We start from the raw sequence: 72,089 nt of genomic DNA, 5'->3' as shown, positions 1-72,089 counted from the left end.
CTCTGTGGCGTGTAAAATCTAGCTTGTTACCGTGGTCTCAGACTTCTGTTCAAGTGGCCGATTCTGGAAAACTGGTTGCCTTATAAAACAAATTGACACCGGTTCTGTAAAGATACTATATGACGTAGCCTAATTTGGCCGTACAATATAACCGAAACCTTTTTGACGTCCAATTATTGCATTGATAAGTCCAAAAAGCAGGATTACCTAGGAAATTAGTCTGCAGTTATGGAAATGAATCCAAGAATTAATTAAGACAATGCACTTGAATCTTCTGCATTCCTGCTCTGACAAATAGTGCATCACATATATGGACTTTCCATATTAATCTCATGCCTGATTTAAGGAAGTCATACAAGAGTAAAATAATGCAAATGGCACTGATGACATCCTATATGTTGTAAAGGAAATGCCTTCGCCTGCGTTAAATTAAATACGCTTTCTATCGGCAAACTTAATCTCCCCACAATGACATTGGATTTCGAAATAAATTAATATTTTATTGATAACAATGTTTGTTAAACATGCATGAAAGTCTAGTAGGTCACTGATTATATCGTATGTTAAACAAGTGATGGCATTTCTAGCCTAGATGTGTAACATAAACATTTCCATTATACAAAATGCTGGTAAAGTTAAAATTGTAACTTTAGTCATGCTAAATAATGGATAATTGTTTACAATATTATCACTTATAGTAAAAATCTTTCAATTCCAATATTAATCACCCAAGAATTAATAAGAAACTATTATGGAAACGATGAGACTAATGGTGTTAACAAACTTTGTTTAATGAAAAGAATTGGTGAAAAATAAAAAAATAAAACATCATGGAAAGAAGGAGTAAAATCATAGAAATAATTCTCATTCACAAGAGGCTCGGATAACTACTCTAACGCATATCATCATCGCTCTGTTGTACGCGAATGCATAGAAATAGGCAAAGACAAAGCGAATGCACATAACTCTGTTTTACTAAGATGCTGTATTGACAGAGTTTTAACCATCATTTCAGACAAGAGTTTATCTATTTTTTTCGGCACATGGCAATTTAACCACTAGGAGAAAATGATATTACGAAAAAAATATCAATTACCAATGTAAAGAATCCCAGAATAAATAAGAAATAGATAAATAGATAAATAGAAAATATTCATGAAAACGCTGACAAAAATAGTGTTCTCATACTTTGTTTACTGAAAAGAATTGTTAAAAAAAATACAAAAAAATACATCATGATAAAAAGGAGAAAATTCATAGAAATCATTCTCATTTACCAGAAGGTCGGATAATAAATCAAACGCATATCGTCAGCGCTTTGCTGTATGCTTATACATAGAAATGGGCAAAGACAAAGCGAATGCGCTATACTCTGCAAGAAGCTGTGTTGACAGAGTTTTAACCAGCATTTCAGACAAGAGTTAATCTAGTTTGTTTTCGGCACATGCCAATTTAACCACCTGGAGAACAAAATATATATATGAAAAACAGGTCAATTTGTTGTTGTCCTAGAAGATTGAACAATTCAAATACATTTTCAAGGCGATATCCCTATTATTAATTGATAACGATATAATAATGATTGAATGATGTATTCTGGTGGCGGTGTGTGTCTCGTTTAGTGATTGATAACTTTTATCATTGACCTCTAACACGTTCATTGTTATTTGAACTTGTCCCTGTTGTTTACATTTACGTAACTTTAAAAGGTCAACAGGGCGATATTCCGTGGTGTCTAATATAATCGCCGCCACGGTCAAATATTGTAGTAGTCACAAATGTAAGGGTAGGCACACGGCGTATTTTGAATTTGTGATAGGATACCTGAGACTGCCTAAAATAATTTTAAGTGATGACGCACGGTCGCCTAAGAGCGTTCCTGCGACAGCCGTAGGATAGTGACAAATACCAAGGCTGACGCAAGGTAAAGTATACCGGCTTCGCGTATGGTACATACTGTCATGGGGGCCGTACGGATGGTTTAAGGCGAGCGTATGGGAGCCGTGAGTGGGCCATAGCGTTTCCTGCAGGGTGACCACAGACTGCAAGATCGCCGTACAGGCAAAATAGAGCCGCCTTAAAACTGCTTCATGGCGCCCGAGGAATTCCTGAAGCTGTCGCAATTTTAAGGGGGTCCGCTATAATCAATTTTCATTCAAAACAGCCGCACGTCGAACGCACGGCCACCTCACGCATGGTCGCCGTGGAACGACTCTATGGCACTGTATATCATATCAAGTTGAAACGGCGAACCCAAGTTATTAACTTTGCGCTATGATCCTTGGGCGGCACCACCGACCTCAAAAGATAGGGATATGCCCTTGGGTGAGCCTTAGGCCAACGTATACATTCTTCGGCCACAGCAAATATCTCTCGATTCCGGGGGCCTAAGGCCATCGATGCACTATTCTATTGGTATTCAATGTATTTAAAACAGAATTAAAACGACCGTTTGCACAGTTTGATTAATTATTCTGAGTACTGTATTTCTGTAATGCATGTAGCGCGGAAAATGGCATTGCTATGCCATTTTGATGAATTTGGTTCATCATCAGCGCAGGTGAAACAAGCACATTTTGTATATTCTTTCGGAAAACAGCATGTGATTAAAGGAATCTGACACTCTTCATCATTAAATGCTCAAGTTAATTCAAACTTTTACGCCAAAGGCTCGCTTACTTACACTTCTCCCAAACTCATTGGAAACAAAATATGATTTTTATGACAACTCGTATTAGATCCTATACGTATCAAACCGATAACATTACTTGCCATTAAACAACACCAACTAATTTGCTCATTAATACCCACGCAACACAACCCATGTGTATAATAACAATAAGTTCTCATATCATTAAGTATCAAAGTCACCGCATTGAATGGATCATTTAACTATAAGATGCTTAGAGTTAATACAGAGTACATATTTCTTAAAATGTTTGATAGAGCAAACCGACGTCAACTTTAAAACAAATATGACAGATGACAACACATGTTTTAACGTTCAAGGAACAATGAAACCACCCACAAACATATCTCTGACACAGCTGGGTCCATCATGTCTTATGTTTCAATGAACCTAAAATGGGTTTAAAATGACAAATTTGCCTTTTACAGAACAGTAAAAATCAATGTACCAGATTTCACCATTCCATTTCTCGATTTTATTGCACACGCCATGGACATACGCGTGTGCCATTTATCTCCTCACATTGACATAAAATAATACGTCTAAGTAACAATGTCTTTTGTTGACAAATACAAGCTATTAGAGTTTTTGTCGCTTTACTATCAACATACATGGCAGATTTGAAACAATATAGTTAAAGAAGCAAATCCTCGGAGCAATACTAAACATCATTCAATTATTTCCTTTAAAACATGATTTATTTATTTTTATAAAATTGACTAACTTTTAAACCACAATGTTGGTAGTGAATAACAGTCTCGGTTTGACTGAGACTTTTCATTGACACCGATATGTGTTATAACCAATGATCCAGAAAAAGGTAAATAAACCAGTCATAGTTAGATCCAAATAAATTATTTTAGAAGATAACAAACTAAGTGCAATAAATGTATATTACATAATAAAAAGACAAGATAATAAATAACGTAAAAAGATTGTGAATAGGCTTTTACAAAAACCTAACACATAATTTAAATATACCTTCAGGTAAACGTAACGTTCAGCATCGAAACAAGCTCCTTTTATCAGACAACTCCTAACAGTAAGATGTATGAAGTAGATCTACCATGTTATATGCATTATTATTGATTGGCCTTGTTTTTAGATATATCGACTACCTAACTACATGAAATTTTGTATTGACTTTGGTCGTTGATCGTAGAAGAACCATCCAAAATACATAACTTATTATTTGACCAGGGTAATAAATCGTAGCTCGGCCATTCGAAACTCTATTTTGAATTGGTCGATTTTGGTCGTAGATCGTAGATCGACCATCTAATTTAAAACTACACTTTGAATTGGTTCGACCTGGATCGTAGATCGTAGCTCGACCATCTAAAACTCATTAAAAATTGCTTGAGCTGGGATCCGTCAGCTCATCCTTAGATTAGTCTCCATACTTCAGGTATCTGGCATAACAAAATAACACTTCAAAACACAAAACAAAGATAAATCTAGAGAATGTCGATGCTGGTTAAGACGGCGATAAATATGATGATTGTGATTCTACATAGTTTCAGTGTTTTTTTAAAGATAATGCACCAGAAGAAGTTTTTGTTTGGTAAATTATATATTATATAACTATAAAATATTTTACATCTCATCCTGAATTGCAGATTGAGCGCAGAACGGAGATGACTACAAGGGATCAACCGGCCCAGCTCGAGTACTTGTATTATTACAATCATCATATAAAAATCATACCCAGGAGAAATAGGTAAGTCTATGAATTATCAATCCATGTACAATGTGCCTTAAAGCTAAAGCAATGAAGAGTGTTAAGACAATTGGTCAGTTGCATCGTCGGATAAACACGACTGACCCATTTGTTGAATAGAGCCGACGATTGTTCAACTGTTGAGCTGATTATATTATATGCTTCATTTGAAAGTTCTGGTACTAAACACTATCAAATTACTACACTGTACGTCAGGTAACATAAATATATGACAAATTAGTATGCTCTTATCATAAATATACCTCTAGTTATCTTGCCTATGTTGACTTGATTGGTCGAACAGTTATAATGCCTCATTGACAACTCCAACGACGCTTTTGATTATGTTACTGTTACGTTAACCATTTAATGGACATGCTATAGAATATAAACTGATATAACATTTTAAGATTATCCAATTCTCCCATTGAAAATTCAGGCAAACATTCTTGACTGAATAACAGAGTTAGCACCAAATCTTTTTGCCGATATAAGTTCGGTCATGCGTATACTATATGTTCATTGAGTTATCATCATTGTTCAGGTTATGGACATTTAATGCCTTTACGAAATGAAAGGGAATATACTTGTTATTACTTTAAATCATCGAACAATATATTTGATTAAGTTGATTTCATTATAGTCAGTTCAGTATAGTAAAAGTATAAGTGGACATAGGAATACTTAGTATTCTTCAGCAAATGTATTACATATTCTGAAGAGAAATGGTAACGCCCTTGATGTTCGAACCATTGAATTGTAGCAGTCCCGATGTGTTATTTGAAACAAAAACTGTAGCTGTTCTGATGTCTTATTTAAAACATAACATGAAGAAGTGCTGCTGTCTTATTTGAAACATAAGAAGTTGAAGTTAATTGTGTGTTGGTAAAGTTTTCAATGCAAAGAATGCATATATAAACGTAGTTGTTGGACATTATAGAAAGGATAATATTGATATTCAATAAAAAATATTTTTTTCACATCGTAATTTATTAGTTACTGTGCCTTTTTTAAGCTGGTTATTGTTTACACAATAAGACATGCAACCAATTATCATATAAACATTTATTACTTCTTCTGTGTTTGATTCACATAAAGACTGATTTGTACATCCATTTATTGACCTAGCCCTAACCCTTACCCTACAAGACATGCTCAAAACGTGCAATCTATCTTTTCTAACCGAACAAACTGTTTTTATCTGATTATTTTTTTTCGTGTTGACCATCGTGTTAGACACGAAAAAAGAAAATCAATTTAACAGGTGTTACAAAATCATCCGTTCAATTCCTTGCATATAAAAATTCGTTCAAAAATGTAACAAAGGTAATAGAAATATTATGTTACAAATAATAAATTGTGCTCCTAGTTTGTATAAAATAATAATAAAAATGATGTATCGTAAGATTTAAATGTTGTTGTTTTTATCAGAGTCTATAACTCTAACTGAATATAAATCATTGCCTTGCACTGGTAGTTTCAAGTGAATTATTAAGCGGTTAATAAATAAATGTTTATTTATATCATGTATGTTTGTCATATATGTATGTTAAGGTTCACGATGTATCGCCACTTCATTACAAAATGTTTATTTAACTAGAGCATGTATAAAGTCAACGAAAAATAACCTTATTTAACACGACCGACAGCCAATCGCTTTCCTATCCCAAAAACAATTTAACAATCATGACTTAACAGTGATATCCGTCTTTTTATATGATTAAATGCTTAATCGGTCAGGGTGATCACTCATTCATTAATTTCGTGGGATGACTTTGCTCTTTTTGGGTCAGAATATTATTAAAATAGAAACATAAGAAACACTTCAATGGCTGTTAAAACGACTCTCTTTCATTCCGGTTATCGAATGATTCAGACGATGTGGAAATTTGTTTTTGCTGTTCTAGTAGCCACTTTGAGAGTACATAAAAGTGGTAAACAAAAGATCAAAGATTTAAAAGTCCTGGAGATTTGATGTGGTAATATACCATAAGTTATTCAACTATATACAACAACATGTTTTAAAGTAACATTCCCTGCCCTAGCCAGTGTTTTCTGGTCGAAAAAAGTGATACAATAACTATATTGTACTCTTCTTAAAACCCTACTACCTGATAGCAAAAGTTGTTGAAAAATTGTTTTTACCAATAACTTATATAGATTAAAGTAAAACACATACTCTCATTTTGATCTTTTTAATGTAGAACTTCTGCTGAATTGTATTTAAACTTCACATTTAACCATAAGGTCCTAAATAAATGTTGGAAAAGCTGAATCGGACACGATTTGCACTACCACCGATATTCTTTCGATTTTTTCTTCATTGTTTTAAAGAATGTATTATATGTTTTAAAATAATTATATATTCTAAGTTTATTTTATCTATTTCTCCATTTTGCATTAAAATATGATAATTTCTTTGCATCTTTATTACTCAAGAAAAAGGGAAGTTTCTTGTAAAATATTTTCTCTGACGCTATTTTATATAACTTCAGAATGTCGTTACTGAAAGATATAGCATTATATAATCGCTGGACGCGGTGACTGACGAAGCAGTAATTCCTTAATTAACATTTTTAGATTCAAAGTTACTTAAATATTTTTAAAGTAAAAAGAAAGATGAGTTGTAACAATAACAGTTTTACCCAATCGATTTTTTTGTATAAGCGACTAATTGTAAATTCTAATTGTGGAGTATAATGACGTTTTTCAAAAATATCTTGTAAATAAATACTGTATTCAATGTTTTCTGAATGGTCAAGGAAATATCTCATTTTAACCATGACTTTGGGTGTTTCTGTATAAGTTTCTGTTGTTTGATTTATTTCCTCTTTGAATTTGACCTCTTGTTTTCAGCTTTAATTTTATTTCATATATAACATTTTTATTAAGCCGGTGTGAATGCATTTTTTTTACCGTTACTCTCGAGCAAGCTGTGCCAGTTAAATGACACTGTATTATTTTGTAACTGTGGCATGTTGTGGCTTCCATGTTTCGGTAACTGCCATGCTATTCATATTTTGCAACAAAGTCCTGGGTAACTGCATATTATATTATATGCAGGATTTCGATATGATTTTAAAACCTAACGCTTGAAATTGATTTAAACATAAACTTAGACATAAATTTATAAGATAATGTCTTAGTCTAACACAAAATATGTCTATAGGCGTGATACTTTCTGATATTTTTAAATAAAAATTCAGTCATTAGGCTGTTGACTTTCGCAAAAGATGTATCAAAGACCTTCTTTGACATTAAAAGCGAGGGGGAGTCGACGAAGAGTGGACAAGCTTCTCCCAAGCTTATTCATTTACAGATGAAACAAGTATCTGACTGATGTGTGGTTGGACAATTACCAAATCAACAATTACTTTAAGCCTTTTGTTTACCTTAGCCGACTTTCACCGTTTGACCAAAAATCGCAATAGATATCTTTGATGGCTTCTTCGATTGTCTCCTGTGATCAAGAAGATGGAGTTGGCTTGATATCTCTTTTGTCAAGCTTGTTCAACTCATAACAAATCTTATCTTCGTACGTCGTGTTCCATTTCTGAAACCAGTTTGCCAAACTTTTAAAGAATTTGTATAAAATATTTATCAATGAACCAATTGTCAGATTTGATCTTGCATTGAGACTCATTTCTAAGTTAAGAGGCTTCTTTGCTTGACACAGTAATGAAGACATATTATAGTTCTTATGTTTATGGACTATTAACATAACACTCGCTTGATAAAACTGTGATATTTGCATTGAAGCAATATATTGTTGGTAACATGAGACCGATCGTTGCAGACAATAACAGCTTGATTAAATACAAATTGCAATTATTTATTACATTCTACTGAAATATGAAACATTTTTCATCAAAATAAATAGATTTAATACTTAATGAGAAAATAAAATGTCTATTTGCAAGAACAGTATTTAATGTCTTGGTGGCATTTGACGCTTTTAGCCGTGTTGCACCATCAAACGGCATTTGGCATCATATTGTAGTGCCTGCTGTCATATAGCGACGGCGACCGCTCTCTTCTAGAGGCCTGCGCCAGTGGCTGCTGTCAGGTCGCTCGAAGATACTGAATATCACGTCCATTGTGTCCAAAGAACTTACGGCCGTTTTTTTTACGTAGGGTTGTGTCTCAGGCTGCAGCTGTTAGTACAATATGCATAAGCTTGAAACCTGGTTTTATGCCAAGAAAATCGGTCTTTGTCATGGTTAAACATTATTTGTATACACTTGTGTTCAAAAATAGTATTCAAGATCGTTTGCACCTTAAAAAATTAAGCGGAGTGGTTCCGACTAATAAAGCAAAATTGAAGAGAATAAACCAGCACTTTACTTAAAAAATTTGGATAAACATACGCTTTGCAAAAATAGTGTGTGAAAAACACTGTTTTCGTTTTCGAAAAACCAACATTTTATTCCAATTTACTGTTTAATTTTCAACTAGTGCATAGGATTAAAAGGATAAGAGATTATGTTTCAATTAAAGAATCGTTAAGATATTTTCCCTCCCGTAACAGTGTTGGCTTTTAAGCCTCAATGAACTAGAAATTCTTCCTACCTTTCCGACTCCTAATAAATCCATATGCAATTAAGATGGAACTTTCAGAATCGCACGATAACTCATTCTTTAACGCAGAAAATCTTGTTGTGTTATCAGAAGACTTACTTTGCTTTATGATGATATTTTTTAGCTTGATCATTCTTAGAAAGACCAGAACCGGTATAAAATAGTTCAACACTGCCTTTTGAATCATGTCTATATTTCTTAATAAAAGAGTTACGCCTTTAATTATCACTTTGTTAATCTTTTATTAATTTTATTTTTCAGGAGAATCTTAAGATGATTAGATTTAACAGGGGCAATATCTCATCCTCAAAGTGACACTGTTAAATTGTTAATATGATTGTCATGCTGCTGACTTATGTATTACATTTATGTATACTAAGGCAACTTTTCTATACAATAGCTTTACATTTCTTGACAAAATTCAAACAGAAATGAACTGTTTGGAGAAGATAATTAAGTGTGATCGATTGGCGTAGTATGTGCAAACAGCTAGGTTGAAAGATGAGTGTGTTCAAACAACTCTAATAGCAGAATCATGTTTTTCCAATCCTGTAACAATTCAACATAACAGTCACAGTAGCGGCTTTAGGAAATAAAGGTGTTTTGGCAGTGATGGTTTGACTGGCATGCTGACGAGAATGATGTGTATACTTTAAAATGCTAGAACGTTAAAAATTGATATAACGGGCAACTCAAATAATTATTGAGTATTACAAAATAAAGATTGCGCAATCGTTCCGATGTATTTTGTACATGTAGTTTTATATGTTACTTGGCAATCTAAACAAACAATTTCTTACTTGTGTCGCTTATAAATGCGATAAATCTGTCAAATTTCAATACATACAATTGGATGTTATTTCTTTTTATTTATGCTAGAAAGATAAGATTGCCTTTCAGTAATACGCCGGAACTTTCGAACTTCTTTTTTATATTTAAAAATAGCTCTGATGTATCCAATCTTTGTTGTTAGCGGAGGTTGTATGTGACATTATCTCATTCTCCATTTTTGTTTCAATTTAATTGCATAGTGTGTGTTTGTGCAATGACACAGTTATTGTTGGACTCTCAAAAGGCGGTGTAATAATTTTCTTAGGTTTGCTACGCAATAACCTACGCCATTATTGATATAGCTTATTTGGTGCGCGTGCGGTCTGTTTGTGGTGTTTTTTTACGTTTGTGTCTCTCGTCCAATGTCGTTTGGATCCTTACCATATGCCTCTTACCAAGCGTTATAATTGAATTTGTTCCTTGTAATATGCTTGTTTAAGTCTATGTTCTGTTGGTTTTGTGTTCATTTTATAGTGCCTGTTTTAGTATAATGTCTTGCGGCGTTGTGTTTTGCAGAGCGCGCTTGTTTGAGTCTATTTTCTTTTGGCGTTGTGTTCATTGGAGAGTGCTTGTCTTAACATCTTATCTGGTGTCGTTGTGTCCTTGCAGTGTGCCTGTTTAAGCGTGTTGTCTTGTTGCGTTGTATTCTTGCAGTGTGTCAGTTTGAGTGCGTTGTCTTGTTGCGTTGTGTTCTTGCAGTGTGCCAGGTTTAGTGCGTTGTCTTGTTGCATTGTGTCCTTGCAGTGTGCCTGTTTGAGTGCGTTGTCTTGTTGCGTTGTGTCCTTGCAGTGTGCCAGTTTGAGTGCGTTGTCTTGTTTCGTTGTGTCCTTGCAGTGTGCCAGTTTGAGAGCGTTATCTAATTGCGTTTTGTCCTTGCAGTGTGCCAGTTTGAGTGCGTTTTCTTTTTGCGTTGTGGCCTTGCAGTGTGCCAGTTTGAGTATGTGGTCTTGTTGCGTTGTGTCCTTGCAGTGTGGCAGTTTGAGTGTGTTGTCTTGTTGCGTTGTGTTCTTTCGGTGTGTCAGTTTGAGTGTGTTGTCTTGTTGCGTTGTGTTCTTACAGTGTGCCAGTTTGAAAGCGTTGTCTTGTTGCGTTGTGTTCTTTCAGTGTGCCAGTTTGAGTGCGTTGTCTTGTTGCGTTGTGTCCTTGCAGTGTGCCTGTTTGAGTGCGTTGTCTTTGCGCTGTGGCCTTGCAGTGAGCCAGTTTGAGTGTGTTGTCTTGTTGAGTTGTGTTCTTTCAGTGTGCCAGTTTGAGTGCCTTGTCTTGTTGCGTTGTTGTCTTCCAGTGTGCGTGTTTAAGCGTGTTGTCTTGTTGCGTTGTGTCCTTGCAGTGTGCCAGTTTGAGTGCGTTGTCTTTTTGCGTTGTGTCCTTGTAGTGTGCCAGTTTAAGTTCGTTGTCTTGTTGTGTTGTGGCCTTGCAGTGTACCAGTTTGAGTGCGTTGTCTTGTTGCGTTGAGGCCTTGCAGTGTGCCAGTTTGAGTGCGTATTTTTTTGCGTTGTGGCCTTGCAGTGTGCCAGTTTGAGTGCGTTGTCTTGTTGCGTTGTGTCCTTGCAGTGTGCCAGTTTGAGTGCGTTGTCTTGTTGCGTTGTGTCCTTGCAGTGTGCCAGTTTGAGTGCGTTATCTCATTGCGTTGTGTCCTTGCAGTGTGCCAGTTTGAGTGCATTGTCTTGTTGCGTTGTGCCCTTGCAGTGTGCCAGTTTAAGTGTGTTGTCTTGTTGCGTTGTTTTCTTTCAGTGTGTGTCAGTTTAACTGCGTTGTCTTGTTGCGTTGTGTCCTTACAGTGTGCCAGTTTGAGTGCATTGTCTTGTTGCGTTGTGTTCTTGCAGTGTGCTAGTTTGAGTGCGTTGTCTTGTTGCGCTGTGGCCTTGCAGGGTGCCTGTTTGAGTGCGTTGTCTTGTTGCGTTGTGGCTTTACAGTGTGCCTGTTTGAGTGCGTTGTTTTGTTGCGTTGTGGCCTTGCAGTGTGCCAGTTTGAGTGCGTTGTCTTGTTGCGCTGTGGCCTTGCAGTGTGCCTGTTTGAGTGCGTATTTTTTGCGTTGTGGCCTTGCAGTGTGCCAGTTTGAGTGCGTTGTCTTGTTGCATTGTGTCCTTGCAGTGTGCCAGTTTGAGTGCGTTGTCTTGTTGTGTCCTTGCAGTGTGCCAGTTTGAGTGCGTTATCTAATTGCGTTGTGTCCTTGCAGTGTGCCAGTTTGAGTGCGTTGTCTTTTTGCGTTGTGTCCTTGCAGTGTGCCAGTTTAAGTGTGTTGTCTTGTTGCGTTGTGTCCTTGCAGTGTGCCAGTTTAAGTGTGTTGTCTTGTTGCGTTGTGTTCTTCCAGTGTGCGTGTTTAAGCGTGTTGTCTTGTTGCGTTGTGTCCTTGCAGTGTGCCAGTTTAAGTGTGTTGTCTTGTTGCATTGTGTTCTTGCAGTGTGCCAGTTTGAGTGCCTTTTTGTTTCAAGCCTGGGTGTTTTCAATTTAATAATCGCTCATTATATCTCAACTTATTAAACTCATTTTTCGCAGAAAACAATGGTATTTTCAAAATATTGGTTTTATCGCCGCCAACAAAACAATTACTTAAAAACATGTATTTGGCCATAGCTCAAACACTGTGAAGGATATTCCAATGCAAGAAACATAGAAGAAAAACTGTAACTGCTAAAATTTGGTATATGTATACCCATTATTCGGCTGACGTAATTTTATACGTTTATGTCTAATGATACTCCTTAGCTAGTTTATTATCTTAGCTCCTTTTTATAATTCGTCAGAAAGAACATCAGTCTTCAGCATCCTCGGCACTTTATTGCGCGTACCCTTCGCAAAGGCGAAAAGCGTTAATATATGTACCTGGGGTACCGACCACGGGGAAAAATGTCCTTAAACATGTTTATTTGCACCGACCCTATACGGATCTTTGCAGAAGTTAGTTAAGACGAATTCTCTTCTAACTACTGGTGACTTAATATCAACCGAAAGAATAATATTACACAATAAATTATTCCAGCCAAATATAACAAATCTCATTTTAAGATGAGAAAATTCGGTTAGTCGGTGGGAGCACTGCAAATGAAAAGTTACTTTTTATTTATTTTTTACCTCTATCATATATTTCCAACTAGACCTCATGTGCACTTTCACTGCCGTTTGATATATCCCCGGGAACGTAGTAGGCGTTGTACGCAAGCAGGACGGCAGGGACAAGGCTACGGTTATCATAGCAACCAGAGTGATGAACAAGGGAAGCAAGAAAACCTACTTTTCAAGCTTTTGAAAAATCTTAAATGGGTGTTCTGAATAGTTGTTTTTGTAAAGCATGCACATAATCACTTTTATTGAATACAGCTTCAAAGACAATTTAAATAAAGGTTGTTATAAACGCCACTTTTTCTTTTACGAGAAGCTACTCGTACGTTTTAACGTAAAAAAAACCGCTTTGAGCTCGATGATCTCATTAATTTCTCCCTTCTTGCTATCGGCTATGCCATTCTGAACCTGTTTAATATACTCCCTTGATTTCGCTATTGCACAAAAAGAAGCGAACACGTACACATCCGCATACCGGTAGTAGAAAAAGAAAAAAAACAAAATGAAAAAATGGTCAGCTAAGTAAGGCACATCATTATTTGTGCAATTTACGGAAAATGGCAAAAGTTATATACTGGCAATTGAACATTTTACTTTATCGACGGTTATCTCAAAAACATTGAATGAAATTGCTTAATTGTAAACAGTGTTCTTTTTGTATTTTGGTATATGTGCAAGTTGAAAAGAATCATAGATTTAAAAAAGTTTGCATACATCTTACATTAAAAATGAAAGCATACCTGAAGAAATTCGCTCCCTGATAAACCATAGGTCATATGAATAAAATTCAGAAGATATTACTACAATTATGCAGCTTACAATACCGTGAACAGCCTTAACATTAAAAGAGAAAGGCTTTATACACTAAATGAAAAAAGCGATAGAAAACCCGCCATGCAAGAGTGTTGGCTTTTACGATATCCTATCCTTATATAACGGTTTACCAATTCTTATACTAGAGTTTGAAAGTTTACGCACTCAATTGATGATTACATGCCACCTCGAATAACTGTTAAGTCCAGATCACCACGAAGTTTCGCCATAACTAACTACACTGCAGGGGCAGTTTCAAGAAAATTCTTAGTCGATTTGAGCCGTTAATTGAAATTATCTTTATGACATTGTTTTATTATTTTGCTAAAGATTTGAGTGAATTAAACTTTAGGCACTATTTAAAATGATCAATAAGAAGAGGAAATAAAAAAATGGATGTATTGCCATTATGACGTGTATACAGAGTTGTTTAGAAAAATGAAGTTACGTCTAAGATGCTTTATTCAAACGACCGCCTAGTGCCGATAACAAAACGTATGAAACGCAAGACGTGTTTAATATTGGCAACTCAAAATAACTATTATCAATAAGAAGGTATATCATATTCCATTGTGAACATTTACCCGACTTCCGTAGAAATAACAAGTCAATGCTGTTTAAATTTAGATTTAATTTGTCCATAAACATTATTCAACATTTACTTACACGTTGAGATATTGTAGCTCCAAACATTTATAATTGACTTTTGAACGTGAGATCTGATTTCAATACATAATATTTGTACACTTCTCTTGTTCTTTTTTATGTGTTCTTTGTTTAACATTTCTAGACAATCTGCGATCGGCTGTTATTTCATTTCGTTGCTGGGATCGATTTGTTAAATACGAATATATTTGTTTTCCTTTTAAAATGAATTATTCCAATGAATAATATTCAGACAGTTTACGAATGTCTTGGTAGAACAAACACGTACAAGCATTATTGTCAGCAGTATTGTTGATTCGTCCGAAATGTTCATTTTGTTTTTATTTTTTATTAAAGTTTAAGCAATCTAATGAATTGTTACATCAAACTAAACGCACGATTGACGTAATTCCTTCCACTATTTTGGAGTCACGACCGTCTTGCGCTAAGTCCTTGAACTACTGTCGATAACGTTTGTACAAACAGTGAATGAAATCGCTACGGAAAGTTAAATGTTGCCACATCTGAATAGGTATTGATAGTGTTGATGTTAATGTTAGCATTTAGCGTCGTTTTCGACCAGCGTTTCGTAAAAGGTTCTGGAGACTGCCGAAACTGCTATCCATGGACATAAAACGGGGTTTAGAGTTGAGAGAGGCAAACATTCTGTCCATGTTGTCCATTCCCATAAAGCCTGAAAACAGAAATTATATGATGCATTTTCTGGTCTGTTGGAGTATGTGACCACAGTTGATAAAGATCATGTATTCTTGAATAGAGAAACCGAATACGTCGGTGCTAGTGGGCATTGAATGTGTTTATATTACAATTGCCGTCATTCAAATCGACTTAGTTTAAAAACGAAATATTCCAGCTTCTTAAAATCGTTTTCTTTATTCATTGTGCTGTGCTTATTTGAATGCATACACACAAAAAAATGAAATGTCGGAAAAACAGTGTACACACGTCTGCATTTTATCTTGTGTACGTAGCGATTTCAAATTTAAGGCACCGAAACGGCATGAAATAGATTTAGAATCAACGACTACCAACAAATATACAGTCCATATTGGTGCGCCTTACTAGCGCAAAGTTAAAAAAAATAATTGTATATTTACGTTCAAACATGAGCCCATAATCCCCGAAGATAAGATAAAAGCTGTTTGATAAACGACGAAAAACAATGTTATAGCACTTGATAAATATTAACGCATTGTTAATTGCTATCCTGTCTTAAATTATTGACATTATCAGGGAGTGAAGTAGAAGGAACACCTCACTGCTCAAATATGTACTTAATTCTGCTTTTTAGATCATGTAAATGTGTATATTCAAGAAAAAGCGAATTTCTAGCTTAGTTTAAATTAGTTTATGACAAAAAGTATTTTGGCAGAAATGTTGGCAGTTTTTTGCCTGTTCGTGTATGTTTGTTTAAAAAGCAAAATGGCGAAAGATCGAAAAAGCATTATAGTGGTATTTCGACCCGAACTAAACAACAGCCAACACGATATGGCAAAAATACATTGTTTTACTTAAAAAAACAATAATTTTAATTCACTTACTTTTTCTTTTTTGTCGATTGGCGTCCTTCTGGTCAATTGGATGATCTGAATTTTTTTATAAAATTTATCAAAAGAAAAATCTCCATGCTAAAATTCATTCATTTTTTTCTTTTTTTTTGATTATTTTAATAGCAATGATTTTGAATTAACCTTTAATATCAAGATGATTGCTCAACCCTTACATTCATTACGCAACAAAACAATATTAAACTGATTTAGATCTACTTAATTTGTGTTATTCTACCAACAATCTTTTTTCAATCAACTTTTGTATAAATGTGAACCTTTAATGAACGAAATCGTAATTTCGTTACTAAGACAGAATGGGAAATAGCAATGCAAACAGATACTTATCACAATGGATGTTAACTTACAATTATACCAACCTGTTAAATAACCATTCGATTGTAACATGTCACTATCAGAATAATGCCCACTATCAGTCTTTTTATTTATGTCCATTTCAAGTTTAGGCAAGATATATGCATCCCACAAATTACGAAAGATATCATTGTCGAGTTCGTGTAAGTCCTGTGTACTGGCCAATGAGGTCTGTGCTGATGTCACTGCCATCAAAACAACTATGACGAGGCCCGTGCAACAATTCGGCCGTAGGCGGGCGCCGAGTTCCTGACTAAGTCTTGTGAGCATCACTACTGTCTGGTTATCTGCAAGTCCAAATTAACGCGCATATAAAATATGACATTTCTCTGTAAAATCAATTTGTTTATGTTTAAACAATTGACTACTGAGCTTTTTATGTAGTTTTTCATATAAATATTGAATATTACTTTAATAACATTAATCTGTCAATTATATAAGACTTGCTGTCACGTAGTTGATAACTTCTTTATCCTTTTTACAAAGTATGTTGGATATTTGTTTTTGATTTTTCACAAATCCTTTATCGAAAGGTAATACGTAGGCGGAGCTAAACTATCAAGAACTATCGCGCGGATAAATAAAAACGTTATTCGCCGATAAGTACGCAAGGTATTAAACGGATAATGGTATAAAACAGTAAGTTCAACCACTACCCTCATTTAAAAACGTACACCCCCGTGGATTTCAATTACTCGGGTTGTGAGTCCTGGGGACATATTCAATAAACATCTTAGATTGAACTTAAAGATAAAAGTGAAATCTGGCTGTTTTGATTGGTCATATAATATTAATTGGCCAATAAAAACACCTTAATTATGCTCCTTAGATTAAAATCAATCTAAGTTGCATATTGAATACAACCCCAGATAACATTTGTTAATTAAAATAGAAAATAGTATTGTAATAGCGATTTATAATCCATCACGACAAACACAAATAAGCAATTTCGAGAAATTGCATAGTATTATACTGTTATAATTGCATAGTATTATACTGTTATAATTGCACAGTATTATACTGTTATAATTGCATAGTATTATACTGTTATAATTGCACAGTATTATACTTTTATAATTGCACAGTATTATACTGTTATAATTGCATAGTATTATACTGTTATAATTGCATAGTATTATACTGTTATAATTGCATAGTATTATACTGTTATAATTACATAGTATTATACTGTTATAATTGCATAGTATTATACTGTTATAATTGCATAGTATTATACTGTTATAATTGCATGACATAAAACAATTATACAGACAGTAAGTTTTGTGACGTACAACATATATTCTAGTACTATTTCCCAGATTCCACTTTTTAAATAGAAAATATATTTATAGGTTAATAGGTCAATAGTCAGTTTCTAGTTCTTCATCTGCACCGATGAATGATTAAGTCATTGTATGATATGACCTAGTATAAAACATAAATATTATACCGTTATCATAAGTGCATAAGTATTGCAATTTTGGACTCAATTCGTATCGATAAGAAAAAATAACATTGCAAAAGAGATTTACTACACATGTACATTTTCCTCACTGTCAATTTGCATTGTTAAATTCTCTGTTTTATACTAAAAACTTGTTTTGATTACTTCAATATTGAACATTGGCTCATCCGTGTCGAATCTGATCTCGCCTCATCTGCTAAATATAAACAATCTACATAAACACAAAAGTTTTAAATTTTAAAGCTCCATTTTTAATTTGTTATATTCATTGTAAATCGAACCTTCATTTCATTTTTTTTTTATAGATTCATCAAAATGGAAGGACCATATGTATTTAACATTTCAGGATATCTTAGTTAAAACATACGGCAGTAAGTCGTGTGTGTTTTTAAAGAAATCGCAAGGTGTGAAAAGAGTCCTTTCAAACCCGATAGGTTAGATACAACACTACATAAATGTTCCTTATTTCATTAAATGATATTGAATAATAAATGAGATATTCGGTAAAAAACCTGATTTAACAATAACAATTATACAATAATTAGCACAATAAAACAGTACAATCACGATTCCCGCGCCTACTGCCTCCCAACACTTTCAGCGATTTAATTTATTAATGTATTGATCATAACACCAATGTGAAACCATCAAAAGACAATCACATCATGACAGATGCCAACAGAGCAAAATTGTCCATTCTTTCAAAGGCTATTTATAGATAACCAAATCAGCGAATTCGTTGAGGTGTTTTAAATAAAACACGATCATGACAATAGGTAACATGAATACTCCAGATTGCTTCTTATGGTTTCTCTAATAAACAACGTGTCATTTAACTTTTTTCAAGATTGTACTTTGTTTTTAATCGTATAAACATCAAATATGATTGAATTAGATGTTTTTAGCTCGACTATTCGAAGAATAGGTGGGCTATACTACTCGCCCCGGCGTCGGCGTCAGCGTCGGCGTCCGGTTAAAGTTTTAGGGCAAGTTGGGATTTTCACTTTTAAGTCCAATACCCTTCATTCTATTGACTTAATACTTCACACAGTTGTTCAGGGCCATCACATGATGAGGTTAGATAACTCCATATTATTCTTTACACAGATTATGGCCTCTGATTGACTATGGAACTTAGGTTAAAGTTTTAGGGCAGGTTGGGATATTTATTAATAACTTCTATACCCTTTGTTCAAATTATTTAATACTTCACACAGTTGTTTAGGACCATCACACAATAAGGTTACATAACTCCATATTATCCTTAATACAAGTTATGGCCCCTGATAGACTTAGGTTAAAGTTTAAGGGCAAGTTGGGATTTCCACTTATAAGTCCAATACCCTTCATTCAATTGACTTAATACTTCACACAGTTGTTCAGGGCCATCACATGATGAGGTTAAATAACTTCATATTATTCTTTACACATATTATGGCCCCTGATTGACTATGAAACTTATGTTAAAGATTAAGGGCAGGTTAGGTTTTATTAATAACTTCTATACCCTTTGTTCAATTGACTTCATACTTCACACAGTTGTTAAGGACTATCACACAATAAGGTTACATAACTCCATATTATTTTTAATACAAGTTATGGCCCCTGATTGACTTCGGTTAAAGTTTTAGGGCAGGTTAAAGTTTTAGGGCAAGTTGGGATTTTCACTTAAAACTCCAATACCATTCATTCAATTGACTTAATACTTCACACAGTTGTTCAGAGCCATCACATAATGAGGTTAGATAACTTAATATTATCTTTTATACAAATTATGGCCCCTGATTGACTATGAAACTTAGGTTAAAGTTTTAGGGCAGGTCGGGATATTTATTTAATAACTTCTTTACCCTTCATTCAATTGACTTAATACTTCACACAGTTGTTCAGGACCATCACCCAATGAGGTTACATAATTCCATATCCTTAATACAAGTTATGGCCCCTGATTGACTTCGGTTAAAGTTTTAGGGCAGGTTAAAGTTTTAGGGCAAGTTGGGATTTTCACTTAAAACTCCAATACCATTCATTCAATTGACTTAATACTTCACACAGTTGTTCAGAGCCATCAGATAATGAGATTAGATAACTCCATATTATCTTTTATACAAATTATGGCCCCTGATTGACTATGGAACTTAGGTTTTAAGTTTTAGGGCAGGTGGGGATATTAATTTAATAACTTCTTTACCCTTCATTCAATTGACTTAATACTTCACACAGTTGTTCAGGACCATCACCCAATGAGGTTACATAATTCCATATCCTTAATACAAGTTATGGCTCCTGATTGACTTAGGTTAAAGTTTTAGGCAAGTAAAAGTTAAGGGCAAGTTGGGATTTTAATAAAAAAAAACTTCTATACCTTTTATTCAATGCACTTAATAAAATTCAAAATTATTTACGACCATCTTACAACAAGAAACATAACTCAATTTTAACCCTAAATACAAATTATGTCCCTTGAATATTTATTTTTTTTAAATTTCTTTTGACATTCTTTATAATAACCATATTTTTACCAAGGGAAAACTAGGAGGGCTATACTATATGGCCCTTGATTTTTTTTATTTTTTTTTATTTTAATTTCTTTTGAAAGGCATATTTATATATTCTTTACCACATTTTCATAATGGGAAATCAAGTCATTTGAATGACTTGCGTCATTTTTCGGGTGGTGGGAGGGCAGCATCAAAGTCACCTTATGTATTGAATAATTTTAGCTAGGTTTGACATAAGTAGACCAAACGTGGTAATATTACATTGTTATTGTATTCACTTCTAAGTCAAAGTGGCGAAGTCGAGCGCGCTGTCTAACGACAGCTCTTGTTAATTATTAATATTAAGATATATGCCAATTTATAAGAATGGTTATTTCTATGTATAACCTTGGACAGATAAACGCTGACAAAGCATTTTACATATAGTGTTGTTGTGTTCGTGACTGAAAGTCTTTTCAAAATCATTGCAATTTAAACTTATTTGAACTCAGTAAACATTAAAATGTCCTCATTCTTGATGTAGGCTTTAATATCTCGACATGAAGAACCATGAAGTCAGAAATTATTTTGATAAGCATGTTTAAAGCCCTTGTTATCCCGTTTAATTTTCCTTATTCATTAGGGTTTCCGATTACTTAACAATAAGCATTTGTAATATTTGTTTATACCGTGCTTTTCAGTGCTATCTCACGCGGATGATCTAATTCATTTGGCTTGTTAATACTACACCTATTGGAGGGTATTTGGGTAAAAATCGCATCTTCCAGCCATTCCGTTTACCATCGCCGAGATGTCATTTGTGTTAAACTGTATCAATCCTTGTATATAGGATAGCAGTCTAAGTTTACTATTTTAAACCATTAAGAAGGGAATTATCGTGTTTTAACTATATTATAAACTTGGTAATCGAATAAAGTCTTGATGAGAATAATATGGAAGCATAAAGACCTCCAAAGAATAAACAGGACTGTTGAATCTTTGTCAATCGATAATAGCGTTCCCATGCAGTAACGTGACAAAATCTTAATCAACGTAACAATGATGAAAGCCGTTTACTTATGGTTGTGATCGTTTTACGGTACTCATGTAATTATAGCTACTTTGTTTGTGACTGTCCAGACAAAGATGTCATGAGGTGCCTGCAAACCGGTTTAACCCCTATGATTTCCGCCATTGTTAATTTCCGACGAGTGCCGTGGGCGATTACCCTTACATAAATGAATTATTGAGAAGGTAATTTGGTATAAGCTCATTTGCTACATTCCACACGTTTCGTTTGTTTCGTTTATTGGCGAAATATGCTGCAGCCAAGTATATAAAACTGGGTAAGATATCCCCTGCATCTTTTGGCAGGCTTGGACTTAAAAGCAATGTTATTGGGCAACTATAGTTATCGGATAACTATTGATCAATCAATAAATGTTTGGCTTAATTTAAACAAACCAACGAAATACAAGTCTTTTGCAATAGGCTGCTGATGAAAATTAAACAAGGTAACATGAATAGTTAGTAATTCCTGTACATTTTATTTAACGGATTCTCGCTTTCCCTTCATTGTTTCACCAAGTATGCTACCCTAATAACCATGTAGTAATAATCATAAACAAGTGTAGACACATAAGGTTCTATGTATCTTCGACAGTGCTTCACTTAGCATTACAGTCAATAATCAGTTTCAGTGAAGCATAGTTAGATATGTTCATACGAAGGAATGCAATTAAATAACACGCTTATAACGGGTATTGCTTTTGTAATGGAAATGTGAACAATCTTGACAAAATTACCTCATCAGTTTAATCTGTCACGCGAAGAAAATGAATATTTCATAAGCTCAGAGAAACCGAAGTAATGCGTTGAGATTTATATTTTCATCTCTAGCAAAATCAAGAAGTAAAACTATTAGTGAAAATAGCACTAGAAATTAAAAAAAATAGGAAAAAAACAATGGTAAGTATAAAAAGTAAAGCCTAATATTAGAATCAAAATCTAAATATGCTTTAACAATGGCTATGACGTTTGAAAGTGTGGCCGTTTCAATATTCTGTACCTACCTTATTTCATGAATGGCCACAATCCGTAGTTTAGCCACATCGTAGTGGGATGATTTTTTGATTGTAAGTTGAAATGCTTTTCTAGGAGTTTATGCTCGTTTTTTAACATAATATTACACTGTGTGCAATTACAATTGGTTCAAAGGACGGGAAAGAGCTTTTCCTTTTACACACTTTTTCGTAGGGGTTTAGGGGGAAGGTGTTATTTTATCATCGTTAATATACACATTAACATACAAGTACGCTGCAAGCAATGATTTAAACGTGTTAAACTGTCCTTCGACCTTGTTTTTACAGGAAAAAAACTACGTAATACGGCACGTAGTATATTCCTTTTGAAAGTGATGAAACTGTAAATAGATGCTAATATAAACAACATTTGCGATGCATTTTTTTGAGAAAAAAAATCGTATTAGCTAAAAAGGTTTTAATATAATGCGACTTTACAAGTACACATCGAATACACCGATAACCTACATAGGTATATTTTAGCAAACCAATACAATTTTGTCATAAAAAAGAGCCCCAAATGTTAAAACCCTTGGGCATTATGACGGTCGAGGTTCTCTAGTTTTTAAATTTACAACTATTCGAAAATGAATGTAAGAAGCTAAATAAAATACCAAGCTAAATAGGTGATAAAAAAAGCACTCCTGAATTAAAGTCAATTAATATAACATGAAAGTGGACGATACGCGAAACATGCCAATATGACATGTTTACACATATACATGCGTGACTCATAGTACATATAGTTTTCATGAACGAGAATATGAAAATAACACAATTATTGTAACAGTGCATTGTTGAGATTATGCGTTGGGGACTACAGGAAGAGGCCAAGGAGGAGCTAGCAGTCTGACATCCTTCAGTGATTACGTTTAATGACACAATGATCAACAGCCGAATGCAAACGAGATAATGAAAAAGAGACAAATAACTCCCAAAATGAATATAAAGAAGCAATTATAACCAGCTAACCTTTTTAATCAGTGTATGAACATGAAACTTCAGTTTTTATGATTTGTTTTATAAAATACTGTGCAAATGTGGGTTGTGTTGTGGATGGACCGAGGGAGAAAATTGAGAGCCGATTTAACCGCCTCAATTCTCAAGTCACGCAATTTCTTCATTAATGGCATTTAATCGAAAAACAAAGAAAAAAACATTTAATTTCAAATTTGTAACGTTCCTCCCAAATTCGTAAAAGTTCCTAGGCATTTTTACGGTAAATGACCTAGAACAGAAACGCCTCTAAATCAAACGAATAGTATCAATGATACACTTACTGCAATTGAAACTACACTAACACGTTAAGGCCCAATATCTCAAATAATCGTAGGCAAAGGACAGCTGTTGATAAGAACATACATGTAATCAAGGTAATTCCTTTCATACTAAATCTTTCATAGAAATAGTAACTGGCGTAATGACGCAAGGAAATGTTTGTTGGTAAGGACTACTAACAAAGACATTTTTTCACCCCTTTAGTACTAGATCCATCACTACTGCGATAGCCGTGCTTTTAGAGAATTTATATATGGTGAAAATTTAAATGTGCTAGTCCCTTTTTTTAAAACGCCAATGATATGATACCATGAGTTCGTGATTGTTTGTAAATACGATAACTTGCTTACTTAGTTAATTGTTACAGTTGGCAAATGTGATATAATAGTTATCAATGAAACTTAAATATTACACCTGATGAAGTCTCACTGTCTTTGAATATGGATATAATGACCCCGTAGTAGTCTAGCGCTTACGTTACAGCGAACAAACACTATGTAACATTTAGCATACAATTTATAAAAAAAATGAAAACAGGCATTGTATTGATTGGCATTGGATGTAAATAGCTGTGAATTTCATGATGTAAATTGCGTGTTTGTTGTTTCTGTTTTATATATTGGGGTCGATAGGAGTTGTTCCATTCACTGTCCATACGTCCATGTTTGAATTTTGTTTAAAGTAGTGATGTTCCCTAAATGGATTGGTCGTACATCGTTGCAAGTGTATCTTTTCCATACAAGTACGCTGAATGCAAATATCAAAAACTTCGTTGTGGAATATTTCAGTCATGATTTAACATTTCATCCTGCGAAAGTACCAGACGATTTTCACTTGGCATTGCTGCAAGTATCGGCGTTTTAAAAGATGTTTTACTTGAATAAGCTACTTAATAGATAAGCCATTTTAAAGTGACGCTCAAAATCAATAAACACCCTTGTGTAACAAATATAAATTTTGAGTGATAAAGGTTTAAACCTTTAACTACTTACTAAAAAATGCATTTTTGGAAATATTTATCAGTGATAACAACATTTTAAACGTGTATTTAATAGCTGAAAACGAAAAAATATTAAATGGTTGGTGAGTGCTCAAAGATTCAGTGCAATCTACTATCGTCTCATAAGGTAGAACTACCATGTTCTCTGCACCTTTCTATCAAATTAAACTCTGTATCCTTCATAAGAACCATAGTTTTCGACGTGTATTCTTTATATTTGGTATATTAAACCAACTGTATTCATTGAGGTAAAACTTATTTGGGAGTAAGAGCGCATCTTAAAGGAATGAATTGAGTAGCATTTATATTCTTTTTTTTGAATGATAAAGTTTTTTTGGACTGATAAAGAGAATGGTCTTTGGAATAATCACAACAAACTTATTTTTAGTAATTAAAATAAAGATTAAGAAAGATATTTGGCTTAATTGAATGAGCTTCTTAAACTAGTCGCGCTGAGGGCAGTAAACAAAGTATGTAACTAGGCCGTGGTTATTAGTCTCATATTGAATATGTGAACTTGACGAGCAATCGGACAACTTTACGACTTGTGTATCATAGCATTCAAAGCCGTTATATCCATTTAAATACCGGTTACTAGATTGCCTATTGAGTAATAAACTCCGAAAGGAAAGATCAATTAGGAAATCACATTTGATTATTTTTTACAGGGTGACGTTCTATTTGTGGCAGTAATTCTATGAGAGCGGCTAACACTTAACCCGATTGTATTATCAAATTGACGTTTATAAAAAAGATCGGATTTAAACTGACTGCAGTGGAAACATAACATTTGTGATGAATTTTGAAAACACCAAACGTAGTTATGTATGAACTCTAATATGGTTTCATATTGAATCATAGCAGTTTAGCGATAACCAGTCAGTTAGTAGTACATCGGGCTTTATATGGACGTCCGGTTTCAATTTCCACTCTGAGCGTATGTTTAATACTATTTTACGGACTCATGAATACCACGTTTGCAGATATGTAAAAGGTCAGCCGTATATATGTTGCAAAACTAGTAGGACGAATAAATCACCTTATATTTCACCCCACATGCCTCCCTTTTGTAAAAATAAATTGATGGAAAAAATCGCGAATAGCTAATCGGAAGGCTTTGTTGCATTGCAAACGATAAAACTACTTGAGGTACTAATTTTATGAAAACGATTTTTTTAACATTAGAACATTCAATCAATCTGTCACGTTGATACTATGTTTCGCGATGGAAGTTTTTAAAATGTATCAAGTTCAATGCCTTGGTTTGTTGATGTTTGCGCCCCCGCCCCCCCCCCCCCCCCGGTTGTGATTCAACTTGTTAGCATACGTTATAGAACGGAAAAATTAAATGCAAATAGAATATAAAAAGATATGAGTATGAAACTGTACAACAAAAAACAACAACAAAATAACGCACTACCAGAATTGAAATTTTTTTGTCTCCATTTTTTTCAAAGCCGTTATGCAAAACATGCTAGAAATAATATAATAAAGTATTTATTGCAAACAGTTAAGCAGAACAAAACTCACGTGCTTCAAAAATGGATCCTTGATATGTTATAATGGCACTGTCTCCAGTGGAGTGATGCGAACGACAAATGTTTCAAGAGTCAATGTCCAGAGAATGATCCTTGTGTGAACTAACAAGACATGGCGATTCTGTGGTGTATAAAATCGTTTTTGTAACCGTCTTCTCTATCTTCTCTTCAAGTGGTCGATTCTGAGAAGCTGGTAGCCTTATAAAACAAATTGCAGCCGGTTTTGTAAAGATACTATTATGTGACGTAGGCTAATTTGGCCGTACGATATAACCGAAACCTGTTTGTCGTCCATCTAGTGCATTGATTGGTCAAAAATAAGGTTTCACAGGATTACCTTGGAAATTAGTCTGCCAGGGTGGAAATGAATGCAATAATTAATTAAGACAATGCACTTGACGACTGTGCATTACCGCTTTTACAAATATTGCATCACATATATGGATTTTCCATTTCCATCTCATGCATTATCCAAAGAAGTCATACAACAGTAACATAATGAAAGGGAAACTAATGACATCCTATATATTGTATAGGAAAATGTATGCATTTGCCTTAGCTAAATTCACTGCGCTTCCTATGGACAAACTCAAGGGCCTTCCAGAGTGCAAATGTGGAAGGGGAGGGCCAAATATTAAACCGTTTCAAATATTTTATTTAGTTTTGAGGAACAATCATTTAGGGAGTAAAACAAACATCCTTTGTGACATATTTTGGAGTAATGAGTTGACAAAATATTACGAAACAAGATTTTTTTCATTTGTTTGCAGCAAAAAGGATTTCATGTTTTCGGAAAAGTATACCTATTTTTTTGTGTCAAAATGCCCCAGACTACTTAATAAACAATGTCTGGAGAGTTATCGATAATATATTTTCAAATAACAAATATATTAAATACATGATGAAAAAAAAAGAATTTATTTTATTTCCTGGTTATAAAAATACATTTTTTTTCGTAAAGAAGTTGCAATCAACACAAAGCTTGAAGACATTGTTGATTGGGTAATACTGACTATATTGGCACAAAAACATATTCATTTCGTATAAAGACATTTTGGAAAAATGCAAACGCTTTTTAGTTAGAAATCTGATTAAAACTTCCAGACCAAAATTTGCTTAACTCCTAAATACAGCTACACATGTCGCAACGGATAAATGTTATATGCTTGCTAAATATTGAAACTCAAAACTAAAAAAATATTTTTGTTTAAACATGTTATGTTTATTTTGGTCCTTCAAACGAATTTTGCACTGTGGAAGGCCGTTAACTTAATCACATCACTGTGACTTAGGAGTTTGAAATAAAATAGTTATTAATGAACAATGTTTGTTAAACATGTGTCTAGTACATCACTTCAATTGAGAATCATTATACCTTTTAAAAAGTGATTAAACGCAATTGCATTCACACAACCGAGTTTTTTTTAAAATACTGAATACAAAAGCCAAATGAAGAACAGAAACAACATTAAAAATAATTTGAAATGAAATGTTTACACGATATTGGATGTTAATGAGTATACATTTTATTTGATTATTATTTAAAAACTGTACTCTCACAGATTTACCGTTTTGATTTATTTTTTAAGTTTTATTTTGTCTCTTAATGAGCCATTTTTTTCTTCTGAAGAACAGTAATATAAGACTGCCTACGAAAGATCATATCGCAGTTTTTCATATTTACGTTCGAAAATAAATGATTAATGCCGTTACTAACGCATTAAGAAAAATGCATAAAAACATCAATGGCTCGTTTCGAAACAAAAAGTCAAAAAGTTGTTAAAATGTTAAAACTGTGAGAGTGCAGCTTTAAGACTGTATCCTTAATTTCCACTGGAAATCACCCCTAAATAAATAAGAAATATTCATGAAAAACGACGAGACAATGGGTTCCAGACTTTGTTTACTGAAAAGAATAGTCATAAAATCAAAAATACATCATGGTAAGGAAATGAGTAAATTCATAGAAATCATTCCCATTTACCAGAGGATCGGATCAAAAATCTAACGCATATAATCATCGCATACCGAACGAGAATGCATAGAAATAGGCAATAACAAGGCGATTGCACTAACCTCTGCAAGCAGCTGTATTGACAGCGTTTTAACCACCATAAATCATATCAGGAATAAATCTAGTTCATTCCGGCACATAACAATTTTAATACTTGAATAAAAACATCTGACCAACAACTGTTCAATTATTTGTGGCCCTAGACGATTTAACAATTTAAATACATTTCCAGGGAGATAACCCCATTATGAATGTATAAGATATCTAAATGATTATATATTCTAATGACGATGTGTCTCGTTTAAATTAAAAAATAATAATAAAAGGCCGGATGGCTTACGGCGAGCGTACGGGAGCCGTAAGTTTCCAGCTGCGTGGGTCACAGACCGCAAGTCCGTCGAACGGGCAAATTAGAGCCGCTTTATGCTGCCCCAGGTCGCCCGTGGAATTCCTGAGGCCGTCAATTTAAGATTTATTTATTTATTTTTTTTTTTTTTTGGGGGGGGGGGGGGGTCCGCAATAGTCAATTGTTATTTATAGCACCAAAGGCCAGCCACACGGCAAACGCAATGCCACCTTTCGTCCGACGTATGGTCGCCGTGGAACCACTTTACGGCACTGTATGTCATGTCTTATTACAGCAGCGAACCTAGGTTATAACTATGCGCTGTAATCCCACGGCCAGTAGAAGATATGACCTTGTGGTACCCTGAGGTCACCAAAGATAGTTCGAAGCCACCGCACGTATCTCTCGATTTCAGGGTCGTACGGTCGCCGAGGTATTTCTGTAATGCATGTAGCGCGGAAAATGGCATTGATATGCCATTTTGTTGAATATGGTTCATCGTCAGCGCAGGTGAAGCAAGTACGTCTTTTTTGTATATCCAACCGGAAAAAGGCATGTGATTTAAAGAATCTGACACTCTTCATCATAAAATGCAAGTTTTTTTCACATTTTTTACGCCAAAGGCTCGCTTACACTTCTCCTGAACTCATTGGAAACAAAATGTGCTTTATATGCCAACTCGCAATAAATCCTAAATGTATCAAACATATATCTTTACATGCCATCAAACAAGACCAACTAATTTGCTTATTGATACTCGCTTAAGACAACACATGTGTAAAATAACAATACCTTCACGTACCATTACGTATAAATGTCACCGCATTGAATGGATCATTTAACAATAAGATACTTAGAGTAATTACAGAGTGCACGTTTCTTTGGACTGTTTGATAGAGCAAACTGACGTCAACTAAAACAAATCTGACAGTGACAACATACGTTTTAACGTCCAAGGAGCAATGAAATGTGCCCAAACATATCTCTGACACAGCTGGGTCTATCATGACGAACTGCCCTATGTTTCAGTGAACTTAAGATGTTTTTTTAAATGACTAATTTACCTTTTATAAAATAGTAACAACCAATGTACCAGATTTCATTATTCCATTGCTCGTTTTTATTGCACGTGTCATGATATTGACATCATTGACAACTCCAACGAGGTTTTGATTATGTTATTGTTACGTTAACCAGTCAATGGACATGTTCATGAATTTAAACTGATAATTTTAAGATGATCCTTTTTGTCCACTTGAAACTTTAGGCAAACAATCTTGACTAAATAACAGAGTTTGCACACACATGCGTATAATATTTGATATTGAGATATCATCATTGGTGTGGATATTTATTGCCTTTACGAATTGAACGGAAACATACTAGCAATTAGTGTGTATCACCAAATAAGACATTGTTCTGCAGACTACATTATATCAAGAACAATGCAGTAAAAGTAAAAGTAGACGTTCGAGTACTCAATATACTCCAGTTAATGTATTAATCACATATTCTGAAAAGAATTCGTAATGTTGGTCTAAGTGAAGAAGTGGTCAATGGCAATAAAACTGACAATACTGTATCATTACATTTCCAATCATGCGCTAGGACGACCCTGGAATAATAAAGATGTCAACAACTAGCAATATTCTGATGTCTTATTTAAAACATAAATAGTCACAGCTCCGATGTCTTATTTGAAACATAAATAGTAGAAGTTCTAATGTCTTATTTGAAATATTAATAGTGGCATTTCCTATGTCTTATTTGAAACATGAAATGTAGCAGTTCCGATGTCTCATTTTAAGAATGAATAGTGGAGGTATATTTAAACGTAAATGTTGGTACTTCTAGAATGAATGATTTTGATCATTAAATTTTATAAATTATTATTTTCGATCGTAATGTATTGATTTGTGCATTTTTATAAACCGTTTCTCTTTTCCCACAATACGACATGCCATCGTTCATCAAATATATATTCATTACTTCTTATGTTTTAATGCACATTAAGACTAAAGGTAGTTTGTACAATAATTCAATGATCTAGCCATTATCCTAACCCTTATCCTACAAGACAAGCTCCAAAACGTGCATTCTGTTTTACCGAACAATGTATTTTTTTATGCAAACTGTTTTGCTCTGATTATTTTTGTACTTATGTTGACCATCTTGTTAGGCGTAAGCATTCGCGGAAAGCTTTGATTAGCGTTGTCTTGTTTTCCTTTCTCCACTAAACGTGAAAACAAATTAGGCGTGAGTTCCTTTGCTCATATTCACTAACGATGTGCAATTCAAGCCTTTGGAGAACAAAGCTTAACTCCAAATTTTGAAAGAGCTACTAGAAATATCATGTTTGAGATAAGTAATGCACTAGTTACTATCACTCATTTTGCTCCTAGTTTTTATGAAAAAAATATCGAAATGATATATGGTTAGATTTAAAAAAAATTTTTTATCAGACTCTAAAACTCCGACTGATTATGGACCATTGCTTTGTACTGGTAGCTTCAAAATTGTTCATTTGTATCAGACCTGCTTGTATTCTATGTATGTTGATAAGTTCATAATGTATCGCATATAAAACATTTTTTTCCAAAATGTTTATTTGATGAGAGCACGTATGAAATTTACGAAAACTAACACGACCGAGAGCCAACCGCTTCCCCATCCCCAAGCAGTGTAACAATCATGACTAAACAGCGATATCCGTTTTGTTATATGATAAAAAGTTTAATCGGTGATCACTTCATTCAATGAAAATACTATCGTGAGATGACTTTACTCTTTCTGGGTCAGGATATTACGAAAATAGAAACAAAAGAAAAACTTCTATGGCTGTTATAGAAATTCTCAGAGAATTGATATGGTAATATACCATCGGTTTTTAACTATATACAACACCATCTTTTGAAGGCATATTCTGTGCCCTGGCTAGTGATTTTTAGGTCAAATAAAGTGATATAGTGATCTTGTACTCTTCTTAAATCTCTTCTACCTGAAAGCGAACATGGATGAAAAAATGTTTTCACCAATAACGTATACATATAAAAATCTCTTCGTTTTAATCTTTTCAAAGTTGAACTTCTGTTATTATTATATATTGTATTTTTATCTCACATTAAACGAATACGCCATGAATTGTCATTGCACAAGAAGAATCGGATACGATGTGCAATACTACCGATATATCTTTAGTTAGTTTCTTTTTTTGATTGAATGTATTTTATGTTTTTATAATTTATATGTTTTTAGTTTTTATCATCTTTTTCTGTTTTAGTATTAGATTTTGATTGCATCTCCATTTTGCATTAAAATCTGATATTTCGTTTTATATTTTAACTGAAGAGAAAGGGCAGTTTCATGTGTAACACTTTCCCTAACGCTAGATTCAAAAACTCCAAAGTATTTTATCCAGACTGTCGTTACTGAAAGATCAAGCAAAATATAATCGCTGACCGGTGATTGCCGAAGCTGTAATACATGAAGTAACATTTTTAGCGTCTAAGTTACTAAAAAATAGAGGTAAAAGTAAATGATTAAAGTTAGAGGAAATGTAGCAATAACAGTTTTACACCATCGACCAACTTTTTGTATAACTGACAGATTGTAAATTCTAATTTAGGAATATAATGACGTTCTTCAAACACCTTGTTGGTTACGTACTGGGATCTATGTTTAATTATGAATCGTCAAGAATATATTTCATTTTAACCATGATTATTGTGTGTGCTTTTATAAACGTTTCTGTCCTTTGATTGATATTCTTTTTAAATTCGACCTCCTATTTTTAGCCTTGATATTATATCATATTTAACTTATATATAGACGGTGTGAAGTCACTATTTCTAATTTTTACTCTCGAGCAACCTGTGCCGGTTAATGACACTGTATTTTCTTGTAACTGTGACATGTTGTGGCTTCCATGTTTCGTTAACTGCCATTTTATGTTATTAATATGTTGCAAAAAAGTCCTTGGTAACTGCCCTTTGAAACCTGTATATAAACACTTTACGCTTAAGATTAAATCATTTTATAAGATAAAGTCTTAGTCTAACACATGTCTATAAACATGATACTTTCTGATAATCTAATTCAAATACAAATTCAGTCTTGAGGCTGTTGACTTAAGCAATAGATTTGTCAAAGACTTCCATAGACATTAAAAGCGAGGGGGAGTCGACAAAGAGTGGACTAGCTTCGGCCTCGCTAATTCGTTTACAGATGATACATGTATCTGACTTATGTGTGATTTAAGATACAAATATCAACACTTGCTTTAATCCTTTTGTTCACTTTAACCGACCATCACCGTTTGACCAAACTTCGCAATAAAAGTCTTTGAAGGACTTCTTCGATGGTCTTCTGTGTTCAAGGTTATGGAGTTGGCTCGATATCTCTTTTGTCAAGCTTATTCAACTCATAACAAATCATGTTTACATACGTCGTGTTTCATTTTGGAAACCTATTGGCCAAACATATAAATAATTTTTTAAAACATTTATCAAAGAACTCATGGTCAGGATTTATCTTGCATTGAGATTCATTTCTAAGTTAAGAGGCTTCTCTCATTGACATAGTAGTGATGACAAATCAGTCACGATTCATTAACTGTATCGTTTTCCATTTGTTTTAGGTCTTATGTTCATGAGCTATTAATATAACACTCGCTTGATATAATTGTGATGTTTGCATTTCAGCTATATATTGCTGGTAACATGAAACCGATCGTTGTAGACTAACAGAATAACAGCTTGATGAAATACAAATTGCAATTATTTATTACATTCTACTGAAATATGACACATGTTTCATCAAATAAATAGATACAATACCTAATGAGAAAATACAATGTCTATTTGCAAAAGCAGTATTTAATGACTTGGTGTCAGTTGACGCTTTTTAGCCGTGTTGCACAATCAAACGGCATTTTGCATCATATTGAGGTGGCTGCTGTCATCTAGCGACGGCGACCGCTCTCTTCTAACCGACTGCGCCAGTGTTTTTGTGTTTTATGTCTTTGGCGTTTTCCCTGTGCCATCAAACGGGGTTCATCTTTAAAATTTGGCTCAGCTTGTTTCTATAGTTTTTTTTACATAATTGTTATAGTTTGCATATATCTTACATTGAAAATGAAATCATACCTGAACAATTTCGCTCCCCGATGTAAAGACAAATGAAATTCAGAAGAAAGTACTAAAATCATGCATCTTACTATACCGTGAAGAGCCTTAACATTAAAACAGAAAGTCTTTATACAGTATGAAAAGGAAGCGATAGAAAACCCGGCTTTTGGCTTTTACGATATTATATCCTTATATACATTTCTATCGATTCTCATACATGAGTTTGCAAGTTTGCGTAATCAATTGGTGATTACATGCCACATCGAATAACTAACTGTTCAGTCCAGATCACCACGAAGTTTCGTTATAACTTAATACACTGCAGGGGCCGTTTCAAGAAAGATCTTAATCGATCTGAGTCGTTAATTAAAATTATCTTAATGACATTGTATCATTATTTTGCTACAGATTTGAGTGAATTAAACTTTAGCCACTATCGAAGATGATCAATAAGTAGAGGAAATAAAAAATGAATGAATGTATTGCCATTATGACGTAAATTCAGAGTTGAGATAATTGAAGCTACGTCTTAGATGCTTTCTTAAAACGGCCTCATTGTGCCGTTGACAAAACGTATTAAACGCAAGACGTGTTTAATATTGGCAACTCCAATTAACTTTTATTGCTTAGAAGGCGTGTCATATTCCATTGTGAACATTTAACCGACTTCCGTAGAAACAACAAGTCAATTCTGTGTAAATTAAGATTTAATTTGTCCATAAACTTTTGTTTTACAGTTCCTAACACGTTGAGACCAAGGCAATGTAGCTCCAAACATTTGTAATTCACTTTCCAACGTATTATCTGAGTTCATTACATAAATCTGTACACTTCTCTTGTTCTTTTTTTATGTGTTCTTTGTTTATCATTTCAAGTCAATCTTCGGTCGGCTGTTGTTTCATAACATTGCTGGGATTTATTTGTTGAATATATTTATTTTTTCCCTTTAAAATTAAAAATTCCAATAAATCATATTTAGACAGTCTACGAATGTCATGGTAGAACAGACACATGTACAAACATTGTTGTCAGCAATATTGTTGATACGTCCTAAATATTCATTTTTTATTTTATTTTTTTTATCAATTGTTCCTTCAAATTGAGGGCTACGCGCACGTGATTCCTACCCCTATATTTTGAGACACGACCGACTTGCGCTAAGCCCTTGAACTTATGTCGATAACGTCTGGATGAACAGTGAATGAAATTGCAACGGAAAGTTAAATGTTGCCACATCTGAATAGGTATGTTGATGGTGGCATCTAGCGTCGTTTGCGACCGGCCTGTAGAAGATGGTTCTGTAGATTTCCAAAACTGTTATCTATGGACATGAAATAGGCTAAGAGTTGAGAGTGGCAAACATTTTGTCCATGTTGTCCATCCCCATAAAGCCTGTAAACATAAATTAAAAATGTTATGCATTTTCTGGTTTATTGGAGTAACTGGCCATAGTTGATAAATATCATGTCATTCTTGAATAAAAAACACCAAATTCGTCGGTGCTAGTTGGATGTGTTTATATTCAATTGCCGTCAAATAGACCGACTCAGATTTCAAACTTTAAATATATTTTTTGTCCTTAGAAGGAACTGTTTTCAAGACTACATTAAATATATACAGTTTATGCTCAACAAAACACCAACAGCAGTGGAACATCCGTTTGTTGTTGCATGCATTTCAACATAAATAATCTTAGTGTTGTTTATATGCAAATTAGTTTTGAAAATATCTCTCTGGTCATGTCTGAACAGTTTTTTGTCTTACACGAAGAGTTTGCACTTTTCTTATTGAATTTTCCAAAATTATGTTCATGAAATAGTCATCGTCTTAAAATCGTTCCCTTTATTCACTGTGCTGTTCTTATTTGAATATAAAAAACAAATACGTAAAATGCGAGCAAAACATTGTTAAAACGTCAACAGTGTTTTTCTTGTTTTCGTAAAGATTTCAAATGTATGGCACCAAGCAGGCATGAACTAGGTTTAGTATCCACGACTTCCATCAAACAGACAGTCCATATTGCTGCCGCTTACTAGCGCCAAGTTGAAAAAAAAACAACCACAGTTAATATTATATTTACGTTCAAACATAACCCAATTGTACCCATAAGACAACAGTTGCTGATAAACGAAAAACAATGTAATAGTATTGGATATATATTTGTGCATTAATCATTGCCTTCCTATCTTAAATCATTTACAGTATTAAGGAGTGAAATAGGAGGAACACCTCACTGCTCAAATATGTACTTTATTCTGCTTTTGAAAGACTATTCAAAGATCACGTACTTGTTTTTGTTCAACTAATTGTTTTTAAAAAGAATCGGTGAAGTTCTAAAGATTATATTAGTTGATTGTAAACAGTACTTTGAACAAAATGGCGAAAGAACGAAAACGCCATATAGAAGTTTCGACCCGAAATAAACAACAGCTATCTCGTCATGATATAAATTCATTTTTAAGTCTTATTTTCTTAGTAATTCAATACATTTAAGTCACTTGCTTTTTCTTTTTTGTCGATTAGCGTTCCTCTGGTCAATTGGATGATCTGAAAACGATATAAAATTAATCATAAGAAAATCATTCAGAAGCTTTTTATTTTTACCTTTAACCCACACATTTCTTACCAATCAAATAATTATCAACCGAATCACATCTACTTGAATTGTTTAAATTATTTTTTAAATATTTTTTTATTCCACTTTTATTCAAATGTCAACCTTTGATGAACAGTATTTTAATTACTTTACACAGCATTCCGTTCTCATACAACCTTGTCATTAAACGCAAAAATTGGAATTAGCAATGCAAAAAATGCTTAACACAGTGAATTCAAACTTACAAATTATACCAACCTGCTAAATAAACATACGACAGTAACATGTCATTTTCTGACTTTTTGATAAAGTCCATTTCAAGATTAGGCAATATATATTCATCCCACAAATTCCGGCAGAGTTCAAAGTCAAGATTGTTTGATTGTTTTTGAGCCCTGTGTACTGGTCTGTGCTGACGTCACTGTCACCAGAACAACTATGACGAGGCACGAGGTACCATTCGGCCGCTCGCGAGCGCCGGGTCCCTGTCTTAGTTTTGTGAGCATCATCAATGGGTGCTAATCTGCAAGTACAGAATCAGGCGCATAAAAATATGACATTTCTGTGTAAAACCAATTTAATGTTATTTTAATAGTTTGAAATGCCAATTATATAATGGAATGTATTAAAAATTTCAGGATATCTTAGTTAGAACACACGACAGTAAGTTATTGCATGTTTTTTTAAAGAAATTGCAAGCATGAAAAGAGCACTTTCAATCCCGATAAGTGACATACGAAACCACATACATATTCCGAATTTCATTAAATAATATTGAATCGTAAAGGAGAAATTTAGAAAAGAACTTAGTTTAACAATAACAATAATACACTAATTAGCTCAATAAAAAAGTAAAATTACGATTATCGCGCCTTTTACCTCCCAACACTTTCAGCGATTTAATTTTTCATTGCATTGATCATGACACAATGTGATACCATCAAAAGACAATCATATGGCAGATGCCAACAGAGCAAAATTGTCCATTGATTCAAATGCTATTTATAGATAACCAAATCAGCGAAATCATTGAGGTGTTTTATAAAAAACACGATCATAACAATAGGTTACATGAATACACCAAAGTGCTTCTTATTGTTTCTCTGATCACCTACGTGTCTTTTTTCTAGATTGTTCTTTGTTTTTAATCGTGAAAACATCAAATATGATTGAATAAGATATTATCAATTATTTATATTTAGATATATGTCAATTTGTAAAAATGTTTATTTCTATGTATAACCTTGGAAATATAAACGCTGACAAAGCATTTTACATACAGTGCTGTTGTGTTCATGATTGAAAGTCCTTTTCATAATCATTGCCGTTCAACGTTTTTGAACTCAGTTAACATAAAACTGTCATCATTCTTGATGTAGGCTTTAATATCTCGACATGAAGAACTATGAAGTCCGAAATTATTTTGATAAGCATGTTTAAAGCCCTTGTTATTCCGTTTAATTATCCTTATTCATTAGAGTTTCTGATTACTTAACGATAAGCCTTTGTAATATGTTTATGTCGTGCTTTTCAGTGCTATCTCACGCGGATGATCTTATTCATTTGGCTTGTTAATACTACACCTATTGGAGGGTATTTTGGTAAAAATCGCATGTACCAGACATTCCGTTTACTATCGCCGAGATGTCAGTTGTGTTAAACTGAATCAATCCTTGTATATAGGATAGTAGTCTAGTTTTACTATTTTAAACCATTGAGAAGGGAATTATCGTGTTTTAACTATATCATAAACTTGGTTATTGAATAAATTATTGAAGAGAAATAATATGGAAGCATAAAGACATCCAAAGAATAAACAAGACTGTTGAATCTTTGTTTTTCGGTACTCATGTAATTATGGCTTTTTTGTTTGTGACTGTTCAGACAAGGATGACATGAGGTGCCCGCAAACCGGTTTAACCCCAATGGTTCCCCCCATTTTTACTTTCCGATGGGTGCCGTTGGCGATAACTCTTACATAAATGAATTATTGAGAAGGTAATTTGGTATAAGCTCATTTGCTACATTCTACATGTTTGATGTGTTCCGTTTATTAGATTAGCGAAATGTGCTGCAGCCAAGTATATAAAACTGGGTAAGTTATCCCAGGTATCTTTTGGCAGGCTTGCCCTTAAAGCAATTTGATTGGGCAACAGTAGTGATCGGATAACTATTGACCAATCAATAAATGTTTGGCTTAATTTAAACAAACCAACGAACTTGCAATTGGCTGCTGATGAAAATTAAACAAGGTAACATGAATAGTTAGTAATTCCTGTACATTTTATTTAAAGGATTCTCGTTTTCCCTTTAATAGTTTCACCAAGTATGCTACCCTAATAACCAGTATGTAATACTAATCATAAACATGTGTAGACAAATAAGGTTCTATGTATCTTCGACAGTGTTTCACTTAGCATTGCAGTCAATAAAAAGTTTCAGTGAAGCCTAGTCAGTTATTTTCATACAAAGGAATGGAAATAAATAGCATGGTAATACAGGGTATTGCGTTTATAATGGTAATGTCAACGAACATGACGAAATTACCTCATCAGTGCAGCCTATCACGCAACGAAAGTGAAGAATCTTTCTTAAGCTCAGATAAGCCAAATTAATGCGTTGAATTAAGCTTTATATTCACATCCCTAGCAAATCAAGAAATAAAACAATTTGTGAAAATAGCTTTATAAATAGGAAACAGCAAATAGGCTATGGTAAGTAGATAAAAGTTAAGCCTGAGATTTGAAACAATATCTATATATTCTTTAAAAATGGCTATACCCAAACCAAAACCGCAATCTAAATTAAGGTTGTGGCAAGGTCGTGGCAAGATTGCAGTCGCAATCATAATAAGCGTGCGGCAAACTTATTTAAGCATGCAATAAGATTGCGATTGGAACATTCGCAAACTTAAATCTAAGCATGCGCAAGCTTGCGCAACCTTGTTGGTAGATTCTCGCGTCCTTCCTGCAACCTTTCGAAGATTTCGCAAGCTTATAAGGTTGCGCACGGTTGCGATTGGAACGATTACAACCTTAACTACTAGCTTGCGCAAGCAAGCGAGGTTGCGCAAGCTAGCAAGGTTGCGCAAGCTAGCAAGGTTGCGCAAGCCAACAAGGTTGCGCAGTTCGTGCGCTTCCTGCAACCTTATTAAGACTGTGATTTTAAGGTTGCATTGTAGAAGATGGTTACCTAGTTTATGACCCCCCCAAAATGGTGACCTAGTTTTTGATCCCAGATGACTAGTATTTGAAATCAACCAAAAATTGATTTAAGCAATGAATAAATGAAAAATACAACCCAACTGCTATACAAGGTTTTCCGAAAATGTACAAGCAGGTAAATTATAATGTAACAGTTATGTCATCCTGGAGGTTATGGGTTTTAGCTCCACCCGAGTCAGGACCATACCTCCTCACATGACAACATTACTGGTTTTTCCATGAAGCAGACTCGACTGACTTCATAAGATGCAAGTTTTCTTCACAATTGAACTAAAACTAAATATAAACGAGGACAAAGTTTATGCTAACAGTTTTGTATTTTCTGCTATTAGATTAATACACAAAACAAAAGATAACTGACTTAAGTATGGCATATTCTTGCGGAGTATTTGATAGAAAACAATTATGTACATATTTAGTTAGAACATATATTATACAAAGAAAGAATCAGACTTCAACAGGTGTCCACATCTAATTTGTAGTAATTTGAGCTTGTATTAAACAACCTCTGAATAGTTCATTAAAGCTGTAAATGGAAATGTTCACCACTACAATATCTTATCATATGAAAACTTTGAAGACTAAAGAATTTTTCCAATTTAAGTAAAGAAGAGGGAGACTAAAGTTTTTTGCCATCTAACTATCACTACTGGATGCACATGCCATTAAAAGGGTCGTGAAATTGACCTTAATGTTTTCAAACAGTTTTAATTGAATTTTAACAGGTCACTATTAAAATTTAACAGAATTAGAAACCATTAAGATAATTGACTTACAATTGAGAAGGGTTTACACCAATTTTACTAAGCTCAAGTGACCTTCATGTGGGTAGTTTTAACTAATCAACTTTTTATATTGACAAATATGTATTCTGACTAAGTTTCATCGACAATTATATCTACCAATTCTTAAGTAATCCTATGTTTTACTGAGTGATTAGTGATAAAGCGTGTTCACCAGAATGCATGTGAACACACTGAGACAAATTTAAAGACAACATTTCATGTTATAAGCTGCACATGTCGTAGAAAACCATTTTATATCAAAAGGTACATTATAACTTTCTTGTTTAAAATGTCAACCACTATTATGAAATAAATTAGTCAACAAGAAAACTGAAAACACTTTCTTGTAAGCTCCAGTTTTAGGTAACTAATTTCATTTCATCATGAAATGTAGATTACTTTTCTTAATAAAGGAGTAGTCATTTAAAACAAACATATTATTATACATTACAAAATCAGCTATTCTTTTATACAAACATATGTTGTTGGTTACATTTCTAAAAGAACAAATACTCAATTGCATTATTTGATACATAACTGTTGGCGAAGGTCTTCAACTTTTGTGCCTGTGATACGCACAGAACGAGATAAAAGATACTGCTACTGTTTAACCGCAATGAACATTTTTTTCATTTATGTATGTATTAAAGTTACAAATATTGCTCACATTTTACTGCGTTTATGCTGTATGAACGCAGTAGGGTAAGAAAGCAAATGACCCAAGATGCTCTAACATACTTTATGAAATTCGCTCACATGCCCTACTGCGCTCTTTTAGCATAGACGCAAGTAAAACTGTTATCTTAATTAAATCATTATATTTTTCAAACATGTACTTTTAACTAATGTGCATAAAAAACATGGATAAAAAATGAATTAAACACAGTTGATAAAATCAATGTATTTAAGAAACAATAAGTATGCACCTGTACATTAATGGTTCATTAAGGTCATTCTGGAGTTTAAATGCATAGTTATTAATGACTTATTTTTTTGCATTAGCGCGCCAGGCTCACAGTTGTGTATTTACTGATAAAAGTTAGTTATACAGTTGTTATTTTGATTCTAGAACGACAGCGTATTAATTGATTCGCAATTGTCATTTTCCATGTATCGAGCTTCTTTAGTCCAGCAAATGACTTAAATATCCATGTCAGTGACGTCATGCGTGTGTTTGAAAGTTCATGAACATGTTTTATTTCAAAACTAAGTTCATGAATAGTTTGTCATTCGCCACAGGGTGATAATTTCATCATTACTACACATCCATTTATAACAGTTTGAACTTTTTATGAAGCATAAAACAATTAGTAAGAAGCCATTGAATTGCTTATTTCAGTCCTTGACATTTACATCTAGTCTCTGTAGACAGGTCCGTTTAACTTATACACTTGATGACGAAACGCATCTGCGAAAAGATTTTTTGCAGTCATTCTTCTCCAGCTTGTTTTTGTTGAAGTGGTCTTTTCTTAACTGTGGACGCTTTTGTCTGAGACTTTGACATCCATCTTCCAAACTGAAAAATATTTCTTTTTTTATTTGTACTGCCAGCATTTTTAATAACTAACGGCCAGTTGGTTATCAAATCAGTGCGAATGAAGATTTCAATGTCGCAGGTATATAAATAATGATAGCTTATTTTATTCGTTCGAACCATTAAGAGCTCAAATTTATTGAGTCTGATTTTTTTAAAGATTCTCATAAGTGTTTGTCCGTTACAAATAAAATCCACTCCACCATCCAACATATTGTTTTCAAAATCAGAATGAAAATCTTACCATGTGCTTTAAAAAATAGTCTACTCACTGATGGATTTGGCAAATTACGGCTTTGAATGATTTTCTCCTTCACTGGTTGATTCTTTTGAGGACTGATGATTTGTTTGTTAGCTCCTTTAGGTTGGCTAAAATAGACGAAACAACATTTCAGACACTTTACTATAATTTGCTTGCATAGTGGTTATTTAAAAGGTCAAGGGGTCAGCGATGCAAATGTCCATTGAAGGACCAAAATTTAAATTGTTAAAAAAAATCAATTTCTTCTTAGTTTTGAGGTTCAATATTTAACAAGCATGATTCATACCCATTTAGCCATTACAACATGAGAAGCTGTAATTAGGAGTTGAGCATATTTTACGATGTAAGATTTTATCAGATTTCAAATCAATATGCTATACTGTCTTATAAAAAGAGTATAATTGTGACTGAGTCAAATCATTGAAACTGTCCAATCAACAATGTCCTGGGGCTTTGTTTTGATTGCAGATATATTTAAAAAGATATTAACATAATAAATAACCTGGAAATGATTTCTCATCCACTACTTTTCATTATTTTCCTGAAGAACTATTTTTTTTGACAAGATGTAATAAAGAACTCACAATATTGTTGAATAGGTAGTCTGGAGCCTTTTGACATAAAAACAAAGTGGTAATGTCAACAGACTTTTTAGAACAAATGTCAAAGTTTTTTTATCAAGAATATTAATATTCTATTGTAAAATTTGTTAACTCCCTACTACCCAAAAATATATGCTTCACTCCCCTAAAATATCGTTCCTCAAAACTAAAAAAACTTTTTTAAACGTTTTAGTTTTTGACCTTCCCCACCCAATTTTGCATCGCTGCAGGCCCTTTACGACAATTGATCCTTTTTCTAGACAAAAATTGCTTACAAACGTTAAGAAACAAATATAAAAGCTGCTAAAATATATGAAAATGAAGTATGCGCTGTACGCTAGTCAAAAACAATCATTAAATTGTGTTTCTACACAAACGTATTTCGTACGTTAGTCGCGAAAATGTATTACAACAAAACATATTTGCTCATTACTTCAAAATATTGCTATGCTATTTTAAACAATAATATTAGCGTAAAAGATCGTTATTGAATTATACTCCTTACATCGCCTGAACTTACCTAAAATAAACGAAACGACACTTCAGTTTATTTTGCGCATTATTTCGACAAACATGGCCGGAGTTCGAAACTATCTCCGCCAGTGAAGAGCGTTTCGTCTTAAATGCGAAGCCGTTAGAATATAGCTACGTTAGAATATGGCTATTTTGTGAATATTATATTATTTAATCTGTTTAACAACTAATTAACCATTGTTGACCACAGGTGCTCGTCACATATTTTTTTTTTTTTTTTTTTTTTTTTTTGTCAAGATAGTGAATATTTGTCATTCTTAAAAATATTCCACAATTTTTCATGAAAAAAGGTTACTAATAACCTTTTTTTAAATGACATATATTCACTATCTTGACAAAAATAATAAATAAAAAATATATTAAATATAAAAAATATATATAATATAATACTGTACTGCAGTATGGTCATTTATTGTCAAAAGTAGATATCAGGTGAGAGATATAGGGTAATTTTGTTCCAGTTGTAATATACTGTTGTGAATTAAGGTTGCTCTTATAGTATTATTCTAACTATTATAACAAATTAAACACATAAAAAATTGCATGAGTTCATTAGTGTTAGTCGCGCAATCTTAATTTTATAAGCTAAAGAAACTGCAGGCTTGTTGCGATCTTATTTTTTTTAAGATTGCAAGACTGCAAGATTGACGCAATCTTAAGCTTTACTAAGATTGCGGGGTGCTTTTTGGAAGCTTGCGAAACATAAAATGTTCGCAAGCTTAATTTCTTCGCGCACATCCGCAAGCATAATTTTTAGGGTTGCAATCTTAATAAGGTCGCAGCACTTGCGCAAACTTATGGTGAACTTGTCACGAGCTTGCGGCAAACTAGTATTTTGGTTTGGGTAGTGTTGCAAAGAGTGGGCGTTTAAATATTCTGTATCTACCTTATTTAATGAGTGACCGCAATCGGTAGTTTTGTCAGATCGTATTGGATGCTAATTGCTTGTAAGTTTAAATGCTGTTTTTTTCAGAAATTTACTTCTCGTTTTTTACATATTATTATACTGTGGGCCTTTAAAATTGGTTCAATGGGCGAGAAAGAGCTTTTACTATTACACACCTCTTCGTATGGGTTTGGGTGGAGGTGTTATTTCATTATCGTTTACATACACATTAACATACAAGTACGCTGTTAGCAAGGATTTAAACGTGTAAAACTGTCCTTCGACCTTTTTACAATAAAAAAACTACATACAACGGCAGGTAGGATATTCTTTTAGAAAGAGATGAAACTGTAAATACATGATAATATAAACAACATTTGAGATGCAACGTTTGAGAAAAAAATCGTATTAGCTAAAAAGGTTTTAATGAATGAGACTATACACGTACACATCGAGTACAACGAGTATCTACATAGGTGTATTTTAGCGAACCAATACAATTTATCATAAAAAAGAGTCCCAAATGTAAAACACCTTGGGTCACAGCCTTATGAAGGTCAAGATTCATAACAGTTTTTATATTTAACAACTATACGAAAATGTACGTATGAAGCTGAATATAATACGAAGCTAAACAGTTGAAAAAAACACTCCTAAATTAAAATTAATATAATTAATATAACATGAAAAAGACGATACCTGAAATATGCCAATATGACATGTTAACACATACACATATACATGCCTGACTCATAATAAATACAGTTGTCATAAACTAGAATATGAAATAACGCATTTATTGTTAAAGTGCATTGTTGCGATTATGCGTTGGGGACTACAGGAAGAGGCCAAGGAGGAGCTAGCAGCCTAACATCCTTCAGTGATCACGTTTAATGACACAATGATCAACAGCCGAATGCAAACGAAATAATGAAATAGAGACAAATAACTCCCAAAATGAATATAAAGAAGCAATTATAACCAGCAAACCTTTTCAATCAGTGTATGAACATGAAACTTCAGTTTTTATGATTTGTTTTATAAAATACTGTGCAAATGTGAGTTGTGTTGTGGATGGACCGATGGAGAAAATTGAGAACGTCCTGACAGGCGATTTCACCGCCTCAATTTTCAAGACACGCAATTTCTTCTTTAATGGCATTTAATCGCAAAACAAAGCAAACGCATTTAATTTCAAATTTGTAACGTTCCTCTCAAAGTCGTAAAAGTTCCTAGGCGTAGCTACAGTAAATGACATCATGGACTAGAACAGAAACGCCACTAAATCACACGAATGATACGACTACTTCAATTGAAACTACACAGGCAGGTTAAAGCCTCGTATCTCAAATAGTCGTTAGCAAAGAAATTCGTGAGCATCTTATTTCATTTTGTAATATTACTTACTTCATCTTGATTTAAAATAATACAAACTAGAATACTGTGATTATCATCTAGACAATTTCCCTTAAAACTCTCAGAACTCTATAATTGAGAATATTAAACAAATTGATGCAATATTAAAATGGTGTGCTGAGCTTGATCATGTTATATGTGCCATAAGATTGTTTGAGAAATGGGAGACATATATATGTGTAAGCAGATTATAAAAACAGATTACAAAAAAGCAACATAGAAGTAGCTTTAGTAATAAATGTACAGAGGTTTTTAACACTACACAGACCGAAGTTATCAGTTGACTGCTTAAATGGTAAAGCTTTTATTTTTAGTTGTAATTTACGAAGAAATGAAAGGAAACTGTATATTTGGGACTTTTATTACTCTATCTTAAAACCTATGTGAAGAAATAAAAAGGATTTTCACCACTATGTTGAAGATGAGTAACACGAGTTGATCTGTTGAAACTGTTTGTAAATACTATTTGCTTCCTTTTTATATAAAAGAATATTTAATAATTATTATACTCAAATATGCACTAAATGTGTAGGAAATAAACTGTTGGTCACACTGGAATACACTACAATACAATGAATAATTAAATAAAAATACGACTAGTGTACTTTGTGTTTATAAAGATACGACTGACCCCATTTCTGGAAACATCTTATGTCCCTTATGTAATAATTAAATGTCAGGATTAGGCTTAGCACACTATTTTTGTTACGGTATGAATTGAGAAGTACATCCTTAAGCGATTTTGACCGTTAAAGGAAAAATCTTCATGATAATCACGACATACCTATATTTAGTAACTAATATAAAGATTTAGAAAGATATTTGGCATAATTAAATGAGCTGCTTAAACTGGTAATGCTTAGCGCAGTCAATAATGTGCGAAACTTGGCCGTGGTTATTAGTCTCATATTGAATATCAGAACTTGAAGAGCAATTGGACAGCTTTACGTCTTTTCTTTCATAGTAGTCCAAGCCGTTATGTCCATTTAAGTACCAGTAACTAGATTGCCTATGGACTAATACACTCCGAAGGTAAATATTACATTAGGAATATACATTTGAATATTTTTTACAGGGTGACGTTATTTGTGGCAGTAATTCTAAGAGAGCGACTAAAACTAACCCCGGTTTTGACATTTATAAAAAAAAATCGGATTTAAACTGACTGCAAAAGAAACATAACATTTGTGATGTATTTTTGAGAACATCGCACGTAGTTATGTATGAACTCTAGTATGGTTTCATATTGATTCAAGCCGTTCAGCGATAACCAGTCAGTTAGTAGTACATCGAGCTTTGGGTGGACGCCCAGGTTCAATTTCCACTCTGAGCGTATGCGTCTTGAAGTTTAATACTGATTTACCGACTCATGAACACCACCTTTGAATATATGTATGTTGTAAAACTGACAAACAACGAATAAATCACCTTCAGCTACATTTTATCCCACATGCCTCCCTTTCGTTTAAACAAATTGATGGAAAAAATCAGAACATTTAATCAATCTGTCACGTTGATACTATGTTTCGCGATGGATGTTTTTAAAATGTTACAAGTTTAATGACTTTGTTGATGTTTGCGTCCCCCCCCCGGTTGTGATTCAACTTGTTAGCATACATTATAGAACGGAATGACTAAAGGCAAACAAAACATAAAACTATTTGAGTACGAAACTGAGAAAGAGTAAGACAAAAAAATAAGAAACGCACTACCAGTATTGAAAAACATTTAAAAAAAACACTATTAAATTTTTGTTTCCATTTTCATAAAGCCGTTATTCAAAACATGCTAGAAAGATTAAAGTAATTATAGCAAACACTTAACCAGAACAAACCTCACCTGTTGGCAAAAAAGAATCATTGATATGTTATAATATCACTGTCTCCAGTGGAGTGAGGCGAACGGCGAATACTTCAAGGGTCAATGTCCAGAGAATGGTCCTTGTGTATCCTGCACTGTAATTGCCAGGCATTGGGGCTTGAAATAACTCTGTGGAGTGTACTGCATTTTCTGTAATCGTGTTTTCTATCTTCTCTTCAAGTGGCCGATTCTGAAAAGCTGGTAGCCTTATAAAACAAATTGCAACCGGTTTTGTAAAGATATTATGTGACGTAGGCTAATTTGACCGTTCAATATAATCGAAACCTTTTTGACGTCCATTTATTGTTTGGTAAAAAAATGGTTTAACAGAATTACCTTGGACATTAGTCTGCCATGGTGGAAATGAATCCAAGAATTAATTAAGACAATGCACTTGACGACTCTGCATTCCCGCTTTTACAAATATTTCATCACATATATGACCTTTCCATTTTCATCTCATGCATGATCCAAGGAAGTCATACAAGAGCAACATAATGAAAATAAAACTAATGGCATCCTATATGTTGTGGCCTTCCAGAGTGCAAAAGTGTGTGGGGAGGGCCAAATATTAAACCGCTTCAAATATTTAATTGAGTTTTGGGAAACAATCTTTATTTGGGAGTAAAACAAACATCCTTTGTGACATGTTTTGGAGTAATAAGGAGTTGACAAAATACTACGAAAAAAGCTTAAATCATTTTTTTTCACCAAATATCTATAGGATTTCCTTTTTTTCGGAAAAGTCTTTCAACAATATAACTATGTTTTTGTGTCGAAATGCCCCAGACTACCTAATAAACAATGTCTGGAGGATATTTTTTTTCAAATAAGAAAGATATTCAATAAACGAGGAAAAATAATGAATTTATTTCATTTCCTATTTCTTTCGTAAAGAAGATGCAATCACCACAAAGCCTCGAGAAATTGTTGATTGGGTGGTACTGACTACATTGACACAAAAACATATTCATTTTGAATAAAGACATTTCCGGTAAAATGCAAACGCGTTTTTATTAGAAATCTGATTAAAACTTCCATCTCAAAACAATGCTTAACTCTAACTACAGCTTCACATGTCGCAACGGATATATTTATCATGCTTGCTAAATATTGATACTCAAAACTACATAAAAAATATTTTTTTTAATCATTTTGTATTTTGGTCCTTCAAATGTCTTTTGCACCGTGGAAGGCTGTAAACTAAATCACATAACTGTGACGTGGGATTTTGCAATAAAATTACAGGTTAAGTATATCACTTCAATTGAGAATCATTACATCTTTTATAAAGTGATCAAACGCATTACATTCACACCTCCGAATTCTGAAAATATTAATTTTCAGGAGCCAATTGAAGAACCGAGACAACAATACAACAATTTAAATTGAAATGTTTACACAATATTAGTTTTAAATGAAAAGAGTATACAAATATTTGAGTATTATGCCGAAAACAATTTACACTCAAAAAGTAATGTGTTTCATCACTTAACCTGTTAAAGCTATGTGTGTAAAATACACCTTTTCATTTTGCAAAATAATAGTAAAGTAAAAATATTACTTCAGGCATGATAGTTATTAATTACGATAAAACATATCAGTTTTAAAACTGCTGACAAAAGATCATATCGCCGATTTCATATTTACGTTAAAACAATAATGATTTATGGCTAAAAGCGTTACTAACGCTTTATGAAAAATGAAAAAAACAAACAAACATTGAACAAAACTGCAATATGAATTTTGTAGGCAGTCTTTGGCAGTCTTATATGGTTTCCATGCATTTTTGCATAAACAAAACAAAAACAAAAACAAAAAAAGTTGTAAAACTTTCAATCTGTGAGTGTGCAGCTTTAAAAGAAATCTTTCATTTCCAGTATAAATAACCCCTAAATAAATAAGAAATATTCATGAAACCTATGAGACATTGTGTTCACAAACTTTGTTCACTGAAGAGAATAGACATAACATCGAAAATACATCACGGTAAGGAAATGAGCAAATTCATAGAAATCATTTTCATTCACCAGAGGTTCGGATCATAAATCTAACGCATATAATCATCGCTCTGGTCAACGCGAATGCATAGAAATAGGCAATCACAAGGCGATTGCACTTAACTCTACAAGGAGCTGTTTTGACAGAGTTTTGACAGAGTTTACACCATAATAAAAACTATCAGACAGGAGTAAATCTAGTTTTTTTCCGTCACATAACAATTTGACCACTAGAAGAAAAAGAAATAATCTGACCAACAACTGATCAATAGATTTTTCCGAGGAGATAATCCCATCATTAATTGATACGATATCTAAATTATTATGTATTCTAAATTAATATGTATTCTAATAGCGTTGGCTCGTTGAAATTAAATTGAATTAAACTAAAGGGCCGCCGCCACGCAACATATGTAGGAGTCACAAATAATAGGGTAGGCACACGGCGTATTTTGAATTTGTTACAGAAAAGCTGCAACTGCCATAAGGCATTTCAAGTGATGACCGACGGTCGCCTTAGAGCGTCCCTGTGACGGCCGTAAGTTTGTGACAAATACCAATGCTGACGCAAATATACCGGCTTTACGTACGATACAGACTGTTCGGGGCCGTACTGATTGATGGCTTACTGCGAGCGTACGGAAGACGTAAGTGGGCCTTTCGATTCCCGCAGCGTGTGCTACAGACTTCAAGACCGTCGCATAGGCAAAGCAGAGCCGCCTCAAGGCAGTCCTAGGGCACCCGCGGAATTCATGTGGCCGCCGCAATGTTTTGAGGCCGGCAATAATTGTACAATTGTAATTCGTAACATCCTAGAGCAGCCGTAAGGCAAACGCAAGGCCACCTTTCTTCCGACGTATGGTGGCCGTGGAAATACTCTACGGCACTGTACGTCATGTGTAATTACAATTGTTATATAAGCAAGTTATAACTCTGCGCTTTAATTCCACGGCGGCCCCTACGGCCGGCCTGATAAAGATAGGGATATGCCCTTGTGTGACCATGAGGCCACCAAATATATTTTGAGGACGTCGTTTTTCTCGATTTTGGGGGCGTACGGTCGCCGTGGCATTATTTCCGTATTCATTTTTTTTATAAACATAATTAAAACGATCGTATGTATATCTTTTTAAAGTTATATCGAGTACTGTATTTCTGCAATACATGTAGTGCGGCAAATGGCACTGCTTTATCATGTTGTCGTATTTGGTTCGTTATCATCGCAGGTGAAACTAGAACGTCTTTTTAAATAAAGAACATATGATTGAAGGAATCTGACATTCGTCATCATATAATGCACAGGTTTATTCAAACTTTTATGCCAAAAGCTTGCTTACCTACACTTCTTTTGAACTAATTGGATAAATATATGTGTAAAATGTGATGACTCTTAATTGATTCTATATGTTTTAAACATATACCATCACTAGCCATAAAACAACAACAACAACTAATTTACTCATTGATACCCACGCACGACAAAACAAATGTGTATAATATCTAGTCCACGTTTCATTAAGTATCAGTGTAACCGCATTGATTGGATCATTAAACAATAAGATACTAAGGGTTAATGCAGATAAGGAGTACACGCTTCTCTACATTTTGTGATAGACCAACCGACATCAAATTCATAAACATCTGACAGTGACAACATATGTTTAAACGGATAAGGACCAATGAAAATGTCCACACACATATCTCTGTCACATCTGGGTCTATCATCACGAGTTGTCTCATGTTTCAAAGAATTGTGATGGGTTTAGAATTACCATTTTGTCTTATATAGAATAATAAAAACCAATGTACCGGGTGTACTAGAATTCACTGTTTCATTGCTCGTTTTTATTGCACGTGTTAGCGCATGCGTGCCATTTATCACTCTTATTGACATAAAAAACACATCTAAGTTATAACGCCTTTTTTGACAAATACAAGCTATTAGAGACTCTATCGATTTATTATTAACATACATGGCAGACTTGAAACAATATAGTTAAAGAAGCAAATCATAGGAGCAATATTAAGCAACGTGCACATATATCCTTTAAAACATGATTTGATATCTTATGAAATTGAGCAACTTTTAAACCACAATGTTGGTATTGAACAGCAGTCTCGGTTCTACTGAGACTTTTCATTGACACAAATATGTGTTATTTTCAATGATCCAGAAAAGGGAAAATAAATAATTTCTATTTGGGGGAAGTACTGGACACCTTTGTACGTCTGTCTCATTATACAATCGCAGCTTGGCCATCTTAATTACTTTGAGAATAAGTTGACTTGGGTCATAGATCGTTGATCTACCATCTCAAAAACATTACGAATTGATTGACCAGGTGTGTACATCGACCATCTACCATACATTAAGACTTTATTGACCTTTGTCGTAGATCTCAGAACGCCTATCTAAATTACATCAATACTAAGTTGACCTGGGTCATAGATCGTAGCTCAAACATCTAAACTACAGTATGAAATGTTTTGAATTGGACCGTATATCGTAGCTCGACCATCTAAAACATATTAAGAATTGATTTAATTTGGCTGTATATTGAAGCTCGAACATCTTAAAATCATTATGAATTGATTGACCTTAGAACTATCAACTCATCCTTAGATAGGGCTCTATACTGTAGTCATAGTCCAAAGATATCTGGTATATCTAAAAAGCCTTTAAAAAGATAGAATAACGAGAGAATGCCAATGCCGGTAACGACGACGTGGGATGATTTGTGATGATTATCATTCGACATACTTTAAGTGTTGCTTTAAAGGATAATGCACCAGAAGAACTTTTTTTACATAAAAGATTTTACATCTGATACTGAATGGCAGATAAAGCGCAGAACGGAAGTAACTACCAGGATCAATGGGCCCGGCTCGAAAACTTGTATTGTTGCATTTGAATCATATAAAATCATATCCATGAGAGAAAGGTAAAACTGTGAATCAATGTACAAGGTGCATTAATAGCTTGAATTATATGAAGAGTGTTACAACAATTGGTCAGTTGCATCGTCCATAAACACGACTGACCCATCCGTTGAATGGAGCCGACATTCACCCGATGAGCTTATTGTATCATATGCTTAATTTGAAAGTTCAGGTACTAAACACTACATACTCATATTACTACAATGTACATCAGGTTACATAAATGTTTGACAATATCAGTATGCTTCTGTTCCAAAATAGAACTCTAGTTTTCTTACCAATTTTAACTTGATTGGTCAGAATGTTACAATGCATCATTGGCAACTCCAACGACGTTTTTGATTATGTTATTGTTATGTTAACCATTCAATGGACACGTTAATGAATTTAAACTGATAATACATTTTAAGATTATCCATTTCATCCAATTGAAAATTCAGGCAAACATTCTTGACTAAATAACAGAGTTTGCACACTAATCTTCTTACCGATGTAAATTCGGTCACGCTTATAACATTTATGCATTGAGATAACAACATGGTTATGGACATTTAATGCCTTTACGAAATAAATTAATGAATTTTCGATTTATTTTCTATGTTGAACTTCTGCTCAACTGAATTTTATCACACATTTAAACGAGTCCGCCCTGAATAGTCGTTGGAGAAGCTGAATCCACCGACATCCCTTTAATTATTTACTTCATTGTTTGAAAGAATGTATTTCATGTTTTATAATTTATATATTTCAAGTTCATTTTATCCATTTCTGTTTTAGTAATCATTTTTGAATGCATCTTCATTTTTTATAATCTGATAAATTCGTTGCATATTTTATACTCAAGAGAAAGGGAAGTTTCATGTATGTCGCTATGTTATAACTCCATTTTTTTTTTATCCAGAATGTCGTTACTGGAAAATCAAGCATTATATAATCGCTCACCGGTGACTGACGAAGCAGGTATTCATAAAGTAACTTTTTTAGCTTTTAAGTTTCTAAAGTAATTTTCAAGTAAAGTATATAATTAAAATTAGAGGAAATAATTCATTTTAAACATGATTATGGTGTGTTACTTAATACAAGTTTCTGCTGTTTGATTAATGTCCTTTTTGAGTTTGACCTCCTGTTTTCAGCTATAATATTGTATGATATGTAACTTATACAAAGACGGTGTAAATGCATGATTTCTAACCCATATTCTCGAGCAAGCTGTGCTGGTTAAAGGACACTATAATATTATGTAACTGTGACATGTTGTGGCTTCAATTGTTTGGTAACTGCCATTTTATGTAATTCATATTTTGCAAAATAGTCCTGGGTTACTGCCCTTTGAAACCTACATATGAACACTTTGAAACAAAAGGCGGATTATGCTATGATTTTAAAACTAAAGGCTTGTTATATTATTTTATAAGATAAAGTCTTAGTCTAGAACAATATATGTCTATAAACGTGCTACGTTCTGATATTTTCGCAATAGAATTGTCAAAGACTCTCTGGGACAATATAAGCGAGGGGGAGTCGAAGAAGCTTGGACTAGCTTCGCAGATGATACATGTATCTGACTTCTGTGTGAATTAAAGTACAAACATCAGCAATTGATTTAATTTCTGTTCACTTTAACTTACTATCACCGTTGACCAAACTTCGAAATATAAATATTTTATGGGCTTCTTCGAAAGTTGGATGTTCTCCTGTGTTTCAGAAGATGGAGTTGGCTCTTTTGTCAAGCTTGTTCAACTCATAACAGATCATGTTTATTTTGGTCGTGTTTCATTTCGGAAACAAGTTTGCCTAACTTTTATATTATTCGTATAAAACATTTATCAGTGAACTCATTGTCATGATTTACCTTAGATTGAGATCCATTTCTTTGTAAAAAGGCATCTGTCATTGACACAGTTATGAAGACATAACGGTCATGATTGCTTAAACTTCATCGTTGTCCATTTGTTAAAGGTTCTACGTTCATAAAATTGTAATATAAAACTCGCTCGACTTTTGTGATGTTTGCATGTAAGGACTGTATGGCTTGTAATATTCCGATCGCAGCAGAAAATATCAACTTAATGGAATACAAATTGCAACTATTTATTACATTTTACTGAAATATGACATAGGTTTCATCCGAATACTAAATTAATACTTAATGTGAAAATGAAATGTCTAATTGCAAAAGCAATAACTAATGTCTTGGTGTCAGTTGATGCTTTTCAGCCGTGTTGCACCATCAAACGGCATTTGGCATTAATTGTGTTGGCTGCTGTCATCTAGCGACGGCGACCGCTCTCTTCTACCTGCTTGCGTCAGGGACTGCTATCGGGTGGCTCAAAGATTTTGAATTGAATGTAATTTCTTTTTAAAATGCTAGAGAGATAAGATTGCCTTTCAGTAAAACGAAGGAACTTTCGAACTAATTTTTATCTTTAAAAATAGCTCTGATGTATCCAATCTTTGTTGTTAGCGGAGGTTACATGTGACAATATCTTTTTCTCCATTTTTTTTTTTAATTTGAGTGCATATTGTGTTTTTGCAATGGTAAAGTTATGATTGGAGTTTAAAAATGCGTTTTAATTTCTTTTCGCATGTTGGCTTACAACGCAATTACCTACGCCATTATTGATATAGCTTAGTTGATGCGTGTGCGGTATGTTTGTGGTGTTTTACGTTTGTGTCTCTCGTTCCATGTCGTTCGTATCCTTACCTTGTGCCTCTTAACGTGCTTTATGTTTGAATTTGTTTCTTGTAGAGTGCCTGATGTTCTTGGGGTGTTGTGTTCATTTCAAAGTAGTTGTTTCAGTCTATTGTCTTGTGGCGTTGTGTTCTTGCAAAGTGCCTGTTCCTGATGGAGCGCCTGTATGAGTCTTTTGTCTGGTGATATTGTGTTCCCTATAGCGTGCTTGTTTAAAGAGGTTGTCTTATGGCGTTTTGTTCATGCAGTGTACCTGTCTGTGTCTAATAACTTGTGTGTTGTGCTCCTTGTAGAGTACATGTTTGAGTATATTGTCTGGTGGCGTATGGTTTTGGCATACTACCGGTTTGAGTGTGTTGTCTGGTTGCGTTGTGTTCATGTAAGTTGCCAGATTGTTCTTTTGGTTTCAATCTTGGGTGATTTCAATTAAAATGCGAAAATAATCGCTCACAATATCTCAACTTGTTAAACGGTAAGTTTAAGCCCACTCGTTTTTCGCAGAAAACAATGGAGGAATTGTCAAAGTATTGGTTTTGTCGCATCCAACAAAAATTGCGTAAAACATATATTTGGCCATAGCTCACACACTAAGGAGGATATCAAAATGCAAGAAACTTACAAGCTAACCTGTAACCGCTAAAAACGTGTATATATACCCATAATTAGGCTTACATATACATGTATGTCTAATAATGCTCCTTAGCTGGTGATCGTTCATGTGCCCTTACTTGGTGCTTTTTTATAATACCATAGAAAGAACATCAGTCGTCGTCACCTCCGGCACTTAATTCCGTGTAAGGTGCTTTACGCCATGGCGAAAAGCATCAACGTGTGCCTCTGGTAGCCGACGACGCGGAAAGATATCCTTAAACATGTTCATTAGCACCGAACTTATACGGATGTTTGCAGAAGTAAGTTAGTACAATTACCATGAACAACCTTTACATCAAAAGAGAAAGGCTTCACACACCAATAGTAGAAGCGATCGAAAACCCACCATGCACGAGTGTTGTCCTCTACGATATACTATCCTTATATACCGGTCTATCAATTCTCATTCTAGAGTTTGCAAGTTTGCAAGTTAACGCACTTAAGTGATGATCAACTGACACCTCGAATAACTGTTAAGTCTAGTTCACCACGACATATTTGTTAAAACTTAATGCACTGCAGGGGGCGTTTCAATAAAGATCTTAGTCGATTTTAGTCATAAATTGAAAGTGTTTTAATGCCATTGTTTCATTATTTTGCTACAAATTTGTGTGAATTGAACTTTAGCCAACATTGAAAATGATTACGAAGTTCAAGAAATACATAAATGGATGTACTGCCATTATGACGTGATTACAGAGTTAAGATCTTTGAAGTGACGTCTTAGATGCTGCATTACAACGACCGCCTAGTGCATTAAACAAAACGTATTACACACAAGACGTTTTTAATATTTTTTGCAACTAAATTTAACTTTTATCGGTAAGAAGGCATTTTATATACCATTGTCTCATTATGTATTCGTCGATGACGAACATTTACTCGACTTCCGTTAAAAAAGATAATGCTGTTTTAATTTAGATTTAGTTTGTCCATTTACATTTTTGAACATTTACTAACACGATGAGACCAAGAAAATGTAGCTCTAAAAATTGATAATTAACTGTCGAACGTGATATCTGAGTTTATTACATAAAAACTGTACACTTCTATTGTTCTTTTTTTGTGTTTAATGTGTCCTTTGTTTGCCATTTCAAGCAAATCAACGGTCAGCTACTGTTACACTACATTGCTGGGATTGTTTTGTATCATATTCAGACAGTTTGCGAATGTCTTGGTAGAACAAACACATGTTTATACTTTGTTGTCAGCAATATTGCTGATCTGTCCTAAATAATTATACACTTTTTTACATTTTTTTAAATTTAAAGCAGTATTGAGATCTGAGCGCGCGATTGACGTAATTCCTACCACTATATGTTGTTTGACGACCGTCTTGCGCTAAGTCCTTTAAATAATGTCGATACTATTTGGACGAACAGTGAAGGAAATTGCAATGGAAAGTTTAATGTTGCCACATCTGAATATTTCTTGATAGTGTTGTCGTTGTTGTTGGCGTTAGCATCTAGCGATCTAGCGTCGTTTGCGACCGGCCTTAAGTAGAAGGTTCTGGAGATTGCCGAAACTGCTATCCATGGACATGAAACGGGGCTTAGAGTTCAGAGAGGCAAACATTCGGTCCATGTTGTCCATTCCCATAAAGTCTGTAAAACGAAATAATGTTATGCATTTTCTTGTTTGTTGAAGTAACTGACCATATTTTGATAAATACCGAATACGTCGGTGCTGGTGGCATCGAATGTGTATATATAACAACTGTCGTCAAACAACCGAAAATAAGACAAAAGCTGATTGATAAACGAAAAACAATGTACTAGCAATGGATATAAATTAACGCATTATTTATTGCTATCATATCTTAAAGCATTGACATAACTAAGGAGTGGAGTAGAAGGAACACCTCACTGCTCAAATGTGTACTTTATTCTGCTTTTAAAAGACTTTTCAAAGATCACGTACATGTGTATGTTTAAGTAATAGTCTTTTAAAATAAGCAGCGAAGTTCTAAAAGTTTAAATTAGTATTGCAAGATTCAAATTGAAATATTTGCATTTGTTTGCCTGTTCTATTTAAAAAGCAAAATGGCGAAAATGCGAAAACGCTACATAGTAGTATTTCGACCCGAAATAAACAATGCAGAATCACATTTTTGAAGTCTTATTCTTAGGAAATCAATAAATGTAAGCAACTTACTTTTTCTTTTTTGTCTATTAGCGTTCTGGTCAGTTGAATGATCTGAAAACGATATAAAGTAAATCATTATAGAAAACTCAATGCTGAAAGTCATTCAGAACCTTTTTGTTTCCTTTCTAGATTATTTCAAAACTGATTTAGATCTACTAGATTGGTGTCATTCTAACAATAGATTATGTTTTGAAAGAAAAGAAAAATATATGTTTCAATCCACTTTTGTTTAAGTGTTTTTAATGAATGGTATCGTAATAATTTTACTCAGCATTCCGTTCCCATACAACCTTGTCAATCCAAGACAGAAATAGCATGCAAAACGATACTAAACGCATTGAAAGTGAACAAACAATAATACAAACCTGCTAAATAACCATACGGCTGCAACATTTCACTATCAGAATGTCGACTATCTAACTTTTTTTTAAAGTCCATTTCAAGTGAAGGAAAGATATATGAATCCCACAAATTCCGGAAGAGTTCAATGTCGAGTTCGTGTGAGCCCTGTGTACTATCCAATGAGGTCTGTGCTGACATCACTGCCACCAGAGCAACAATGACGAGGCACGTGTAAACATTCAGCCGCAAGCGGGCGCCGAGGTCCTGACTTAGTCTTGTGAGCATCACTACTGTCCGGTAATCTGCAAGTCCAAATTAAGGCGCATATATAAAAATGTCATTTCTATGTTTAATCAGTTTGATATTATTTTAACACTTTAAACTACCAGTAATATGAGTCTTGCTGTGACACATTTGACAACTACTTTATTGCCTTACAGAGTATGTTGGATAGTGTTTTTTTTGTTTTCGTTTACACAAAAAATTCCATATTGAAAGATGATACGTAGGCAGAGCTTTACTATCGTGCTGATTATTAAAACGCTTTTCATCGATAACTATGCAAAGTATTAAACGGAACATGGTATAAAACATTAAGTTCAACGCTACCCTCGTGATTGAAAGTATTCACCCGCGAAAATTTCAATTACTTGGGTTGTAAGTCCAGTGAATATTTGTAAAACGAAAGAGCAAATAGTATTGTATTAGTCATCTATCATCCATCACGACAAACACGTTTAACCAATTCCGAGGAATTGCATAGTATTATACTGTAATTTTGGCATGGCATAAAGCAGTTATACAGACAATAATATAAAATCTAGTACTCTTTCCATATTTAAAAACAATCATAGATTAATGGTCGGCTTGCATTCCTTCATCTGGCACGATGTATGTATTAGTCAGTTTATATTTATAACGTAGTATGATATTCAATATAATAATATACTATAATAAGAAGTGCATAAGAATTGTAATTTTGGACTCAATTCGTATCGACAAGAGAAATATCGCTGCAAAAATTTTACTGCACATGTACATATACTTAATGTTCAATCCGAAGTTTTAAAATCTCTTTTTGTATACTAAGAACTAGCTTTGCTCAAAACACAGCGGAACATTGGTTAACATGTGTCGAATATGATCTCCTCTCAAATATTAAACATTATTCTGAATGTGAATTTATCATTTTAAATCGGACCTTATTTTAAAAAGAAAAAAAAACAAAAAGAAAAATATAGTTTTTTTCAAAATGGACTTCCCATATGTATAAAAACTTTCAGGATATCGCAGTTAGAACACACTATAGTAGGTTGTAAAACAAATTGTAAGTAATTGCATATCTTGTAAAAAATCGCATGCATGAAAAGAGCCCTTTCAATCCCGATAAGTTAGATACAAAACTATATACATATTCCGAATAACATTGAATGATATTGCAGACATTCAGAAAAAATACTTTGTTTAACAATTATAACAATAATACAATAATTAGCACAATACAAAAGGAACATCACGTTTGTCGCGCCTTCAGCCTCCCAACACATTCAGCGCTTTCATTTATCAATGCATTGATAATGAAACACATGTGAATCCATCAATAGACAATCATATCATGACAGATGCCAACAGAGCAAAAGTGTCCATTGTGTCAAATGCTATTTATAGATAACATAATCAGCGAAATTGTTCAGGTGTTTCATATAATACACGGTCATGACAATATGTAACATGAATATTCCAAAGTGCTATAGAAGGTTTATCCGATCACATACGTGCCATTTTTCAATTTGTAAGTATGAGTATTTCTATACCTTTGAAAAGATCAATGCTGACAAAGCAACTTACATATATTGATGTTGTTTTTGTGATTGAAAGCAGTTTCTTAATCATTGCCATTCAAACGTATTTGAATTCAGTAATCATCAAACTATCCTTATTCATGACTTGGGTTTAATATCTCGACATGAAGAACCATGAAGTCATACTTTTGTTTAATATGCATATTTAAAGCCCTTGTTCTCCCGTTTAATTGTCCTTATTCATTTGCGGTTCCTAATACCCGACGATAAGCCTTTGTTATATTTGTTGATGTCGTGCCTTTCAGTGCTATCTGAGGCGGATGATCTTATTTCTTTGACTTTAAATATTACACGTATTGGAGATTGTAAAACATTCACCAGTCAATCCGTTCAATATCGCCAAGATGTCATTTGAATACTTGCTTATAGGATAGTTTAACTATTTTATACCATTGAACAGGGAATTTTCCTGTTTTCACAATGTCATAAACTTGATTTTTAAATAAATTATTGAACAGGAAAAATGCGGATACAAACAAACCTCCAATGCATCAACACAGCAGTCTTTCATTTAGACTGCGCACTCTTTGTCAATCGACATTAACGTTCCCATCCAGTAACGTGACAACCTCACATATGGTCTCAATAAAGTTAATATAGGCAGATATCTCACAGTGTTTTTATTCCTTCAACTCCTATGTGCAAGAACAAAGCCAAGGTAAAATGAATAGTTCGTAATCCCAGTACACTTTTATTTAAAGCATTCTGCTTTGCCTTTTAATTGTTTTGCCAAACTGCTACCATAATATCCGGTCTTGTATGAATATATTCATAAACATGTGTAAACAATTAAGGTTCTAAGGATCTTCGACAGTGTTCCACTTGGCATTGCAGTCAATGAACAGTTTCAATGAAGCCAAGTCAGATATTTTCATACAATAGCAGGAATGCAAATAAATTACATGGTTATACCGGGTATTACTTTTGTAACGGTAATGTCAACGGAATGGACTAAATTACCTAATCAGTATAAACTGCCATGCAATGACAGAGAAGTATGTTTTATACGCTCATAGAAGACAAACGGATGTGTTTAATTCAGTTTTATGTTATCATCCCTAGCAAATCAAAAAATGAAAGTAAACAATTAGGAAATATTTGTGCAAAACTATTTGTAAAACAACATTACAGCAAGTAAGCTAGGGTAAGTATAAAATATCTCGTGTGCTAAAACAATGGCTTTAGTGTATTAAAGAGTTTAAAAGGCGTTTCAATATCCTGTACCTACCTTATTTTATGAGTGGCCGCCATCGGTAAGTCTACGTCGTAGTGGGGCGATAATTGATTGTTTGTTTATATACTTTTTTAGGAGTTTACTGCTCGATTTTTTACATAATATTATACTGTTGGCAATTTAAATTCGTTCAAATGATGATAAGGAGCTTTTACTTTTCCACAACTCTTCGTAGGGGATGTAATTTTATTATCGTTTACATACACATTAATATACAACTACTCTGTCAGCAAGGATTTAAACGTGTTAATCTGACCTTCGAACTTTTATTCGGTAAAAAAATATACAATATGGCAGGTAAGATACTTGTTTTTGAAAGTGGTGAAATTGCAAATACATTATAACATAAAACAATAACATTTCAGATACAACTTTTGAGAAACAAAAATCGTATGAGCTTAAAATGTTTTCATGAAATAAGACTATACAAGACCACATCGAGGAAAATAACTTATATATGTATATTGTAGCGAACAAATACAATACGGTCAAAAAAGAGCCCAAAATGTAATACACCTTGGGTAACAGTCCTATGACGGTTTCGGTTTATAAAAGTGTTTAAAATTAACAACTATTCGAAAATATATGAATAAAGCTGAATGAAATACCAAGCTAAACAGGTGATGAAAAGAACCACTCCTGAATTAAAGTCAATCAATATAACATGAAAAGAACGATACGTGAAATATGCACGTACGACATGCTTACACATGTATATGCTTGACTCATTGTTATCATGAACGAGAATATGACAATAACATAATTATTGTTATAGTGCCTTATGCATAAGGTACTACAGGAAGAGGCCAATGAGGAGCTAGCAGCCAAGTATTCTACAGTGATTACGTTTATTGACGCAATATTCAACAACCGAATGCAAAGAGATATTAAAAATAGACAAATTACTCCCAAAATGAGTATAAACAAGCAATTATAACCAGCAAACCTGTTCAATCAGTGTATAAACGGAAAACTTGTGCGAATGTGAGTTGTGTTGTGGGTGGACCGAGGGAAAACTTGACAGGCGATTTTCCGGCCTCAATTTTCATCTCATTCAATTTCATCACTATCGTCATTTAATCGCAAACTAAAGCATTTTTTCATTTTCAAATGTGTAAGGTTTCTCTCAAAGTCGTAAATGACATTAACTAGAACAGAAACGCCTCTAAATCACACGGTTTTCGATTTGTTCATAAAATTATATAGAATGAATTTGCGTATTTTTATTATTTTATTTTACATTACTTATGCCGATAAAAACATGTGTGTATTAACTGACTGTCTTCAAAGTTCTCACTGTAATCAACAGATTACCTCTCCCAAGAAATATTTGGGCCGATATTACTCTTAAATGGCGTTTATTTTCTTGCACAGTAGACGTATTTTGCACATCATGGGTTCCAATTCACCTCCAGGGTATGTAGCAGCAAATGATGTGTTGACATTATGAAATACTGTGTTGTTGTTAGCTACAGTCGTCAGAAAAAAAGCAAAAATAGATGAAAATAATGAAAGCAATTATTTCGAGAATAACTTCTTATACATAATGTACTACATTGATATTCTTACGCACATTATTAAAATTATTTGGGCAAATGCACTGAACAATATCGATAAAATGGTGTTTGTTTATAAAAACTGAAAGACCCAGATTTCGGATGAATTTCTTTTTTCTCGATATAAAACAAGTGTCTTAAGTGCAAACGGGTGTCCTTACTGAAAACAGAAATGATGCAGGTAAGTTTGTAAACCATTCTAGGATTTGGAAAAACATACGAAATTATGATGGGTGTCCAATACGCAAACTCCGATTTAATTATACCAGTGATGCAAAAAGCAGTTCTAATTCGCCGATGGAGGAAAGGTAAAACGATAAGACTTGGCAAAGAAATGTGAGAACTAATTACAATGTTTTCAGCCTTATAAGCCCTTCTGCTTCTTTTACAAAGCATAAAACAAATTAGAACATAAATATGATTTATTTGGAAGCAAACATAGAAGTCTCGTCCATACAAATAATTTAACACAAAATACAAATTATTAAAAACAAACATAGTCAGAAGCTTTAAGAATAAATGTTCAAAGGATCTTTAACGCTACACAGACCGCAAATATGTGTTGACTGCCCTTTGAACAAATGAAATAATGGCTGTCACGAGTTATCGAGTTTAGATTAATGGTAAAGAATATGTCGTTTACTTTTTCACACGTTTCAAGTTTAGTGCGTTAAAATCAATGAGTGATATTTTCGCTTTATTGTTGTTCATTCTTTTACCAGCGGTCTTTAATAGCTAGGAATTCAAGCTTTTGCGTTATATTTACATGGTGGACAGTTAAGATCTTAATTATCTATCTAACCCAATCCGGTGTTCTTCTTTCGACATTTAGATGATTGCCATCGCCCTTGTTATCGCACTTCGTCGCATTACGTACCTCATCGATTTAACCAAGTTCAGAAAACATGTATAACAATTGTTCATGTACATGTGCGGGTAAGTAAGTGTGGTCCAACTGTCAAAATACAGCAGTTAAAAGTGCCATAACGGCTGGGTTTATCTACCAAATAATGACCAACAATGCTACGCTAACGACACAAGGTTAGCGCAAAAAAACATTTGTAGCATTGTCTTTATGCTGTGGAAAAACGATTCTCACAAAGAGATTCAGAAATATGTATTAAGTGTTAAACTTAACTTAAGTGATCGGGTCACCTTCTGAATAAGTCTAGCAATTAAATTTCTCAAAAAGCCCCCCAAAATGTGATTTGCATAAAAGTCCGTAAATAATTTGCATGTCTGAAAAAAAATCGCAAAATTGTAGATATACTGTGAACATATTCGATGTATTTGAGATTTCAATAAGCGTATACCTAAGAGCAAAACGTTTCATTTCCGGATGGCCCAGAATAACAATGGATGGAAAAGAGTTCAAAGCACGTACCATTCGCATCACTTAACTTTTAAAATCAAACTCATTTTTGCTGCTTTTTTGTGCTTGCATCGATATAGCATAATGTGGATATGGTTCACAACAAGTCAGACGTTAATGCGTGTCCCCTGTCTCTTTAAGCAATAAAACAATGTATACAGAATAAATATACATTGTTTCGAAATGGCATATATCTGTGAAGAATGAAAATCAGTCTTGCATTATAAATTGCACCAAAACAGTCTATACCGACTGTTGATCCAACTAGATTTGCTCGACTCTTTTGACGGGTACACGGTGTGATGAAGAACGGTCACTGCTGAGCCAACTAGTTTTGCTCGACTTTTTAGACGGATACTTTGTGTTATAAAGTAAGATCAATAACATGTCAAGGAAAAAATGCAGTTCTGGTGATCTAACACGTCAACACGGATTGGCTTCAGATTTTGTGTCGAGAGAAAGACGCCTCTTTCACTGAACAACGGTTGTTGTTAAGGACATACATGTAAACAAAGTAATTTTTCATGCTAAATATTTTATTGAAATAATATGTAACGTAATGACGCAAGGAAAATTAATATGTATCGATAACAACTACTAACAAAGACATTTTTCACGCCAAAAGTACTGAATCAAACACTTTTGCGATAGCCGTGCTTTTAGAGAAGGTGTGTATTGCGAAAATTAAAAAGCGCTAGTTTCTTTTGTATAAAACGCCAATGGATAGATACCAAGAGTTCGGGAGTGTAAATAGGATCACTTGCTTGCCTAGTTAATTGTTATTGTTGGGAAATGTTATGAAATATTTATGAATGGAAGTTAGCTATCACACCTGATGCAGTCTCACTCTCTTTTAATTATGGATATATTGATCCCGTAGTAGTCTTGAACTTACGTTACAGCGAAATGACAAAAACATATGAGATTACACTTATACATGGTTTGTTGTTTCTGTTATGTATTGGGGTTAATAGGAGTTTATCCTTTCACAGTCCATTTTGTCCATTTGTCCTTGTTTGAAATTTGTTAAGAGTGAATTTCGAAGAAGGGATTGTTTGTATATCCTTGCAGGTGCATCTTTTCCTTTCAAGTAATCTGAATGCAAATATCAAAGATGACGTCAGTGTTAAAAATTACTTTCAGTCATGATTTTATCATTTCTATCTGCAAAATGAACATATGACTGGGCACTGCGGAAATTATCGTCAGAAGAAGAAAATGTCCGTAATAGGAAAATACCAATTGTGACGGGGAGTTTATTAAGTAATTCAAAAAAACATATCATGTTGTAAATTATGCCACCATTTAATGTTTCACTTAATAGATACGCCATTGCAGGCTACTTATACATTTTGTTTCAGATAAACGTTATATATACCAGAGAAGGTACGTAGTATCAACTTTGTACCTTTGTGAATGTAGTGGTTAAAGCTCATTAATTAGTCTTATACTAAAAATAAAGCTAGTATTACAGAAAAAACAAATTTAACTTTAGTATTTATAGATTAACGAATTAAAATGCAAGACTTCACTTCACCATAGGACTATATTTGAAGAAGTTAGCCGTTTTTATATATAGTTTATCTGAAAAATGGCGAATTTGTATTTGAATCTGGCGCAACGTTTTATTTGCGCATTCATTTCCTTGTAATTCAAAGTGCAAACTGATTAAAAACCTTTTAATTGTAATTGTTTTTTTATTAGGAAATGCAAGAAAACTGTAATTCCGGCGATTTTAAGACTCTTAGTGTGGAGAAAATAAACGGTTGGTCAGACTCGAATACAATATGATAAAATGACTAGTTAAACTAGTCAACTACTCGTGTACATTGTGGTCACAGGGATTAAACTTGTCCCAATTTCTCGAAACATCTGAAGGTAGATATATTGAAAGGATAAAGCTAAACTCGTTTTAGTTACGGTATGAATTGAGTAATATATACATTCGGAAACGATTTTGGACCTAATCTCTATGGTAATTACGACACACTATCTTTTTGTAACTAAAACAAATAAGAAAGGTATTCGGCTTAATTAAAGAAGCTACTTGTTACGCTATTGGAAGTCAATACGGTTTGAAACTGGAAGAATTTACAGCCTTAAGCTTTTCTGAACATTCACTTTCTTGTTACGGTAAGATTTGTGAATCATTTTCCTAAACGATTTTGGATTTCAAAAGGAAATAATCTTTATGATAATCACCACAAACTTATTATTAGTTGCTAAAATAAAGATAAAGAAAGAAATTTGGCTTAATTAAATAGGCGTGTCTCGCTTGTCGCAGAAAATACTGTGAAAAACTGGGCCGTAGTTATTTGTCTAATATTGAATATCAGAACTGGACGAGCAATCGGACATTTTTACATCTTTACGGCATTTGTGTCATTGTACTTTAAGCCCATGTCAATGTAAGTACCTGTTACAAGATTGTCTATGTTCTGATTTTCTCCGAAGGAAACGTTGACATGAGGCAATTACATTTGATTATTTACAGGTTGGGGCTCTTTTGTTGGGGTAGTCCTAAGACAGCGGCGAACACTATCCCCGATAATGTTTTTAATTTGTTTTAAAAAACAAGTCGGTAGTGCCTTGTATTACATTATATAAACAGTGTTTTTAAACGCTTCTCAATTTTTTTTTCAAACGTTATTTACTGACTGCAGTGGAAACATACGATTTGTGAAGACTTTTGAGATCAGCGCACGTAGTAAATTAAGTTAATAATTCATTAAACAAATTTGATCTCTAGTTTGCTTTCATATCGAATCATAGCCATTCAGTGATGGCCAGTCAGTTTGAAGTGCATAAGGGCTTGGATAGACGTACCGGGTTCATGTTGCATTCTGGGCGTATGCGTCTTGAAGTTTAATACTGTGATATCGACCCATGAAAATCACCTCTGCAGAAATGTTTTAGTTCAGCTGTATGTATGTTGTAAAACTGACAAAGAACTAGTTCGACGAAAAATCACCTTATATATTATCATCCAACATGTCTCTACCTTGTAAAAATAAATTAATGAAAGCAATCGCGAATAGCCTATCGAAAGGCCTTCTTACATTACAAACAATGCAACTATTTTCGATACTCATTTTGTAAAAACGATATTTATCCGTTGTTTAGTTTAACAAGTGAGTACAACATCAAATTAATATGTCGCGTTGATACGATGTTTCGCGATTGTGTGGCCTTCATTTGTACGGTAAACCAAAGTACCTGGACAAAACACTCTTGATTGTTTGTGGCTTGGTGACCACAAATTATATTCACATACTGTGAGGGTTGCATTTGGAATTTTGAAATATTTGAAGTTTAATGACTTTGTTGGTCTTGCGTCTTTCTGGTTGTGGTTAAGCTTTTTAATATACATTATGGAAATAAATGATTTAAAGCAAACAAGATATTGAAAATATGACTTCGAAAGTTCAGAAAGAGAATAACATAAATAAGAAACGTACTACTAGAATTGAAGAACTTCTAGAATATCACACTATTAAAGCTGTGTTCCTTTGCAAAACCTGTTTGAAAAAATAAAATAAATTATTTATTATAAACATTTTAGCAGAAAAAACTTACCTGATTTCGAAAAGGTATCCTTGATATGTCACTGTCTTCAGTAGGGTGATGCGAAAGCCGGAAGAGTCAATGTTCTTAGAATGGTCCTTGTGTGTCTTGCTCTGTTATTGCCAGGCATTTGGCGTGCTCTAACAAGACATGGCGATTCTGTGGCTTGTAAAGTCTAGCTTGTTACCGTGGTCTCCGTCTCGCTTTCAAGTGGCCGATTCTGGAAAACTGGTAGCCTTATAAAACAAATTTTAACCGGTTCTGTGAAGATGATGTATGACGTAGGCTAATTTGACAGTACAACATAACTGAAACCTTTTTGACATCCAGTTATTGCATTGATTAGTCCAAAAAAGGTTTAGCAGGATAACCTTGGAAATTAGTCTGCCGTGATGGAAATGAATCCAAAAATTAATTAAGACAAAGCACTTGAGACTGTGCATTCCTGCTCTGAAACATATTTCATTACATCTATGAACTTTTCATTTTCATCTCATGCATGATTTAAGGAAGTCATACACGAGTAGCATAATAAAAATGACACTGATGACATCCTATATGTTGTAACAGAAAAGGAAGGCATTCGCCTTGGCTTAATTTTATGCGCTTTTTATTAACAAACGTATTTTTATATAAATCGCGTCATTGTGGCGTGAGATTTTGAAATAAAATGATGTTTATAATGAACAAAGTATGGTAAACACTTGTGTAGGTTAACACTATCACTTCAATTGAGAATCATTATATCTCATTATAAAGTGATTTAACGCAAGTGCATTCACACCACCGAGTTTTGAAAATATTAATCTTCAAGTGCCAAATGAAGAACATAAACACTTATACAAAAAAATGAATTACAATGTTAACGCGCATTTAGTTTGATAACGAAAAAAATATACAGAATTTTTACTATAACGCCTTAAAACAGTACACACGAAAAAAATGTGCATGGCTGTGTTTAATCACTTGACCTTTCTAAGCTACGTGTGTCAAATACACTTTTTCATTTTGCAAAATGCTCGTGAAGTGAAATTATAACTTCAGGCATGCCAATTGATAGTTTTATTTTCACTAATAATAAAAACTTATCACTTTTAACACCACTCTCAGGTGCTAGTTTTTGCACAAATATCTGAAAACCACTGATTTAAGACTGCTGATCAGATCGCAGTTTTTGAAAAGTAATGATTTATGGCTAAACTCGTTACTAAACTTTAAAAATAATCATATTTTTTTAAATATAAATGTGAAAACTGCAACCTGAATTATTGTCAGCAGTCGTATATTACTAGTTTTCACGCATTTTCTCAAAAAATGGCCCATTCCAAAACAAAACAATAAAAAAATGTCAAAACGTTAAATCTGTGAGAGTGCAGCCTTTAAAATGTTTTTGTTTTGATTCCACTGTTTATCACCCTTAAATAGAAAAGAAATATTCATAAAAACAATGAGAAAAATGGTGTTCACAAAACTTGTTTACTGAAGAGAGTTGGTTAAAACTCTGTAAATACAGCTTCTTACAAAGGTAAGTGAAGCGCTTTGTGTTTGCCAATTTCCATGCATTTTCGTACATTAGAGTAATGATGCTGTGCGTTTGATTTATGATCCAAACCTCTGATGAATGAGAATGATTTCTATAAATTTACTCATAACCTTACCTTGATGTATTTTCGATTTTATAATGACTATTTTAAGTTTACAAAGTTTGTCTCATCGTTTTCTTGAACATTTCTTATTCATTCGGTTTATAAGCCGCTGTTTAAAAACTACTCCCACAAAAGAACGTCATATTGTAAAGAATAATCATGCACTTGCTTAATGTGATTTTTTTTTCTTCGGAGTGTACTAGATAAGGCAATCTAGTAACCGGTACTTAAATGGACATAGCGGCTTGGAATATTAAAGACACATAAAGACGTAAAGCTGTCCGATTGGTCGTCCAGTTCTGATATTCAATATTAGACTAATAACCACGGCCCAGTTTCCCACAGTAATTACTGCGACAAGCGTAACACGCCTATCTGATTAAAATTAATATGAAAAACTGCAGAGACAAGCCCTTAAGCCAAATGTTTAATCATAAACCTTGTTTAATGCCACAGAGAAATGTCAAAGACAAAGAACACCAAAACAAACAATTAAAAACAAGAGAACGTGGAACAACATCACAAAACTCCACAAAGAACACAGTTTATATATAGTATATCATGCCGAATGTTTTTCTTTATGATCTTGATTTTAGATACTAAAAATCAGTTTACCGTGATTATCATAATGAGTGTTTCCTTTTGAAATCCAAAATCGTTTAGGAATGTTAATATTTCTCATTTTATACCAACACAGGAAAGTCATAATAGCTTAATCCTGTTATTATGGACTTAATATTTTTCGGGAAACTGGTATGGTAAAATGGTAAAAATCCATTTCATAACTTCAAAGGGTTTCACTAAGTGGTAATAAAATCGCCAAATTTACAGTTTTCTTGTTTTATTAATAAAAGTCAATTAAAATAAAAAGGTTCTTAATCAAGTTGTACCCGGAAACGAATGCGGAAATTACAAATTGCACCAGATTCGAATACAAAATAAGACAATTTGAAAACGAAAGAGAGATAAACGACTTACTTCTTAACATATTTTTATGATGAATAAAGGTTTTGGAATTCGATCTGTTAATCTATAATATTCAGGTGGTTTTCTCTTTAAAACAGGACAAATCTTTTCGATGATTCTAGCTTTAGTCCGTTTAAGACTCGTGAATTAGAAGGTACCAGTGAATTCACAGAGGTACAATGTTGGTACCACGTACCTCCTCTGGTGTCTATAATATTCACCTGAAAATGAAAAATCTGGGTTGATAGAATGATACATGACAATACAAGACACACACACAGCTGTGTAACGCCAATTGAATGAATTGCCAAAAAGGGAGGCCTGACACCAAGAAACGGTCAAGAAATTTAATAATAACCTTGAAGTCGCGTATCTTTTAAGTTAATCATTCAAAGGATGCATCTTTTACAATATGTATTTTCGAATGTTTTAATAAACTCCCAGTTTCTATTTCTATGAACTATTTACTATGAAAGAAATTATTTTGTTCATATGTATGTTCTAAACAAGAGCAGTAGTTTAGTGGTATAGGTGTCTGTCTCTCACCAAAGAATTCTGATCCTATCCGTCTTGGCTTTACAGATGACCAAAACTGCTTTATTTCCTGGAAATTGTAATTGACCGTTTCACATAACAAAGTCTACCCGTCTTAACAATCGAGTAAAACCTGTTTGCAAAAAAGTGACCGTTGTTCATTACACAGTGTATCTTTTTAAACCATCGAGCTAAACCTGTTGGCTAAGCTGTCGGTATAGACCGTTTTGGTGCAATTAATTACACAAGACTGATTTTCATTCATCACAGATATTTGCCATTTCGCTGCAAAGTAGAGATACTCTATATAACATTGTTTTATTGCTAAAAGAGACAGGGGACAGACATAAACGTCTAGCATATTATGGAAAATATCCGCGTAATGCAATGCATTCAAAAATAATTGCAGCTATAAAAGAGCTCTTGCAAAAACAATTAAGCGAACAAGTAATTGATTTTGACAATCTTAAATTTCACCGTGTCAATAAAAGGTAAAAGCCGTATTCCTTACTGACTCATTATAGAGCGCTGTTATAGTTATAACATTTGTCATTGTATAGAACAAACTTTGATTTTGAACAATTTAAGCATTTACAGTTAAGCATAAACTTGTTTAACTCTCAAGAGAAATTATTTACTCTTTTTTTATTAGCAGACATAATATAATTGAGGTTTAAGAAGTGTTAACAAGTTTACATGTATTAAAAAGCTACTGATATAGAAATTCGATCATAACTGCTATTGTATACTTTATATGTTCTTTTTTGACTATGTTTAAATCGTTTTATCTGTATTCCTTAACAACCTTTTAACATGTATTACTGAAGCTTCCGAAATGGTGTATGGATGAAAAACGCTATAAATGTTTTAAGTCAAATATATCATTTAATATTATTCTCAATCACTTTTTTATCCCTGTTATAATATACCCAGTGTTTCATTACATTGAGTGAAATTGTGTTAATTCAACATTCTGTATTAAGTGTTATACAATATAACATTTTAATGCCAAAACACAATCATTTGGTGAATGGTTCATGTCAATTAGGATAAGAAACGCGATGTTTTAATCATATATTTTTTATAATATTTGTATTGTTCTGTGTACAAAGAAGTGGAAGGTCGTATAAGGCTGAAAACAGTGTAATTAATCCTCACTTGATTCGTCTAGCATGAACGTTATGCCCCATCCCCTTTCGAAAAAGAGGGGGTATATAGTTTAACACATGTCGGCTGGTCTGTCGGTTGATACAACGGTAGACCGAAGCGTAAGTAATAA

The 72,089-nt window shown here is 33.7% G+C and overlaps 3 protein-coding genes across 5 annotated transcripts in view; all 3 read right to left on the bottom strand.

The window, feature by feature from the left end:
• The window catches only part of LOC128232872 (uncharacterized), an 8,262-nt gene extending 8,225 nt beyond the window's left edge, over window positions 1-37 (bottom strand). For both annotated transcript variants that reach the window (XM_052946652.1, XM_052946653.1), the window contains exon 1: window positions 1-37. This exon is cut by the window's left edge. The gene's annotated coding sequence lies outside the window, so the exon portion shown is untranslated.
• A 14,307-nt stretch (window positions 38-14,344) lies between these two features.
• Window positions 14,345-26,268, bottom strand: LOC128229703 (uncharacterized). 2 transcript variants are annotated; one of them, XM_052941506.1, is made up of 4 exons: window positions 26,114-26,268; window positions 16,285-16,566; window positions 15,899-15,943; window positions 14,345-15,030 (listed from the first exon to the last, which is right to left on the bottom strand). In XM_052941506.1, exons 2-4 carry the CDS (start codon window positions 16,547-16,549, stop codon window positions 14,900-14,902), a joined length of 441 nt encoding a protein of 146 aa, XP_052797466.1. In that variant the 5' UTR covers window positions 16,550-16,566; window positions 26,114-26,268; the 3' UTR covers window positions 14,345-14,899. The 2 variants fall into 2 exon arrangements, with proteins under 2 accessions (XP_052797466.1, XP_052797467.1); XM_052941507.1 differs by having other exon boundaries at window positions 26,118-26,268.
• Window positions 26,269-56,216: 29,948 nt separating this feature from the next.
• On the bottom strand, window positions 56,217-67,862 carry LOC128233091 (uncharacterized). Its single transcript, XM_052946975.1, has 4 exons — window positions 67,677-67,862; window positions 58,100-58,378; window positions 57,744-57,785; window positions 56,217-57,193 (listed from the first exon to the last, which is right to left on the bottom strand). The coding sequence occupies exons 2-4, from the start codon at window positions 58,359-58,361 to the stop codon at window positions 57,063-57,065; spliced, it is 435 nt and encodes a 144-aa protein (XP_052802935.1). The 5' UTR covers window positions 58,362-58,378; window positions 67,677-67,862; the 3' UTR covers window positions 56,217-57,062.
• Between the last annotated feature and the right edge of the window lie 4,227 nt (window positions 67,863-72,089).

The sequence above is a fragment of the Mya arenaria genome, chromosome 4 (assembly GCF_026914265.1).
Source record: "Mya arenaria isolate MELC-2E11 chromosome 4, ASM2691426v1".
NCBI classification, from domain to species: domain Eukaryota; kingdom Metazoa; phylum Mollusca; class Bivalvia; order Myida; family Myidae; genus Mya; species Mya arenaria.
The sequence above is the reverse complement of the archived record's forward strand: the minus strand, read 5'-3'. Positions and strand labels throughout refer to the sequence as shown.

Excerpts from the sequence above, each read along its gene's own strand:
- LOC128229703 (XM_052941506.1), bottom strand. The coding sequence starts at position 16,549 with ATGCTCACAAGACTTAGTCAGGAACTCGGCGCCCGCCTACGGCCGAAT. Across the intron at positions 15,944-16,284 it reads ATCGAATGGTTATTTAACAG|ATCATCCAATTGACCAGAAG; the intron begins GTTGGTATAATT and ends AAAAAAATTCAG. Across the intron at positions 15,031-15,898 it reads CAATCGACAAAAAAGAAAAA|GCTTTATGGGAATGGACAAC; the intron begins GTAAGTGAATTA and ends TTCTGTTTTCAG.
- LOC128233091 (XM_052946975.1), bottom strand. The coding sequence starts at position 58,361 with ATGCTCACAAGACTAAGTCAGGACCTCGGCGCCCGCTTGCGGCTGAAT. Across the intron at positions 57,786-58,099 it reads GCCGTATGGTTATTTAGCAG|ATCATTCAACTGACCAGAAC; the intron begins GTTTGTATTATT and ends TATCGTTTTCAG. Across the intron at positions 57,194-57,743 it reads TAATAGACAAAAAAGAAAAA|ACTTTATGGGAATGGACAAC; the intron begins GTAAGTTGCTTA and ends TTCGTTTTACAG.